A 72,089-nucleotide genomic window follows, 5' to 3' on the forward strand; every position below is an offset into this window, starting at 1 on the left:
CTATCATGTGAGGCATAATCCAATTGAAAGTTCAAATCATGATGACAAGTTTCATGGATATCATTATTCTTTCTAGCATACAAGTCATCACAATAATCATCGTAGATAGCAACTTTGTTCTCATAATAAATTGAAACCTCTTCCGAAATAGTGGATTCATCACTAAATAAAGTCATGACCTCTCCAAATCCACTTTCATAATTATCACAATAAGATTCAACACCCTCCAAAATAGTGGGATCATTACTTCCTAAAGTTGACACTCTTCCAAACCCACTTTCGTCAATATAATCATCATAAATAGGAGGCATGCTATCATCACAATAAATTTGCTCATCAAAACTTGGGGGACAAAAAATATCATCTTCATCAAACATAGCATCCACAAGCTTGTGGTTTTGCATATCATTAGCATAATGGGTATTAAAATAATTCATACTAACAACATTTCAATCATGCTCATCATCCAAAGATTTAGTGCCAAACATTTTAATACATTCTTCTTCTAACACTTTGGCACAATTATCTGAATCCTTGTTTTCACGAAAGATATTAAAAAGATGAAGCATATGAGGCACCCTCAATTCCATTTTTTTGTAGTTTTCTTTTATAAACTAAACTAGTGATAAAACAAGAAACTAAAAGATTCGATTGCAAGATCTAAAGATATACCTTCAAGTGCTAACCTCCCCGGTAACGGCGCCAGAAAAGAGCTTGACGCCTACTACACAACCTTCTTATTGTAGACGTTGTTGGGCCTCCAAGTGCAGAGGTTTGTAGGACAGTAGCAAATTTCCCTCAAGTGGGTGACCTAAGGTTTATCAATCCGTGGGAGGCGTAGGATGAACATGGTCTCTCTCAAACAACCCTGCAACCAAATAACAAAGAGTCTCTTGTGTCCCCAACACACCCAATACAATGGTAAATTGTATAGGTGCACTAGTTCGGTGAAGAGATGATGATACAAGTGCAATATGGATAGTAGATAATGGTTTTTGTAATCTAAAAATATAAAAACAGCAAGGTAGCAAGTGGTAAAAGTGAGCACAAACGGTATTGCAATGCTAGGAAACAAGGCCTAGGGTTCATACTTTCACTAGTGCAAGTTCTCTCAACAATAATAACATAATGGGATCATATAACTATCCCTCAACATGCAACAAAGAGTCACTCCAAAGTCACTAATAGCGGAGAACAAACGAAGAGATTATGGTAGGGTACAAACCACCTCAAAGTTATCCTTTCTGATCGATCTATTCAAGAGTCCGTAGTAAAATAACATGAAGCTATTCTTTCCGTTCGATCTATCATAGAGTTCGTACTAGAATAACACCTTAAGATACAAATCAACCAAAACCCTAATGTCACCTAGATACTCCAATGTCACCTCAAGTATCCATGGGTATGATTATACGATATGCATCACACAATCTCAGATTCATCTATTCAACCAACACAAAGAACTTCAAAGAGTGCCACAAAGTTTCTACCGGAGAGTCAAGACACGTGTGCCAACCCTTATGCATAAGTTCACGAGGTCACGGAACTCGCAAGTTGATCACCAAAACATACATCAAGTGGATCACGTGGTATCCCATTGTCACCACAGATAAGCACATGCAAGACATACATCAAGTGTTCTCAAATCTTTAAAGACTCAATCCGATAAAATAACTTCAAAGGGAAAACTCAATTCATCACAAGAGAGTAGAGGGGGAGAAACATCATAAGATCCAAATATAATAGCAAAGCTCGCGATACATCAAGATCGTGCCGACTCAAGAACACGAGAGAGAGAGAGAGAAATCAAACACATAGCTACTGGTACATACCCTCAGCCCCGAGGGTGAACTACTCCCTCCTCATCATGGAGAGCGCCGGATGATGAAGATGGCCACCGGAGAGGGATTCCCCTCCTCCGGCAGGGTGCTGGAACGGGTCTAGATTGGTTTTCGATGGCTACAGAGGTTTCTGGCGGCGAAACTCCCGATCTAGGTTTCTTTCTGGAAATTTGAGGTTACATAAGAGGTGTTGGAGTCGGGAACAAGTCAGGGGGGCCTCCGGGCTGTCCACGAGGCAGGGGGGCGCGCCTGAGACTCTTCTGGCCCAACTCTTTTACTCTGTATCCTTCTTCTGGTCCAAAAATAAGTTCCATAAAGTTTCAGGTCAATTGGACTCCGTTTGGTTTTCCTTTTCTGCGATACTCAAAAACAACGAAAAAACAGAAACTGGCAGTGGGCTCTAGGTTAATAGGTTAGTCCCAAAAATCATATAAAATAGCATATTAATGCATATAAAACATCCAAGGTTGATAATATAATAGCATGGAACAATCAAAAATTATAGATAGGTTGGAGACGTATCACTCTACACTAGCGACTGCATAATTACATGAAGATCATGCATGGCAAGTAAGGTGCTGTCACCCTCACGCTGTTGCTGGAGCCAAAGAGCATGCCGGAGTTTGGGAAGGTGTATAGTGTTGTATTCAGTTATTTACATAGAATCGACCACCTTATTCAATTATACCTTGATGTTCCCCACAAAAAGAAACCAAAGTAACATCTGAGATAATAATCAAAAAACAAAATAGAGTAACATCTAAAAACATAAAATTTGGATATGCATAGGAACTAACATACTGTTGCCTTTTTTACATTGAATTGTCTAAGATATTATAAATCTCTAATCCTTTCAAATCAGTGGCTAACCATTATTATTTCACCCTCACCTTTTTAAAAATTGAAAAGCATTTGTCAATGTACCCGGGGCTCAGCTCACAAGCGGTTTATTTTATCACATCCCTCATCGTTCCTTCAAGAGCCTTCCAACATGCAAGCAAGCTTAGTGTGCCTTCTTTTGGCCCGGTTCGGACAAGAAAATCGAGGCTAAATGCAAAGTAAATTGGGACACCATCTGTCGGCCTTTTGAGAATGGAGGCCTTGGCATCCTCGATACCACCAAGATTGTGTGAGCTCTTAGATTGATATGGCCTTGGTATGACATGGCCACTGTTTTTCTCTTGTTTGCTTTGGTTTTTCATTTTACCTTTCTTTTTCCTTTGGGTTTCTATGGTTTTCTTTGTTTCTTTCTTTGATTTCCTTTGGGTTTTTTCTTTTTATATTTGTTTTCTGAATTTTCAACACATTTCTATTTTTTCCATACCATTGCACAGTTTTCTTATACATCACAAATATTTTTAAGGAAAATAGATGATTAACATTTTTTGTAATATATGTTTTGGTGTCTAATTTTTTCATATACATTATAAATTTTTATACAACTAAAATATTTTAATACACAATTTAAAAAAATTCAAATATATATATTTGAAAACAAAATTGAATACATGTTAAACATTTTTCAAATACATGAATAATATATTTTTGAATGATACATACAATTTTATTTGATTTAGGCAAAAATTCGTTTACATTATATAAACATCCTTTTAAATTTTCACAAGCATATTTTGGAAACATGTAATTTTTTCTAAGAATGTAGCATACATTATTTTTTGAATGGTACAAAACAATTTCGTGCATTACACAAATTTGTTTACAATTGTATAACATTTTCAAAAAATATTACATACATTCTTTTAAATACATGATTTTTTTATCTACATTTTTAATGGTACCAAAATTCCATTAATGTTGAGCGAACATTTGTTTACAGTGTATGAACATTTTTTAAAATGTTTGATGAGTACTGTAGAAAAAATAACTATATGAATTTTGGAAATATAGGTAATTAGTATTTTTTAAATACAAACAATAGAAAAAAACATAAAAAAGAAAACAAGTGCATGACATTAGCATGACAAACCAGCATGTCTACTGGGCGAGCCGAGTTACTGTATGGCATAAAGCGAGACGTAGCCGCACCCCAAGAATCATGCACAAAACAAAACTCTAGGATTGCTCCAGGTGGTGTCACGGCCTGCTCTGGGTCCTTTTATTTTACATGTTTTGGGCCCATCGTTCTTCTTGCTTTTGTTTATGAGTTTGTTTGTTTTGGATCCATCCCTCTCTTTGTCTGTGTTAAATGTCACATATCAATATACCAAAATTGGATAATTTTGTATTGCATGTTCAGCAAATGTAAAGCTACAATAACTAAAATGTTTTTAATATTTTAAATCATATAATAATACTATCATTACATTAACGGTTCAACTTTTGATAGACTGAAGACATACATAAATGTTTTGAGGAACTAATTATAACTTAAATTTTCAAGTTTTTTTCTATCCATTATTTAATATTTTCAAATATGACTCATCCCGCGCAAAAAAACAATGACTGATCCAAAATGCATGTGTTTTATTTGATATTATTTATGTCTTTTAAAGTTGCATTTTACGATATAATGAAGCTCAACATAGTTGTTTTGTGCAACTAGCCACATTTAAAACGTGCAACTTGTCAGTTTATATCATTTTAAATTATATTTTACGCATTTTAATTATGAATCACCCATAATCAATAGATTTTTCACTTGTGTATTCTTTTGTGAAACGTACTCCATCCAAAATGTGTAACTTGTCTATCTTTTTACATTTACTTATCCTTTTCATATTATTCAAACAAGTGTGATTGAGTAATGCATGATTTTCAGAAGTGTTTTTTGAAAAATGCAACTAATTTTTTTACATGTTATTTTTGTCTCTTTTCCGCTAATTATATTCCAGTTTCAGTTTTAAATATAGTCAATTTGCACTTCCGAAAATGTTCAATTACCCATTTTTTAAAAGCACGGACAATTTCTTTTTACATGTTATATGTATTTTTTGCTCCCATATTATGCACAAGTGGCACTTTTGAATTCAAGTTGCACCTTTAAGAAAATGTGGAAATACTCACTTCTGTAAAGTGTGACCGAGTCCTTGTTACATTTTATATGTATGTTTGCACCAATTATGCTAGTTGTGAACTCAAGTTACACTTCAAAATAAAGTGCAACTACCCATTTCTTTAAAGCACAAACTAATTTTTTACTAGCTATATGTAGTTTTCTTCTTCTGATTATGTACTAGTTACACTTTTCAATGAACTCAAGGTACACTTTTTATCTGTAAAAGCGCAACCAAGTTTTTACATGCTTTATGTATTTTGCTCCCTAATTGTTCGCTAGTTGCACTTATCAATAAAATCAAGTTCCTGCTTTTCCCAAAGAAATATATGTTGGTGTTGCTGGAGTAACTACCGCTTATTTTTTTTATCTGGGGCATTTTGTGTCATGTCTTCCTTATTCTATTTTGTTTCATGGTTGCACTTTTTATTGCACTGGGGTTGTACGTTTTGTTTCATGCAACTGGTCATATCTTAAATCTACAAGTTCTCATCTTCTAAATTTAAAAATAATATTATGATATATTGAATAATAGTGTTTGAAATTGTATCCTCTTACTTACTCTTGTTTTTTTCTCCAGGGTAGCACTTTTTATACACGGGAGTTGAACATATATTTCATGTGCAACCGACCATATCTATAATATAAAACTTCTCTGCTTTAATTTAATTTTAGTGTCCTTTTTTATTTTTTTGTAAGATTGATTGGTAATGTATTTTCATATTTAATCTTGTTCATTTTTTTTCATGTTTGCACTTTTTGATACAACAGAGTTGCACTTTTATCTTTGTGTGCAAATGGTCATATACAAAATATGCAACTTGTCATCTTCAATTATTTGTTTTATATTTTTATAATAAAACTGATGGGCAGTATATGTTCTTGTTTGGAAAATCCCTTACTATTAGGACGTAGTGTTCGGCACGACTTAAGGCTACTCGATTGACTTTCTTTAATGTTGCATCTGCTTCCAACTATTTCATAGCATCCCGTCCTGAGCAAACGTCGAGAGTAGGGTGTTGAGTCAAAATGTCAAATCCATAGGGTTCGGGACTAAAGAGACTCCTTTTTTTTACAGACAACCTGATTGTGCTCTTGCAGTCCGATAAGCCTAGAGAGCCTCAAGAAGGCGATCTGGCCAATCTCCTCCGATTCAAAAGTGTTTGTTGCTATGGTAGCATGGCGAATCCACTTTCCTTTTTACTTCTTCTCTTTTTTACATTAAAGATCCTAAGGCTATAAGAATCAAAGGAAATACTTTTCATTTTTTCATGGCTACACTTATTTTACACATGGAGTTGCAAGTCTTTTTACCCGGATTATTATTTTTTAAATACATCATATCGCTAATGGATGTTTTCTTTTGCTCTTGTCCAATTTTCTGGCAAGGGCTTGCACAAATGAATAAGTGTAAGTTGCAAATTTTATTACTAAATATATGACAAGAGTATTAAGTTGATATATTTATCTATCTTGGATTGTTTTACCTATGTTAGAATTTTGTTCTATATTGTCTTATTTCTAGTTTACTTTTTCCATAGGACGACCCGTGCATGCATGTCTAATACACAACCATGAACTTCCTCAAATGTTTCTTGGATTGGGGGGGGGGGGTACTTTATAGTTCTGAGAGCGCAAGGCTTTTGCCAACATTGGTACATGATCATACATGGCCCTCCTAGAGGTTTTCTTGTTTCAGACCTTGTGCCTTAGCAAACCTAACAAAAATTGAATCCCACCAATGCAAACACACCAACACCCTTTGCGCTTTGTTTGGTACATATCACGAATGATGGAGAAACCATCGCTTGATAAAACACATCGACGGAGAAGTAAGGCAATTTTAGTCGACTATGGAATAGACAAACTCTTGGAGTCATTGTGTAGCGAGGTGGCGACCATGACCCTGGCGTCAAAAGTGGTCAATGGTGTTAAGTAAGGTGGATTGTCGGATTGCTTTTGAGTGTTTTTGCCATGAAGTCAATCTTTCTGAGTTGCCTTGTGTGCAACTAGCGACAAAACATGTCCTTGGTCAAAGTTATTGTTTTTGTTGTATATAGCTAGCTACAACCCTTCTTTATTTTCATAAAAAATATTCCCATTTTTGTCTTTGAGACTACATTTAAAAGCAAGGACAACTCCTTGAAAACTGAATGGATGATCACCAACCCGTATACAGCTAGCTAATTAGCTAGCTTATGACCAAAAGTGTCCTTCTGCTCCCGAGCTTAAATGAGCTCAGGTGAACAGTAAAATCGAAACAAAATGAAAAAACAAATTCTGATTTTTTATGGTAACCTTTGACAAATGTTTTATATGCTTGAAAATCTTCACCACAAAATGATATTAGTGGAAGTCATAATAAAAAAGAAAAAAAATCAGTACTCCAAAATGCTTTCAAAAATAGCTTTTTTGGAGCATCAATTTTTTTCTATCACGGCTTCCAGGAACATTCATTCATGATAAAATTTTGCAAGTAGATAAAACATTTGTCAAAGGTTACCTTATCTTTTTGGAATTTTGGAATTTTTTACTATTTTCTCTGATTTTACTATTCACTCGGGAGCATTTGAGCTCGGGTGGAGATACTCCACGTCCGCTTATGACTAGCTTTATGCAATAGTCGTATGACTCAAACGGGAGAGATGCTACACCTATGGGATAGTTTATACATAGATAAAGTTACAGGTTGACATGTCAGCATAGGGATGAAAATCGGGGGGGGGGGGGGAGCGTGGGGAGAGAACTCTTTAGGTTGTTATCCCTAGGTTTTGTAATTTTCTCAGGCCGGGTGCATACTCGAACTGAATGGCTAACTATAATCTCCCATGTTGGGCGGTCCTTTTTTAGGGGGGCGGGGGAATCATCCATGTCAACTAAGTTTTCTCCTACGTCAAAATTTAAAGAAACTTTAATTGTGCAACTTTCCAGCCCTCTTAGGCCAGTAATTTTTGTTGGCATCGGATCATCAATTTGGACGCTTTCAGTCATCTGATTAGCTCTGAATCCTCCTTAGTGAGCGCTATCCATGTTGGGTTGCTGCTCTGGTGACAATTTTGGGTAAAATGGGCCTGATGGGCTTGCAGCGAAAAAAGACAAGTCTCTCCACGACCCCTCGCAAGGTGCGGCTCTGTGGATATTTGGCGCAGGGGTCGCAGCCTAGCGACCACGCGCACCCCCCCCCCCCCCTCTCTTCGTGATGCATATTTTCGGCCACCCCAGCTAGCCATTTCCGGTTTTGGAAAGGTTCCCGAACCTCCCGGCCCGGTTTGCTTGTGCTTTCTTTTTTGCTTTTTCTCTTATTTTTTTCCTTTCTCTTTATAATTTCCGTTTATCTTTTCTTTTAAAATTCCCTTTATCTTTCCTTTTTTCATTTTTTTTCTTTTCAAATTTAGAAGAAAAAAATCTACAATCTAGTAATATTGTGTTCAAATTGGTGAAACTTTTAAAATTTGATTTTATTTTCAAATCGGCAAACATTTTCCGAATTCAAATTCTGTTCATCAAATTCAAAATTTTGTTCATTGAAATTAGAAAAATTCCATCAAATTTCAAAAATGTTTGTGGAATTCAAAACATTATTCTCAGACTACTATTATTTTCATCAACTTCAAAATAATGCTCATTACATTTATGTTTTGTTTATCAAATATAAAATTCATAGCAATTCAAAAACTTAAAATAAATTTAAATTTTGTTGACCAGAATCCAAAACATGTTCATTTTTAAACATTGCGGACGTTTTTTGATTTTCTTTACAATTTGTTTTTGAAACTTGTGAACATTTTTGTTGAACGAATATTTTTTGAAATGCATGAATATTTTGGTTTAACGAACATTTTCTTGAAATGCATGAATATTTTGAATCAGTGAACATTTTTTTAATTCATGATAATTTTCTTTCTATTTTTTTGCAAAAAATCATGAATATTTACTGAATTTGTAAAAATATTGTTCAAATTTACGTACATTTGTTCAATACACGGACATTTTTTCAAAATCATGGACATTTTTGTTAATCCATGAATATTTTATGAGTTCAGGAATATATTTCCAAGAACTTTTTTTTAAATGACAAAATATTTTAAAGAAGAAAAAATAAAAACAGAAAAAAAAAGCAAAAAAAAGAAATGAAAAGAGGGGGAGGGAGGGGGGGCGTCCCGGCTCGTTCGTGGGCCGACCAATAGGGGCACGCGGGAGGGCAGGACGTGGGTGCCGGCTCGTTCGCCAGTGTGTCACGCGCGGTATAGGAGCCCCCACTGTGCAGCTCGATGTGCAACCTCTTTACCTTTGAGGTAACCGATCGCTCTGCTGAAGAGAAAAAGGATCAGCTTGTCAATGGGGGTAAACGATGCGATGTGAACCAACCTATACTCCACACAGTTGTTATCAGCTCTTATTCTGTTCTTCGCTATTCATTCGTTGCGCGTATTGTCATTACAGCTGATCTATTGATTTGGGAAATTAGTGGATAGTACATTACTATGATGTTGCCTGAAGCATGACTGTGGACCATGCACCTTAAGCTGGCCATGCTGGTACAAGGTCATCTAAGATACTAGGGATAGCGCCATGGATATATCAGTCCTAATCTGTCCTGGATTCAGAATCTGGATCAGACATAGGGAACACAAGATCTATTACTTGATTCCCCAGACCATGATGACGTAGATAAGTCTACCATATTATGTCCAGGTCAGATCTTTGCAATGCAATCGTCCTCAATGGAATGAAGAGAGGTCACCGATAACAAAGTTAAAGAGTCTCATTCAGATTCAAACTTGGGACATCGTGTCATCTGACTGGCTACGTTTTCACCACATGTGCATGCTGATAACCCGTAGCACAAACAAAAAGGGTATTAAAAGGTCGGTTACCAAAACTTCTACTGTCCTTTCCCCCCTTTGTAAACTTAGTGTATTGTTTTCTTTTGTATATCTCACTTCCATGGCTGCACCTGATAGAAATAGATCTCTTGCAAAGAAGATGTTTCGACCGAGGTATCAGACACATAAAAATGGTGTGTCCTATCTAATCGATGTCTATATGGCTATCTCTCCACAGTTTCTAAAACAAACAAACAAAGCTAAATTTCCATCGTTTACTATAATATAACTCAGGTCATCCTCCTAGCAAGATATAATTCAAATCTCTTCACTCTGTATGTTGTTTAGCTTGCAATACTTCCATTACTAAAAATATATAGTTAATGCAAATTTTCTTTTAGTTCATACAAATTTAACTATCATGTACAAAATTGAACTATCATGTACACGCCTCCATATGCTTACAGAAATATTCAAACCATTTTTTATCGTCAAGATTATGACGGACCTTTCTTGGGAGTGAAGTAGAAGACTAGCTAACCTAGTGCAGCCAATCATGCATGGATGCAGTCAAAGATTCACTTAGTCTTTCCCAAAGAAAACAATATTCGCTTAGTCAAAGATTTGATTCCGACCAGAACAAAGGAACGGGGGTTGGTAGAAGTTTGTTTTTTCTTTTTACGAGAAATTCTCAATCTATTCATCTTCGATCATGGCAGTACAAAGAACAACAGAGATGATAAAAAATACAACCATGTCTGTGGACCACCTAGTAACGAGTACCAGCACTGGAGCGAGCCGAAGGCGCGCCGCCGTCATCGACACCCCCCTCCCCCTACCGGAGCCGAGCAAACATTGTTGTAGTAAATAGTACTCCCTTCATTCCAAAATATAGTGCGTCCGCGCTTCCCGAGGTCCAACTTTGACCATAAATTTAATCAACGAGACCAACTGCGGCGGGAGAAAAAAATATAATTGAAAACTTCTTTGGAATACGAATTCACTGATATAATTTTTGCTCCCGCCGCAATCGGTCTTAATAGTTAAATTTACGGTCAAAGTTAAAGCACGGAGATAGAGGAAGCACTACATTATGGAATGGAGGGAGTAGGGAAGTCATCGTGCTAAACTCCCATAGGACCAGCGCACCAGAGTAGCAACCATCGCCGGTGAAGAAAGTCATAAATCAGAAGGAGCAAACCTGTAAACACCTAAATGATGACGAACGTAGACCAGATCCAAATAGATCCACCAAAAACCAGCACCGATCAAATCCCGCAAGATCCGACGGAGACAAGCCTCCACACTCCCTCCGACGAAGACGCGCCATCGGGGCGGGGATAGAACGATGGAGACATTATTTCTACTAATGGATATCGCCGCCACTACACAGCCCCAACAAAACGTTGACTCTAACAAGAACAAGAACGGGGTCTCTCCCGCCGGCAGGGGCCCGAGATCCTCCGCACCTCCATGGTCTAGAAGCCATCGGAGGTGGGACGGACCGACGGCGGCGCCGACGGGAGAAGAAGAGCTTTACTACAGTAGTAGTCATTGGCACACAAGGAGGTGTTTTTATTGTTGAGAAAGTATGCTTGTATTCAGATCATGACATAATACAAAATTCTTAACTGAAATAAGCACACCCTAACACACGCATAAACAACCAGAATAACAAAGAGCACCTAAAACAACCAGCAAAATATGAAGATCTCTATAGCTCTGTGTCATCATTCCTGAACCTTGCGAGGAGACCCCTGCAACACAGTAATATGCATCCAGACCCAAGCAGGTCCTCATTTTCAACCACGGCATAATCATCGCCATGCTGCTCCCCCACTTCTTCGCTCGGGCGCCAAAAAGACAAGGACACACATGTACATCCAATACGCATGCACCAGCCTCCGCCATCTGTGGCTTTGAGTACCGCTATATGTGCCCCTTCCAGATGAAAGAGAACTAGGATCTGGTTCCAGCGCCGCGGCCGGGCCAACTGTCGGGCAAAGCAGGACATCCCTCCAGCAGCAACACAAAGAAGAATGAAGAAACACAGCAGAAAATCATACTGACAAGGAAGAAGAATCTTCGTCTCCACCCAAACACAACAGAAAATCATACCGACGAGGAAGAAAAATCTGGTTGTTATTATATAGTACTATAAAAAATGATTGGCTCTGTACACAAAATGGGTTTGACCTGGCTACATGCATACGTGTGCGCAAGCAACACGTACGACGCCATTGACGAGACTAGGATGGTAGGTCCACGCGCGTAAGTTACATATACTAGCAAAAAAAACTATGCGTTGCAACGGGAAAGAAAATAACACACGTTCTTAACCCAATAACCATGACTCAAGACCTTAATAGGCCCGCGTCTTTTAGTTTCACATGGCATCACATTTGTATTTCCTCTGTACTCACACACTCGCTCGAAAAAAAAGCTCGTGCATTGCAACGGGAAAGAAAATAACACACACTCTTAACCCAATAACCATGACTGAAGACATTAATAGGCCCACGTCTTTTAGTTTCACATAGCATCACATTTGTGTTGCCGACAGTGACCTCTGTGCTCACACAATGAAAACACGTTTGAATGTGGTTAGTCTTAATGTCTCTCTCTTTTGCGCGCGCGCACGTGCGCACACTCGCTTGGAATAAGATAAAAAGTATGTTGTTTTTTCCCGCAAGGTTTTTCATAGTTGTGTATGCATGGTTCTCGATGATTTTTTCTCTCACTCTGGTTTTAATAGATGTTTATTTGCAATTCGAATCACCGACGGTACAAAAAAAACAGACCGTACACTATATTTTAAGTTTGCACCAAAAATTATATTTTAGAATTATTTAACAGCTAAAAATAACTTCATATTTAGATTCTGCATATTTTTCTAATCAAGTTTCATATATAACATGTTAAAATCTAAGTTACGGTTTAAAAAATATGAATAATCTTATTTTACATAAACTGTAGATTGATTAACCGAAACGTCAAGGGGTTTTCTGTTAAAACTAAAAAAAATGTTTCAGCTGACTTAAATATGGACGACGGGTTGATTGTCTAAAACGTTAGGGGGTTTTCTGAGAAAATGAGAAAAAACGGTTTGATTGTAACTTAAACGTGTACTGCGGGTTGATTTACAGAAAACTGAGGAGTTTATTTGTAAAATGGCATGACGGACGACCAAAAACAGTCCATGCTTTATTAGTAGGTAAGATAAGAGGTAAGATATGGGTACGGACGTATGTATGCACGCATGCAGGGCTAGCATATGCACTATTGTTTTTCATAATAGCTACTAATATGTAAGTTGACTGAATTTATAATTTAAATAAGTTAATTTTGTGTGAGGAGGAACGGTTGAAAGAGGAAGAAGAAATAAGGATGACCGTTCGATCTTAATCTAATGGCCTAGAAAATCAAATTACCCAAAAATGATTTTGCAGACGGCTTACGTGGAACCTGGTTGGGATCTTACTCATAAACTAAACTAAAGATTAAAAGATCGAACATAAATTCATATGTACGTCAGGTATATATAGGTGTACGGTGCAACCAACAAGCGGTGTATGATGCAACGTGCAACTATTTGATGAATTTTTGAAAAACAAGCTCACTTGTCATGTCAAATGCGGAAAATTTCCTCGCCAATATCTAACGGTAGTAACCACCTGCAAAACCATTCGCTTCCAAGAAAAGTCCATATCGACATTCCAGGCTGCCCAACCAAGGCATGATTTTGGCCATGGTAGAATCACTCTTGGATTCAGATGATGAACCTGTTCTCCAGAAAAAATGGCTGATTAACAATTGATAATATCCTGTGAATCCCGTTGTCGGATATACAAGAGCGTCGATAAGTTTTTTCAATAACATGACACATGCAGTGAACAGTCCGAAAGAAAAAGAAGAATGTTCTACGGATAATATAAAACACATCTTAGGATGAGAGAGGACCTTTGTGAAAAGTACATCACCATTTGCACTGAGAGAAAATCTACCTGGTTGTATGCCCCAACCAAGTAAACACCATCGTAAAAAAAGTCATGTCCTCGAGCCTCCACATAATAGACAATTTATGGGACCAGCATACATACACATGAATAACCTGTCCAGGAGAGAATGAAACATTCTTTTCGTTAAACATTGTCGACAAGTAGTTGTCTAGGAAGCGTCCTGTAGCTTCTGTCAGAAGGCACAGTACGTATCATCATGAGCCCATCAGTTGCCGGATGTGCCAAATGGTCAGCAACACCATCACCTTGACACCAAGCTAATTGCTTAGGGACAATTTCATAAATCCTACCATCACTTTTTCACACTCGCTATACTAACTTAATTGTTCATTTAGTAAAACATCACCTAACTTTTATTCTCACGTTCTTTACTATCTTGCAAACCTATCCCTTCACACCTACAAAGTATTTCTAGTTTTATTCTTGTTCTAGGTAAAACGAAGGTTAAGTGTGCGTAGAGTTGTATTGGTTTTTGATAGAACTTGAAGAGAATATAAATTCTACCTTAGCTCCTTGTTGGGTTCCACACTCTTATTTATCAAAAAAGCTACAATTGATCCCCTATACTTGTGGGTCACCAGTCGGCATGACCTGTTGTGACACAAAACAAGAGGAATATCCCCCAGTCTGGCATCTGGTCAACGGCGTAGACCACGCAGGGACGTCGAAACCGCCCCAGGGAGGGCCCAGAGACCACACGAGCCTGCGAGGGCCCCAGATATATCAATGAAAGGGCGTCCTGCTGTGTAAATACCCAGTGCACAACATTGTTGTGGTACCTCCCTCGCAATCTGGACAGTCACGCGGGAAGGTTCAGGACGTAGGGTGGTAGTCCCACCACATCAAGCAAACGGGATGGAGTCCTGTGATAGCATGCGCTCCAAACTGGTATGGCATGTCGGCATAACCTGCCGTGACACATAACAAGAGAAATATCCCCCGGTTAAACTCCTCTGGCATCCGATCGATGCCATAGACTACGCGGGCCCATAGATGCCCGTGTCATCAAAAACCGTCGCAGGGAGGGCCAGGAGACCGCACTGGCTTGCGTTGGGCCTGGTATATCAATGAAAGGGCGGTCTGGTGTTTAAATACCCAATGCACAACACTGATGTGGCACCTCCCTCACAAACCGAACAGGCACGCAGGAAGGTTTAGGACGTAGGCTGGTAGTTCCCCCACATTGAGCAGAGGGAGGGAGTCCTGTGATCACATGCGCTCCAACCTGGTCTGGCATGTCGGCATGAAATTTTGTTACACAGAACAAGAGGAATTTCCCCCAGTGAAACCCCTCTGGCTTTCGGTCAATGGCGTAGACCGAGCGGGCCCACGGATAGCCGCGACGTTGAAAACCGCCCCGGGGAGGGCTCAGAGACTGCACCGACCTGCATGGGCCCCGGATATTTCAACGGAAGGGCGTCCTGGTGTTTAAATACCCAATGCACAAGATTGATGTGGCACCTCCCTCACAAATCGGACAGTCACGCAGGAAGGTCAGGACGTAGGGTGGCAGTCCCACCACATCGAGTAAACAGGAGGGAGTCTTGTAACCGCATGTGCTCCAACCAGATTTGGCATGTCGGCATGACATGTCGCGACACAGAACAAGCGGAATATCCCCCGGTCATACCCCTGCGGCATCCGATCAACGCCGCAGACCACGCGGACCCACGAATGACCGCAACATCGAAAACCGCCCCAGGAAGGGCTCGAAGACCGCACATGCCTGTGTGGGGCCCGTATATATCAACAAAAGGGCCTCCTAGTGTTTAAATACCGGGCATACATCATTGATGTGACACTTCCCTCACAAACCGTACAGTCACGCAGAAAGGTTCAGAACTTAGTGTGGCAGTCCCCCACATCGAGCAGGCGGGGGGGAGTCATGTGATCGCATGCGCTCCAATTTGCTCTAGCATGTCGGCACGACGTGTCATGACACAGAACAAGACGAATATCCCCCAGTTAAACCCCTTTGGCATTCGGTCAATGATGTAGACCGCGCGGACCCACGGATGGCCGCGGTGTTGAAAACCACCCCAGGGATGGCCCGGAGAATGCACCGGCATGCGTGAGGTCTGGATATATCAACGAAATGGCGGTTAGGTGTTTAAATACCCAATGCACAACATTGATGTGACACCCCTCACAAACCGGAAAGTCACGAAGGAATGTTCAGGATGTAGGGTGGTTGTCCCCCCACATTGAGCATCCGGCAGGGAGTTATGCGATCGCACGCTCCAACCTGGTCTGGCTTGTCGGTATGACCTGCCATGACGCAGAACAAAAGGAAGCCAAGTGTGGCCCCAAAACAGTTGGCTTACAAAAGGACACATGCCAGTATATGGGAGCTCCCGCCTTGCCGGAGAGAAAGTCGTTGAAGACACTCAACTTACATGTACGCCGTAAAGAATGAACGACACACACCGTTCCAGGGGTACATGGTTTAGGTCTAAGCCGTGAAGCCGTGCAGGCACACAATGTTCTTGGTGTACACGGCTTAGGTCTAAGCCATGAAGCTGTGTGGGCACACGGCGTACAGTAACATTACGATTTACCTGTAAACCATGAATCCCTCCATGCACATGGCTTACTATAACACACGACTTATAGCCTCACCACATGGCATCCCCGTTAGGGCGGCTGTTCGTGATCTCACTCTGTTTGCCGAGTGCCTCCATTTTATACTCGGCTTTGCCTATAGGTCGTGCTCTCGATATACAACACTCGACTTATGCCGTCTAAGGCAAAACATTCTAAGCCCTGTACGCTACGCCAAGTGTAACACTCGGCTTAGTTTGCCGTGGTTAAAATGGTCTTTGCCGTGTATGAAGCATACACGGCTTCGTTTGTTTTTCCTGTAGTGTAGCAAGATATAATTTAAATATCTTCACTCCATATGTTATTTAGCTTGCAAGACTTCAATTACTAAAAATATATATGTAGTTAATGCAATTCTTTTTTGAAGTAGTTCATAGAAATTTAACTTTCATGTCCGCGCCTCCATATGTTTATAGAAATATTCCAACCATTTTATCGACAAAATTATGATGGACCTTGCTTCGGAGTGAAGAAGACTAGCTATAAGCTAGTGCAGCCAGTCATGGATGCACTCGTTTCAAAAAAAAAGTCATGCATGCACTCAAAGATTCACTTAGTCTTTGCCAAAGAAAATAATATCCACTTAGTCAAACATTTGATTTCGACCAGAACAAAAGAACAGGGGTTGGTAGAAGTTTGTTACACAAAGGGTAGTATAGTAGTAGTGATTGGCACACAAGGAAGTGTTAACGTGTAAGTGACCATTGAACATGAAGTTCTCCACGACAACGTCGAAGCAAGCTAGTAGTACAAAACTGTCCCTCTCTTTCACCTCAATCACCTTGTTGGGATCTCTGCCTACACTATCCACCTGCCCCTTCATAAGTTTTCTTTATAGCTCGACCCAGTTATCCTAGTATTATCTTTCTTTTTAACATTGGTACAGACACAAACGCTCATACACTCACTCCTATAAACGCACACACGCACACCCTACCTCTATGAGCACCTTCGAGAGAGTGAGCCAGCATATCATCTTTAGATTTTACGAAGTCACCGTAGGTGCCTCGTAGTTGATGGAAACATCTTCTCTCACTGAATGCGTATTGTCGGATAAATGCGAGCATCAGGACTTGAACCCTGATGAGCTGGGGATACCATTGTCCACCTAACCATCCAATCATAGGTTATTTCGCGTTATCCTAGTATTATCTAGCTAATTAATTTTACATTCCAAAAGGAGCAGATTACTGTAGAATTAGTATTTCTTTTTTTTGTGCTTCGGTAGTTAGATTAGTACTCGCTCCGTTCGAAAATATTTGTCATCAAAATGAATAAAAAGAGATGTATCTAGAACTAAAATACATCTAAATACATCCTTTTTTATTCATTTTAATGACAAGTATTTTCGGACGGAAGGAATAGGTACTTAATTTTCCTGGAAAAAGATTCATCCAACGTAATTTCAAAAGTTCTGGTCCGCCGTACACTGCCAGAAGACGCTACACGACATACTATACAATTAAATTTCAGAAAAAAGAAAAAGGCATACCGAACCTTGCGTAACCCGTGTGCTTTCTTTGGTTGTTATTATAGTATTATAAAACATGATTGACTTTGTACACAAAATGGGTCTGATCTGGCTACATGCATACGTGTGCGCAAGCAACACGTACGACGCCATTGACGAGACTATGATGGTTGGTGCACACGGGTAAGTTATGTATATAATGTACGGACGTATGAACGCGCGTGCACACACACGCAGGGCTAGCATATGCACGAGTATTGTTTTTCCTATTAGCTATATGTAAGTTGACTAAATTTATAATTTAAATGTCAATTTTGTGTGAGGAGGAATGGTTGGTAGAGGAAGAAGAAATAAGGATGGCCGTTTGATCTTTAATCTGATGGCCCAGAAAATCAACTTACCCAAAATTGATTTTTTAGACGGCTTACATGGAACACGGTAGGAATCTTACCCATAAATAAACTAAACAAAAGATTAAAAGATCGAACATAAATTCATATGTACGTCGGGTACAGGTGTACGGTGTAACCAACAAGCGGTGTACCATGCAACGTGCAACTATTTGATGGATTTTCGAAAAACATGCTCATGTTGTCATGCCAAATGCGGAAAATTTGCTAGCCTATATCTAATCGCAATAACCACCTGCAAAACCATTCACTTCCGAGGAAAGTCCATATCGACATTCTACGCTGCCCAACCATGCATGGCATGACTTTGGCCATGGTAGAATCACTCTTGGCTTCAGATGATGTACTTGTTCTGTCGAAAAAACGGTTGCTTAACAATTGATAATACCCTGTGAATCCCGTTGTCGGATGTACAAGAGCATCGATAAGTTTTTTTTTTCAATAACATGACGCCTGCAGTAAACAGTCCGAAAGAAGAAAACAATGTTTTATAGAGAATTTAAAAGACATCTTAGGATGAGAGAGGTCTTTTCTAAAGAAGTACATCACCATTTGTACCGAGAGAAAAATCTCCGTGGTTCTATGATCCAACCAGGTAAACACCATTGTAAAAAGATCATGTCCCCCAGCCTTCACAGGATAGACAATTTATGGGACCAGCATACACAGGCATGAACAACCAGCCCATGAAAGAATGAAACATTCTTTTCGTTAAACAGTGTCTGACAAGTATGTAGTTGTCTAGGAACCGCCGTGTAGCTTCTGTCGGAGGTCACAGCACGTGTATCATGAGTCCATGAGTTGCCAGATGCGCCAAACAGTCAGCAACACCATCACCTTCACATCGGACGTGGCGTTAGCCCACGCCATGAAACCAAGAAACCACTCTGGTCCAGTCAGTACTCCAGCTAGCTGCATTCCCATTTCCCCAACCGTTGAGCGTCCAGCAACGGCCAGATTAACTTCGCACATTGCATCCCCGATCTTCATGGGAAATGGACATGCCACCAACCCACGATAGGAATCATGGTCTCCGGTTGCCGCATGATGATGCCGACGTTTGCCAGCCGCCGCGGATACCGCAGGTGGCCGAGGCTTTTCATGCGGCGATCTTCATTTTCCACGACGATCGATTTGGTGAGGAGCACACCCACTCCACCAAGTCCGTTGCCAACCCCCTCTGTTTTTATCTGCGTGCATGCATGATGGCAAGGGTGCTCGCCACAGGCAAGCAGCTAAAGCATGCACACGCATCCGTGATGCCACACCGGGCACCACGATGCCTGCCCAAACGTCGCAGGACAGACGTCCAAATCTTAAGGCACGAGAACGGGCACCAGGGTGTCCGAATTCACATGGTATGTATACGTAAAGTTGGGTACAATAATTTCAAGATGTCAAAGTAGAGTGATAGATAGCCATGCATGTCCTCATCATAGAGCGACGTGTAAAAGGAACGGTGTAGGGCGGCTTAGATGCGGCAATCGACACGAGACACTCGGCTTGATTAGCTGGAGAGACTGAGAGATACACATGACATGCCCAAGTCCAATATATACTTCTCGAGTCTTATTACACTAGCCAGTAAAAGATAGCGGCATGCGGCTATACATGCATGGCTTACTTACCAGCCAACACTTCACTCATGGACGCGCACATGTTAACATACTACCACACGGTGGTAATAATAAAATAATTACGACGCGAACGTACATGCCTGCATGGAGATGCAGAATATATCCATGCATGTCCCTCGCATGGTAACGTTGCGTGATACGTGTGCGTCTACTATATATTCATCACAGCTCGAGGCGGGCCAGCTCGTCGGCGAACACCTCCCTGAACGCCGGCATGCTCTCGGGCTCCAGCGACAGCACGAGCGCGAGGGCGCCGTCCTTGCCGGGCGCGTTCATCACGTACACGAAGCCGCTGTAGTACATGAGGGCCGGCCCCATGAACGCCGGCGCGCCCCACCCGAAGTCGGCGTCGGAGAGCGACATGCCCATCCAGCTGATGGCGCGGAGGTGCGCGCGCGAGATGCCGCTGCGGGGCAGGTTCATCGTGTCCACCCCTTCCAGGTAGTCCACCAGCGACCTCGCGTGGTCGCCGCCCTGGCTCGTCGCCGCGCGCGCCAGCCTCGCGGCGTGGACCAGCGGGCTCGACACCACCTCCTCCACGGTGGCCGACACCGACGTGCGGATCACCGCGTTGCCGAAGTACCCCGCCGGGAGCTGCGGGTCCAGGCGCGCGCGCATGTCCACCATGGAGTAGAGCCGCGTCTCGGCCGACGGAGGGAGCGCGCGGGCGCGGCACACGCACTGCCACACCAGGGCCACCACGGCGCGGAACGTGGATGCGCCGAGGCACCGCGCCTTGAGCGCGCCCACCTGGCCCTTGCTCATCGTGACGATGGCGCTCGCGTACGTGGAGGCCGACACGGGGTCCACCGGCTCCGGCTCCGGCTTGTACTCCGGGTGGTCGTACAGCACCGCGCGCGACTGCGGCGGGCGCGCGGCGAGCAGCGTGTGGTCGAAGCACGGCGGCACGGTGGGCGCGCCTGCGCCGCGGGAGATGCTCGCCCAGGTCTCGAAGAAGTGCGCGGCGCCGCGCGCGTCGACGATCGAGTGGTGCATGGCCTGGCCGAGCACCAGGCCGCCGCAGCGGAGGCGCGTGATCTGCACGAAGAGCAGCGCGCAGGGCGGGTTGGGCGCCGGCGTGGGCGGGACGAGCAGGTCCCGCATCTCGCCGCAGGGCACGAACTCGTTCATCAGCTCCTCGAGCGCGTAGTGCTCGGAGCGGGCGGTGACGAATACCACGCCCTCGGCGGTGCAGTCCACCTGGACGCGGCCGGTGGCGTCGAGGCCCAGGCGGCCGGCGAGCGGGTAGAAAGCGACGAGCGCCCTGGCGAGGCTGTCCTTCATGGCGTCGGCGGCGAAGAAGCCCGGGTCGCCGTTGGGGCGGAAGAAGTAGACGGTGGGGGTGTAGCCTCTCCTCCCGGCGAGGTCGAGGTTGGAGAGCCAGATGCTGCCCCCCGGCGTCGGCTCGGCCGGGACGACCAGCTCCGACGAGAGCACCTCCACCATCGCCATTGCCAACCGAGCTAGCTAGTGTGAAGTGACGTTGAAAGTTGGCAGTTGGCAGTTGGCAGTCGGCGTTGTGATTTCTAAGAGCGCTCCGCCGGGTTTAAATAGAAGCAGGAAGGCGCCATGGAGATGGAGGCCATCTCCATGGCGCGCGCGGTTGGTGGCATTTGCGCTGTACACTGGAGCCACGCGGCCGTGTAAAATCGATGACTGGTAAAGACGGCCGGTGCGGTAAAGCAGATAGCTGCTGGGAGCTCCGAACGACATGATTAGGCGTGTCTCTCTCGTCTCCATGCCGGGGTAAATTAAGAATGAAGACGGAGACTGGACACTGAGAGTACACACGTTTCCTCCTGACTTCTCCGCCAGTGCGCACTTTCTACATCGTCGTAGCATATGGAATTCAGAGCTCGTGGAATTAATGGGGGATACCAGGGGTCGTTCTCTTCCTTTACAGGAACAGTTTTGCTAGAACTCATCTAGATGAGATTTAATTTGATCTCATTCATATTTTATAGCCATTGGATGTGATGCTATAAGATGCGTGTGTGCTGACATGAGTTGTATCCATTCTTGTTTTTTAGGTGAATGAGACCAAATTACGTCTCATCTAGATGAGTTCTAGGTACTCCCTTATAGGAAAGTTTACGAAAGAGGAATGACATTTCATTGGACGAGGGTTGGTAATTTGCACAACAGTGCTGCTAAATCTACTGAGATTTGATTATGACTCAGCCGATGCTATATTTGTTAAATCTTCCGTGGAGATTCATGCAAAATTTTCTTTTTAGTTTTTTCTTCTTATAAGTTATATCACTTGGTCGGTTAAGATTCGTGTCAAGACTCGCTCAGCTCAGTCGCTGCCCTGAACAATTATGAAACAGTGACTTGAGTGGACCAATCTATGATTGGATGGTTAGAGGGATTGTGGTATCCATAACTCATCAGGGTTCAAAATCTGATGCTCACATTTAATCCTGGATTTATTTCAGGATTCCTGGCGATGCACATTTAGTGGGAGTAGACGTTCCCGTCGACGACGAGGTGCCTATGGTGACTTCGTAAATTTCAAAACCGTAGCGTGCTATTAGTAAGACATTGTACACTGCTCAATTTAGTAAGACTATTCTCTAGGTTTAAAAGTCCTCTGAACTGCAGCGGGTTTAACGCAATATTTAAGGGGAGCGGCTGCAGGCTTTGGCCGCATGATTGCAGTTAACTTCAGTATTAAAAGCAAAAATCTCAGGCTGCACACCGATCGTCAGCGCTGGCGCATATATGGTCAGTAAAAAAGACAACCATGGGACATGCACCAGCGGGCATGCATCCATACATCCGGATACATCATACTAGAAAATTTAAATTTATTTTCTTAAAAAAAGAGGTCATTCTCCGGCCTTTGCATCTGAGAGATGCCCACTTTATTAAAACGTCGAGAGTAATAAAGTCTGGTCTGCAGAGTACAACTTACAACAAGAGCAAGCAAAAAAATAAATAAAGAGTACAAGTCTCAAAGCCGCATCCGGCCGGACGAAAATACAGTAAGGACCTATCCTATGCAGTGATCGCCATCCAAACCGATTGAAAAAAAACCCATGTTGCCATCTTCCATCGGTTGCACCCAGTAGCCAGCTGCTCCCTGGAAGCCGTAAGAGTGAGTAATGACCACGGATCCATGCCGTAGCCCTGAATATAACCTGCAATAAATTAATCATAGGTTTTCTGTTAAAGATTATATCATTCTTGCAGTTTCATATAGCCCAAAGAAATAGGCATATTCCAATCCGAATATTACACGCATGTAAAGAAAAAAAAAATCCTACATACTTCGTAGATCAACTAGTCTAGTCCTCGTCGGAGATGTCCACTATCTCGATGCCTGATGTCAGGTACATGGGAGGCAGCCGCTCTAACTTCCGTGGCTCCTCCACGACAGCCTAATTCCATCTCCGCTTCGACCTCGTCGAAGAGGGCGTCGGTCGCTGCCCGTTCTTGCCGGATGAATCGCCGGTTGGCCTCCACATAGGCTTCATCCTGGATGGACTCCAGGATGGCCTGCTGCTCTGCCATCTCGTCCGCTTGGGTGATGGTGAATTCCTTCTCCGCATGCTCCACGTTGAAGCCCGGAGCCGACGCCAGCTCCTCCTCCTCCTCCTCCTCTGACTCTGGCGAGTCCGGAGGCAGCCCGGCAACGGACGCGGGGGGTGCGCGCGGCGCGCCTTGCCCGGATCTCCTTCTCGATCTGGTACCGGCGCTCCGTGTGAGCATAGCGCAGGTGGTTATCTTCTTCCGGACCATGGCGAAGCCGAAGAGCGTGGAAAGAGCGTCGGAGCAGGAGAGAGGAGGTAGATGGGGGACACCGGCTAGCTTAAATAGCCGGATTTGGCCTCGGGCGGCGAGCCGGACCAGCACCACACAGTGTTCACACCCTTCACCCGAGGAGACGTCCGATAGACTGCTTGGTTTTCCGGGCGATTTCGCATGGGACCCTGACGTTAGTCTGACGTGACGGACGCGTCCGCGCCCTGTATCCGCCCCATATTTAAGCTGGATATGAGGGGTGTCGGCCAGGCGGCGTTTGAGGAGCCCATTTTGATCAATTTTTCGTGATCGATCAGTGACCAAGCCGTCTTTCCGGGCGTTTAAGAGGGGTTTAGGGCGTGGGACTGTAGATGCTCTAATATAACTTGCTATGGCCAGATTTATCATTTGGACATTAATGATGGGACAAGATAGTTGCTTCGTGACAGGTTAGATTTCTTTCCCGTATTGCGACGTCGACAGGACATGATGTACCCCCGCAAAAAGAAAAACATGGCATGATGTACGTAGGCTAGCTTGTATGGTCAGATTTCTCTTAGGCTACATGCATGAGATCCCGGTAATTAACTAAGATTATTATTATTATTATTATTTTCCCTTTTACCCATTTTGCTTTTTGAATCAGAACACTCTGTCAACCCATCAGTATTGTGCGTCTAAAGCAAGCTGCCCAAGTGTCCAGTCATGATTTTGCTCCATGGTTGGGGTTGGGTTTCTCTCTTCCCTTTTCCTTCTGATTTTTTTTATGTAAAAAGGTCTATCAAGCTCGATCAGTCTACAGTGCCAACAATGTTACGTAAGGACATCTCTCAAAAGCTCCGATATATGTCTGTGTTATGGTGTCTATACCATTTATGTCAACTTCTATTATTCAATAGGGACCCATGATCTATGAAGTGGTCAGGATGTTTGTTTTCCGGCAAATCTGAGACAAAAGTGAAAAGCTTTCTTAGAGTCTGGATATCCACTTGATCAATCAGAAGTCTCCTCGTAGTCTTCTTCTTTTTTCTCTCTTCATATATATGTATTGTCCTCCTCTTCTCTCCCCTCCCAACCAAACACCACAAATCCCATCATATGCATGGCCCCCCTCTACTCTCTTCTCCCAACCAGATTAATTTATGAATAGCTTTGGATGGCCCCCTCCGCATCATGTCCACGGAACACGTCCGGGCATATACCGGAGCCATTTGCGGGTCAGCTTTGAAGATTGCCCTAAAGGTCTTCTCAGATGTGAAGTTAGGTAGCTCTGAAAAATTCTAATTACGCCATATTCTGTGCCTTCATCATCGATGCGTTGCTTGGCGATGGCGGCAACAAATGTAGTGGTAGTAGAATAATATACTCCCTCCGTTCCGAAATAATTGTCGTTGGGAGTTCCTCTCCCACCAGGTGAAAACGCACAAAAGTACAGAAATACCCCTCGTTTGAAAACAGATCGTCTTCCTCCTCCATCCGCGAGGCAGCACCCCTCCAGTCGAGGACTCCTCCATCCTCCGTCGGGCTCCTCCAGGCCAGCGCCCCTCCGTCGGGCTCCTCCAGGCCAGCGCCCCTCCGTCAGGCTCCTCCAGGCCAGCGCTCCTCTTTGCCCCTCCTCCAGGCCAGCGCTCCTCTTTGCCCCTCCGCCAGGCCCCTCGTCGCCCCTGCTTCTCCGCCGGGCTCCTCCAGGCCAGCGCTCACCTCCTGCCCCGCCTGACCCTGGCCAGCGCTCAACTCCTCCTCCGCCCCCACCTCCTCCATGGCTACGGCCAGGCCACCAGCGGCTCCATTCCAGTGAACTCCCCTGCTCTCTGCTCATCTTTGTGGTAGGCATCCTGCAAAATTGTTCATGTTACTTTTCAATCAAGAAATCAGGAATACTAGCAATATATCGATATCAAGATCCTGATCTGCTAGTTTTGGAAACGTTCACTCAGGAAATCAGTCAATGAGGATATCAAAATGTTTTGGTAATGGAGTAGTGTGCACATGTACATTGTCGCTAGGTGTGGGTACAAAATTACGGTATCTTGAGCATCCCCACCAACAGAATTACAGTTGAGAAAATTCAGCCAGGGCACAATTTCAAAACAGTAAGACCAGTCACAAAACAGAAAGTCTTGGTTTGAAAATGGTAGGTAGGTCACCTTACTAGCTTCTCTTTCTTTCATTCATTTCCATCACCATCACCTTGGCTCAAGTTCGCTTTCTTTCACACTATCAAAGGAATTCAGTTAGGAGTAACATTAAGTGAATCAAATTTGCAGATGATGTACTGAAAAGGGTGTTGTTTCTTGACAAGAAAAGGCAGAATTGATGTACTGAAAAGGGTGTTGTTTCTGAAACAATTGTCATATTATGAGTTCACCTAAGGAAATTAAGCTGGTTTCTGAAAGTTCAAATAAGGTGCACAAACCCTTAAGGTTCAAATAAGATGACCATGACAGTAAAAGTAATATTGACATGGAGTAAACATTAGCACTAATTGAAATGAGTAAACACTAGCAATATTAACAGAATTAAACACTAGCAATATTAATAGGAGTAAACAGAAATATTAGTACAAGTGCCATACTACTGCAAGTGCTAAATCTGATTTGGTCTTTTTGCAAGCTTTTACTCCTACACTACTCCTAATTAAATGAAGAAGATCTTGAACTAATGTAAGAGAAGAGAAAAAGGAGTGAGAAGCAAGAATTTAGTTAATTTTAATTAACTGGAAAAGGATTTAGTTGATTTTTACTCCTACACTAAATCTGGAATACTCCTACAGATCAGTAACCATGAACTTTCTCAATAACAGTACAGAAGGGCACAATATTGGGAAGTTTGTTAGTTTGGCATGGTAGCAACAGTAAAATATATACAAGCAGGCACTCCCTTCTCTATATATGAATTCAACTAAGAGATCCGCTGATCTAACACGCACAAATTCTTCATTAACCTAGGAAACTAATTATGGCTGGTAATGCTTCATTAACCTAGGAAACAAATTCTTGCTTTGACAGTAAACAGACAACAATTGACCATAACAATATTGTCACTGTTGCTTTGACAATAAGCAGACTGAATTTATATGTACTTCTTCTTCTTCTTCTTCTTCTTGTACTTCTACTTCTACTTCTACTTCTACTTCATCTTACATATTCATATCTTCAGGAGAAAATGGATCTCCCAGATCTCAACTTCACTCCACCTGTAGAAGATGTGGATGAAATGGACGAAGATGCAGGAGAGCGAATGGAAGGAGATGAAATTGTTCAAGATCCAGGAGAGCGAATGGAAGGAGATGAAATTGTTCAAGATCCAGGTACAGTTACCGTTGATCGTTCCATCATTTCATCATTTGATCATTCCATCACTTCATCACTTGATCATTTCATTTAATCATTTCTCTGTTGTATGTCTTGGTGCAGGTGTTGGGCAAGTTGCTAGGAAATATAAAACCCTTAATGACCAGCAAAAATTTGCTGCTTATGTAGCAATGCATACACTGTGTATGAGTAGAGGAGGCACTTTTTTGGGAACTGACAAGCAAGACATTGCAAATTTTTTCGGAGTGGGTGTTTGGAGTATACAAAGAATTTGGAGAAAAGCAATGAGGCAAATTAGCGAAGGTAAAGAGGTGGATGTTTCTAATAAAAAAAAGGAAATTCTGGAAGAAAGCCTAAGGACATTAATCTAGAAAAAATCCTAACGATCCCATTAAACAAAAGGTCTACCATTAGGTCACTTGCTTGGCAACTGGGGTGTAGCCCTACCACACTTCATAGAAAGTTCATGTTAAACTTGATAAGGAGGCATACAAACTGCGTGAAGCCAGCTCTAAAGGACCAGAATAAGAAGGATATGATGAAATTTTGTTTGTCAATGCTTGACGAGGCAACAACAGCAACACCAAGGCCTAAGTTCAAGACTATGCATAATGTTGTCCATATTGACGAGAAGTGGTTCAACATGACCAAGAAGAATAGAACCTATTATCTGCTGGACGGGGAGGAAGAGCCTACAAGGCCTATACATGGCAACTTTATTGGAAAGGTGATGTTCTTGACGGCCGTTGCTAGGCCGAGGTGGGACAGTGAAGGAAACGTGACCTTCTCTGGGAAAATCGGTATCTGGCCATTCGTGAAAGAAGTTCCTGCTCAAAGGAGAAGCGACAACAGGTCCAGAGGTACAATAGAGACAAAATCAATAAAGGTCGACAGAAAAGTGATGAGGGAGTTCCTGATAGAGAAGGTCTTGCCAGCAATACAAGCTGTTTGGCCTGAAGGCGATGCTGGACAAACCATCTACATTCAGCAGGATAATGCTAAGCCCCATATCTTGCCAGATGATCAGGAATTTCTAGAAGTTGTCGCAAAAACTGGACTTGACATCAGAATAATACAACAGCCTCCCAACCGTCCTAATTTGAATGTGCTTGACCTTGGGTTTTTCAACTCGCTCCAATCCCTGACAGATTGTCTGAGTCCTAAAACACTACAATACCTTATTAAGGGTGTTTTGGAGGAATTTGAAGGCTATGATGTTTACAAGCTCAACAGAATTTTCCTAACTCTGCAGACGTGCATGATTGAGATCCTAAACCATGCAGGGGGCAATGGGTATAAAATACCCCATGTAAACAAGGAAAGGCTTGAGGGGATTGGGCAACTACCTCCAAGATTATCATGCCCTCTAGAGGTTTATGCAAATGCATTATACAACTTAGAGCTAATGGAGAGGGTTCAGTAATGGAATATGAGCTTGTGATGACGCTTGCGGTGAGGTTGTGATGCTAGTGATGATGCTTGTGATGCTTGCAATGAGGCTCTGATGCTAGTGATGAGGCTGTGATGCTAGTGATGATGCTTGTGATGCTTGCGATGAGGCTCTGATGCTAGTGATGAGGTTGTGATGCTAGTGATGATGCTTGTGATGCTAGTGATGAGGTTGTGATGCTAGTGATGATGCTTGTGATGCTAGTGATGCTTGTCATGTCTGTAATAATCCATATTTGAGTATGTTGGAGTACGTTGTTTTTGTGGAGTATGTTGGAGTATGTCTAACTCCACTTATATGTGTAACTCCACTTGTATGTCTCCACTTGTATTTTTACTCCATGTATTTTTTTACTCCATACTCCATTTGTATGTGTATATTTCTACTACTCCATTTGTATGATCATTCGCTGATAGGAGAGTAGTAGGAGAGGAGAGGAGTGAATTCGAGAAGAGTATGTGAGAGGAATATGAGAGGAAAGGAGTGGAATAGAAGAGGAGAGGAGTGGGCTGGAATAGGAGAGGAGAGGAAAAAATTAATTTAACTTTAACACAAGATAAGAGAAGAGAGGAGAGAAGAGAGGAGAGATAAGAAGAGAGAAGAAGAGAGAAGATACTTTTCTTTAATTAATGCCAAGCTACTCTTTAACATCATTCTTTGGTCAAGTTACTCACAAGCTTCCATACTGCCAAGTTTGCTTATTGGCATTCTTTTAATTTTAGTCATGCTCCTACTAATCCTACTCCTAATCCTAATTTTAAAAAACCTGCATTAAAAGGAGTATTTTGGCACTGGATGAAAAGGAGTATTAACAACTCCAAGCTGAATACACAAATCTCTACAGCAAGCTACTCCAAGCAGTACTAAACCAACTAAGGTCACTTAAAGCAGTACTACACCAAAATACAAATACTGATGTCACTAATCTTTCCAAGCAGTACTACACTTACAGTAATCTCTGATAGGAGAGTAGTAGGAGAGGAGAGGAGTACTTGCAAGTCTACACTAAACACTACACTACTCCAAGAACTACTCATACTGTTGCTGCACTTGCTGAAAAGAGAAGAGAAGTCAAGATAAGGAGGGTACTCCTGCTACAATTCATTTAATTTTAGTTAACTCAAGTTCATTTACTGAAAAAATCATTTAGTTTTAATTAAAAAACAAGTTTCAGTTAATTAAAAAATCATTTAGTTTCATTTTAATTAATTAAAGAAAATGACTTGTTGAGAGGAAAGGAGTGGAATAGAAGAGAGAGGAGTGGAGTGGAATAGGAGAGGAGAGGAAAAAGTTTATTTTAATGCTGAAGTTTGGAAGTAGGGTCTGGAGTTTTTGATACTCAGGAAGGCTTGTGTTAAAATCAGAGGACTAGACTAAACAAAATGAAATACGCAAGGCCGCAGCAAGAACGCAGCTCACTTCAACTAAACTAAACTGAACTTATTTAGCTACTGAAGAAATGAGCAGCGACTGAAGCAACTAAACTGCAGTTATAAGGAGGAGTAGCAAGCAGTGACTGAAACTGCAGATACGTCGAGGTTAACATTGACAACTACTGCAACTTTTCCTTATTACTCCAGCAAAACTACTGGAAAACTAACCGAATCTTTTCACTTGAATCAACTACTGCAACGAAATTCAGTGAATTAAGTATGCAGAGATACAACTACTACCATCAGAGAGAAACTACAGAATTAAGTATGCAGAGACAAGAGTATTGCAACCAAACTGAATATACTCCAACCAAACTGAGACAAGAGTACATCAGAGATACAGAGAGATACAAGTACTGCAACCAAACTGAATTAAGTACGGAGTATGCAGAGATACAGGAGTACAACTAACTGCAGCCTTGTCGTCGCGGAGGTTCTGGCCGTGGAGGCCGCGCATGAGGGAGGCCAGCTGCTCGTCCTCCTCCATCTGCTTCCGCACCCGCTTGATCTCCTTGGACACATCCCCGAACCTCTGCATAGCATATCCATGTCCACCCAGAGCAGAAAGCGCAACGCGTGTCATCGTCAGTCAGTCAGCGCGTGTCATCGTCAGAGGTACTGTAATTAATCAAGAAGCCAGAGCGGAGGGGGCTTACGGTGGACTGGATGGTGTTGGCCCTGGTCCTGCCCAGAAACTGTTGACTGCATTAACACGAGGTAGACGCACACGTTTGGTGCTTCTGTTTCTCTACAGGTTCTCTGTTACTCCCTCTGTTCCGAAATAATTGTCGGTGGAGAAAACTAGTACAAGTTTCGGCACGCTACGATTTTTTTGCGCTTTCCACTTTTACCCTCGCGTCAGCACTCACTCGCTCCTTACTCATTGCTTTCTCTTCTCCCCGTCGCCTCTCTCTTCTCGCCAACCTCGCCGGCAACCACCTCGCCCACCTCGTCGGCAACCACCTCGCCCACCTCGCCCACCTCGCCGGCCACCATCTCTCCCCGTTGCCGCCATCTTTCTCCCGCCTCCACTCGCACCCCACAACACTCACATCCCACATCCGAGGTCAAAGCTTGGATTTTTGCACCGGCGGCAAGCTTCTGGGCGACGGAGGCGCTGGATCCGCGTGCGCCACCGCTTGATCTGCGTGCACCTGCTCTGGATCTGGCGACGAAGACGGTGGATGCGGTGCAGAGGTGAGCTTCTGGGCGACGGACGCACTTGACACAGTTGGTCGTTGCTGCCAGGAAGAAGAAGGGCAAAGGGGATGGCCGCCGACGCCGCGTACGCGAAGCTGGTGCTGCTCGCCTGCAACGGCGGCGGCGGCGTCCGCGCTGCACCTGCTGCAGTGAGGGGGGTTCGGCCGGGGCCGCGTCGTGGCCGGGCTCGTCTCCCCGCTCCCGCGCCACTCCACGCACGAACACCAGCGCCGCCTCCGCCGCATGCTCGCCGTCGCCACCGAGCCCAGGCCCCCTCCCTCGCCGCCGGCCCCATGCACCGGCAGGACCAGGGCCAACACCATCCAGTCCACCGTAAGCCCCCTCCGCTCCGGCTTCTTGATTAATTACAGTACCTCTGACGATGACACGCGCTGACTGACTGACATGACACGCGTTGCGCTTTCTGCTCTGGGTGGACATGGATATGCTATGCAGAGGTTCGGGGACGACGTGTCCAAGGAGATCAAGCGGGTGCGGAAGCAGATGGAGGAGGACAAGCAGCTGGCCTCCCTCATGCGCGGCCTCCACGGCCAGAACCTCCGCGACGACAAGGCTGCAGTTAGTTGTACTCCTGTATCTCTGCATACTCCGTACTTAATTCAGTTTGGTTGCAGTACTTGTATCTCTCTGTATCTCTGATGTACTCTTGTCTCAGTTTGGTTGGAGTATATTCAGTTTGGTTGCAGTACTCTTGTCTCTGCATACTTAATTCTGTAGTTTCTCTCTGATGGTAGTAGTTGTATCTCTGCATACTTAATTCACTGAATTTCGTTGCAGTAGTTGATTCAAGTGAAAAGATTCAGTTAGTTTTCCAGTAGTTTTGCTGGAGTAATAAGGAAAAGTTGCAGTAGTTGTCAATGTTAACCTCGACGTATCTGCAGTTTCAGTCACTGCTTGCTACTCCTCCTTATAACTGCAGTTTAGTTGCTTCAGTCGCTGCTCATTTCTTCAGTAGCTAAATAAGTTCAGTTTAGTTTAGTTGAAGTGAGCTGCGTTCTTGCTGCGGCCTTGCGTATTTCATTTTGTTTAGTCTAGTCCTCTGATTTTAACACAAGCCTTCCTGAGTATCAAAAACTCCAGACCTTACTTCCAAACTTCAGCATTAAAATAAACTTTTTCCTCTCCTCTCCTATTCCACTCCACTCCTCTCTCTTCTATTCCACTCCTTTCCTCTCAACAAGTCATTTTCTTTAATTAATTAAAATGAAACTAAATGATTTTTTAATTAACTGAAACTTGTTTTTTAATTAAAACTAAATGATTTTTTCAGTAAATGAACTTGAGTTAACTAAAATTAAATGAATTGTAGCAGGAGTACCCTCCTTCTCTTGACTTCTCTTCTCTTTTCAGCAAGTGCAGCAACAGTATGAGTAGTTCTTGGAGTAGTGTAGTGTTTAGTGTAGACTTGCAAGTACTCCTCTCCTCTCCTACTACTCTCCTATCAGAGATTACTGTAAGTGTAGTACTGCTTGGAAAGATTAGTGACATCAGTATTTGTATTTTGGTGTAGTACTGCTTTAAGTGACCTTAGTTGGTTTAGTACTGCTTGGAGTAGCTTGCTGTAGAGATTTGTGTATTCAGCTTGGAGTTGTTAATACTCCTTTTCATCCAGTGCCAAAATACTCCTTTTAATGCAGGTTTTTTAAAATTAGGATTAGGAGTAGGATTAGTAGGAGCAGGACTAAAATTAAAAGAATGCCAATAAGCAAACTTGGCAGTATGGAAGCTTGTGAGTAACTTGACCAAAGAATGATGTTAAAGAGTAGCTTGGCATTAATTAAAGAAAAGTATCTTCTCTCTTCTTCTCTCTTCTTATCTCTCCTATCTTCTCTCCTCTCTTCTCTTATCTTGTGTTAAAGTTAAATTAATTTTTTCCTCTCCTCTCCTATTCCAGCCCACTCCTCTCCTCTTCTATTCCACTCCTTTCCTCTCATATTCCTCTCACATACTCTTCTTGAATTCACTCCTCTCCTCTCCTACTACTCTCCTATCAGCGAATGATCATACAAATGGAGTAGTAGAAATATACACATACAAATGGAGTATGGAGTAAAAAAATACATGGAGTAAAAATACAAGTGGAGACATACAAGTGGAGTTACACATACAAGTGGAGTTAGACATACTCCAACATACTCCACAAAAACAACGTACTCCAACATACTCAAATATGGATTATTACAGACATGACAAGCATCACTAGCATCACAAGCATCATCACTAGCATCACAACCTCATCACTAGCATCACAAGCATCATCACTGGCATCACAACCTCATCACTAGCATCAGAGCCTCATCGCAAGCATCACAAGCATCATCACTAGCATCACAGCCTCATCACTAGCATCAGAGCCTCATTGCAAGCATCACAAGCATCATCACTAGCATCACAACCTCACCGCAAGCGTCATCACAAGCTCATATTCCATTACTGAACCCTCTCCATTAGCTCTAAGTTGTATAATGCATTTGCGTAAACCTCTAGAGGGCATGATAATCTTGGAGGTAGTTGCCCAATCCCCTCAAGCCTTTCCTTGTTTACATGGGGTATTTTATACCCATTGCCCCCTGCATGGTTTAGGATCTCAATCATGCACGTCTGCAGAGTTAGGAAAATTCTGTTGAGCTTGTAAACATCATAGCCTTCAAATTCCTCCAAAACACCCTTAATAAGGTCTTGTAGTGTTTTAGGACTCAGACAATCTGTCAGGGATTGGAGCGAGTTGAAAAACCCAAGGTCAAGCACATTCAAATCAGGACTGTTGGGAGGCTGTTGTATTATTCTGATGTCAAGTCCAGTTTTTGCGACAGCTTCTAGAAATTCCTGATCATCTGGCAAGATATGGGGCTTAGCATTATCCTGCTGAATGTAGATGGTTTGTCCAGCATCGCCTTCAGGCCAAACAGCTTGTATTGCTGGCAAGACCTTCTCTATCAGGAACTCCCTCATCACTTTTCTGTCGACCTTTATTGATTTTGTCTCTATTGTACCTCTGGGCCTGTTGTCGCTTCTCCTTTGAGCAGGAACTTCTTTCACGAATGGCCAGATACCGATTTTCCCAGAGAAGGTCACGTTTCCTTCACTGTCCCACCTCGGCCTAGCAACGGCCGTCAAGAACATCACCTTTCCAATACAGTTGCCATGTATAGGCCTTGTAGGCTCTTCCTCCCCGTCCAGCAGATAATAGGTTCTATTCTTCTTGGTCATGTTGAACCACTTCTCGTCAATATGGACAACATTATGCATAGTCTTGAACTTAGGCCTTGGTGTTGCTGTTGTTGCCTCATCAAGCATCGACAAACAAAATTTCATCCTATCCTTCTTATTCTGGTCCTTTAGAGCTGGCTTCACGCAGTTTGTATGCCTCCTTATCAAGTTTAACATGAACTTTCTATGAAGTGTGGTAGGGCTACACCCCAGTTGCCAAGCAAGTGACCTAATGGTAGACCTTTTGTTTAATGGGATCGTTAGGATTTTTTCTAGATTAATGTCCTTAGGCTTTCTTCCAGAATTTCCTTTTTTTATTAGAAACATCCACCTCTTTACCTTCGCTAATTTGCCTCATTGCTTTTCTCCAAATTCTTTGTATACTCCAAACACCCACTCCGAAAAAATTTGCAATGTCTTGCTTGTCAGTTCCCAAAAAAGTGCCTCCTCTACTCATACACAGTGTATGCATTGCTACATAAGCAGCAAATTTTTGCTGGTCATTGAGGGTTTTATATTTCCTAGCAACTTGCCCAACACCTGCACCAAGACATACAACAGAGAAATGATTAAATGAAATGATCAAGTGATGAAGTGATGGAATGATCAAATGATGAAATGATGGAATGATCAACGGTAACTGTACCTGGATCTTGAACAATTTCATCTCCTTCCATTCGCTCTCCTGGATCTTGAACAATTTCATCTCCTTCCATTCGCTCTCCTGCATCTTCGTCCATTTCATCCACATCTTCTACAGGTGGAGTGAAGTTGAGATCTGGGAGATCCATTTTCTCCTGAAGATATGAATATGTAAGATGAAGTAGAAGTAGAAGTAGAAGTAGAAGTACAAGAAGAAGAAGAAGAAGAAGAAGTACATATAAATTCAGTCTGCTTATTGTCAAAGCAACAGTGACAATATTGTTATGGTCAATTGTTGTCTGTTTACTGTCAAAGCAAGAATTTGTTTCCTAGGTTAATGAAGCATTACCAGCCATAATTAGTTTCCTAGGTTAATGAAGAATTTGTGCGCGTTAGATCAGCGGATCTCTTAGTTGAATTCATATATAGAGAAGGGAGTGCCTGCTTGTATATATTTTACTGTTGCTACCATGCCAGACTAACAAACTTCCCAATATTGTGCCCTTCTGTACTGTTATTGAGAAAGTTCATGGTTACTGATCTGTAGGAGTATTCCAGATTTAGTGTAGGAGTAAAAATCAACTAAATCCTTTTCCAGTTAATTAAAATTAACTAAATTCTTGCTTCTCACTCCTTTTTCTCTTCTCTTACATTAGTTCAAGATCTTCTTCATTTAATTAGGAGTAGTGTAGGAGTAAAAGCTTGCAAAAAGACCAAATCAGATTTAGCACTTGCAGTAGTATGGCACTTGTACTAATATTTCTGTTTACTCCTATTAATATTGCTAGTGTTTAATTCTGTTAATATTGCTAGTGTTTACTCATTTCAATTAGTGCTAATGTTTACTCCATGTCAATATTACTTTTACTGTCATGGTCATCTTATTTGAACCTTAAGGGTTTGTGCACCTTATTTGAACTTTCAGAAACCAGCTTAATTTCCTTAGGTGAACTCATAATATGACAATTGTTTCAGAAACAACACCCTTTTCAGTACATCAATTCTGCCTTTTCTTGTCAAGAAACAACACCCTTTTCAGTACATCATCTGCAAATTTGATTCACTTAGTGTTACTCCTAACTGAATTCCTTTGATAGTGTGAAAGAAAGCGAACTTGAGCCAAGGTGATGGTGATGGAAATGAATGAAAGAAAGAGAAGCTGGTAAGGTGACCTACCTACCATTTTCAAACCAAGACTTTCTGTTTTGTGACTGGTCTTACTGTTTTGAAATTGTGCCCTGGCTGAATTTTCTCAACTGTAATTCTGTTGGTGGGGATGCTCAAGATACCGTAATTTTGTACCCACACCTAGCGACAATGTACATGTGCACACTACTCCATTACCAAAACATTTTGATATCCTCATTGACTGATTTCCTGAGTGAACGTTTCCAAAACTAGCAGATCATGATCTTGATATCGATATATTGCTAGTATTCCTGATTTCTTGATTGAAAAGTAACATGAACAATTTTGCAGGATGCCTACCACAAAGATGAGCAGAGAGCAGGGGAGTTCACTGGAATGGAGCCGCTGGTGGCCTGGCCGTAGCCGTGGAGGAGGTGGGGGCGGAGGAGGAGTTGAGCGCTGGCCAGGGTCAGGCGGGGCAGGAGGTGAGCGCTGGCCTGGAGGAGCCCGGCGAAGAAGCAGGGGCGACGAGGGGCCTGGCGGAGGGGCAAAGAGGAGCGCTGGCCTGGAGGAGCCTGGAGGAGGGGCAAAGAGGAGCGCTGGCCTGGAGGAGCCTGACGGAGGGGCGCTGGCCTGGAGGAGCCCGACGGAGGGGCGCTGGCCTGGAGGAGCCCGACGGAGGATGGAGGAGTCCTGGACTGGAGGGGTGCTGCCTCGCGGATGGAGGAGGAAGACGATCTGTTTTCAAACGAGGGGTATTTCTGTACTTTTGTGCATTTTCACCTGGTCGGAGAGGAACTCCCAACGACAATTATTTCGGTACGGAGGGAGTATAACTCATGCATGGGACATGCACGATTATTAGCTGGCATAATCACTGTTTCGTCGTTTGCTTATCGGATGTGGGAAACTGTCTATTGCTAACTAGAGAGAGAAACCAACGGTGGTTTTCGTTTCTTTTAGTAGGTAGCTTAGCTTGGCCCCTAATAATCCGGGCTTTGTGATGGACTTATTGGCGCTACTTAATTCCGTAGTGGATGATGAGCATGCATGCGTTTCAGTTGGTCCGGCCTCCGTGTAGTACTTACTAGAAACAAAACGGTTGTTAATGAGCTGATGCGCCTTCAAGCTAATAACATTGTTTCGACAGGAATGGAGTTTATCTTGAACCTCGCATCATCTTGAGCGGGCGTCCACTGCATGCTTCAGATGGCAACGCATATATAGACACGGACACGTAAAAAAGCTCTCACAATATCGATCGATATCACACACGGGTTTCAGCTAAGTGAGCATACGTTGGACCGTCGCATGCGGTGACGTTTTCCCGTGGGCTCGTCACGCTTTGCTTGCATGGCACGAGAGGTGCAACTTCACATCAACTATACGTGGTACTCCCTCCATTTTACAATGTAGTGCTTTCTCTATTCCCGTGCTTGAACTTTGACCGTAAATTTAACTACTAAGACCGATTGTGGCGGGAGCAAAAATTATTTCAGTGAATTCGTCTTCGAAAGAAGTTTTTAATATGTAGCTTTTTCTCCCGCCGCAGTCGGTCTCGTTCGTTAAGTTTATGGTCAAAGTTCGATCTCAGAAAGCGCAGGCGCACTATATTTTGAAATGGAGGGAGTACTTGATTTTTCCGTAGATAATCCTGTGAAATGGTGTATTTCCTCGCATCAAAATCCTGTTAAAATCACAAGGTGACGCGCTGGTTGCGTCAGTAACACGTACGGCGAGCGAACGTGGTCGTTTTTCTTACCAAACGGCGAACCAAACCCTAGGTGGTAGCTACCTGGAAATCCATGGACACATCAGCGCATATGCATGCATGGATGCATGGGTCCCGTCCCGGCCGGTTGGTGGAGTTGCTGGCTCCGCTCGCGTCAGCCCGTTGACTGGGCGTGGGCGGACACGACAGGCATCCGCACCACACTCCACTCACACACCGATCGATCCAGACACCATGCCACACGCACGGACACCCCGGTCAAAAACCTCCCGGCTGCACGCCACCCTCCGCTACTCTCGTGCCATATATACCTGGAATATGGTTCGCATGCCTGCCTTTCCCTGGTCAAATTCTGGAGACCTGAGTATGATTTGCCACCCCACCAGAAGCAAAGAGAGTGCGTTTGTGCGCCGGCCAGGGAGGAAAAGGCTCTGTGCATGCATGGTCTCTGGATCCCGTCCCGTAGATTTTTTATTATCTTTATTAGAAAAGGAGGATCATCCCGTCCCTGCTTTAGAATCATGCATGCTGTCCTATTATTAAGCAAAGTATCCGAAACGTTTTGCGGTCTGAGCAGTGCTACACACACGACACACTGCGCACGATTCATGGACGATACTTAAATCCAGCCGCACATGCACATCATTGAGAAGGACACCAGCGGCTGGATTAGCACGTCGTGCATATATCAGGCAGCAGTGTCGTCTGGTTAGCAGTTTCGTTGCGGTCTAGTATAAGCTCGGTTTGAGCTAAAAATAGTTTTTAAAAAACTAGCACATATGCCCGTGCGTTGCAACGGAAAAAAAATGATGTTTTATTCAAACATAATGTCTCATAGCATCCTTCTATAAAATGAACATAAAAAAATACGATGCAATTTAGCCGTGTTATATTTTCTTTGCCGGGCATAATCTTTCATCAATTCCATTTAAGTAAAATTCTTCCTTTAGTTACCATGACGTCCTCACCCGTTTTAGTCGGGAATCAAATTGTTCCTTCTCTAATTTAGTAGCCCAACACATGAAAGCCTACAAATATTTTGTAAATTATGTTATATTTTTTACCTCAAGTCCTTCCTTTAATTAGCTCGCCCTAAACACGAGGGCTGCCACTCATATATTTAGAATGAGTTGGGATTAGTAAATGTGAATGGTGTATAGGTCTTTGGTTGTTACATAAAACATCCAGATAGGAGTTCCTCTGATCAATTCTGACAATATTGATTTATTTTGACCTAATTATTATTCGCGGTCTCTATAAAAGCCCATAAAAGGCCCATCAACGTACAAGTATTTGGCCCAGACCGCTTAGCGTGCACTCAAATCAAACGAAAAGGACTAAACCAAATCAAGAATACTTATTTCCTTTAATAGTAGGTATAGGTATAGATAAAAGTTGCTACAACCGGCACAAATAGGACGGGATGACTAAATACCTCACCTATTATTGAAGCGTCATTTAAACCGATTGTAGATATCTCAAGCTACCATCTCCCATCGGATAGACTCAGTAACTAAAACCTTACTGACTTCTACGGGAGTGAGTAACAATCTCATACAGAACGGATGCAAGTGAATATCCCGTCTCGTAGATGGGGGTTGATGGGATACTAACTGTCGCTGTGATGAGCATGGACCGAATCATGGCAAATACGCTGTGTAATTAGTTGGTTATTATTAAATCTGGCCGGGCTCTGACCGGATCGCTCTTTCCACGATGGCGACGTACGTGCAGTGTGGTGGACTATATATAGTAGTGGTACGTACGTACGGAGCAAGTAGTGAGACAGTCGTCGTTGGAGTATGTGTTTGGAGTACCTATACGCCACGAACGTCACACTCACGTAAACTACGCACCAAGTATACGTGAAATAAATTTGAAGATTCTAAAAGAAGAATATCCCATGGTGAAAGTTTCATGGTCAGACTCAGTCACCACTCGCATCACCTATAATTAGTGACTTCAGTGATCAAAATCACTGTGCATCTGAGCATTAGCTTGTTTCATTGGCTGTCATTTACGCGTTGTGTATTTGCAACTAACTTTGACAGTGTTATATATTTTTAGGTAAGCCAGCTATCGATACTACATGCAAGTCTTCCTCATGTATGCCAAAGGTAGGTGAGAAAAATGCGAGTATTGGACAGCTCTGTCTTAATTTACTGGTAGCTTCTTTGCTTAAAGATACTAGCAGTGTACATCAGAGGGCGCGACTCCCTTCGAAGGCGTCAATATTGTCGGCATTTGATGGGGGACAGTACACCTATTTTATACGTTAGGCTATCAGTATTTGTGCACTCATGGTAGTGTGATGGTGTTCATACGTCCTTATGACTCATGATGATGCATGCATGTTCCTTTGCTGCATAGCATGCATAATGTCCGCGTTCAAGCGTCTGTATCTTTGAGGCCAATAGTCAATGTTGTAATAGATTTGTTTGATAAAGTTTATACAATAGCACTACTCCTAGAATTATTATGAAATATAGGGTCTTTTGGTTTGCAGCTTAAGGTTGACACATCTAATCTTGAGCTCTTTTACGGTACCCTGGTACTCCAAAATAGAACAGGGAGTACCAATTAAATCCAACCATCGATTCTAAGGGGTATTATGGACCTTTTGTGTTGCTATAAAATTTTCCCAAAAAATCCTTTTATTAATAAATCTTCCAGTCTATTTCGTTGATGATGAAAAAAAATCCTTTGATCCAATCTGTTAACGCCGCTAGGGTTGCAATCACGCAGCTCTCCCATTGGAACGCCGTCAAGTGATCTTCCCCGTATCCGTCTCAACTGCTGACCTGCCCTCCCTTCAGCGCACCAATCATCCTCTTCGTGGGGCTAACTATCTTCCTGATGCTCGACCGCCACACCGCCGATGGTTTCTCCACTTCGCTCGTAGCGTTGCTGATGTATCAAGTAATTCCACCTCTATAATGTCGATCTTGTGCATTTGATATCTCATCGTCTGTCTCGATCCCTTTCTCGATGTGTGCATATCTTCGATCACTGAGATTGGTCCTTAATTTGAACAAAAATCCGGTATAGACCTACTTATCATTGACATGCACTCCTACTTCCTGATCGAGAGCTACTTATCATGTATCGATCGACTTTGTTCCTTTTTTAAGGCAATAATTTCTTATCATAAAATTCATGTATTTTCGAACAACTTTTTCATTGAAGACGAAATTTGAAAAGTATGGACGCCCATGTAAGTATATCAAACTGAAGGCACAATCAAGTTAGCTGCTAATGGGGGTGGGGGGGGGGGTGCATTTTGGTCGTTTCTTTGCAATGAAGTGGTTAGCTTGGCCTAATTTGAGCATTGTAATTGACTTCTTGGCGCTTCTTCCTTCCTGATTATGCGCATGCAGTTCACTACTAGAAACAAGAAGGAACTGTTAAACGGAAGTGACATACAAATAATATGTTCGTACTTTCAGTAAATTAAACTAGCAATGATGAAAAGGAACGGTCCAAATTGCTTATAGAACTTGAGGGTTTTTTCAAGTAACCTGGTACCCCTATTTAGTAATGTTTTTTTGTGAAACGGATGTAAAAGCTTTGTCTTATCTCATTAATTAAGAAGGAGCAAAACAATGGTTTGAAGGTTACAGGACCACGCGGGTCCGAATAGAAGGGATCGCTCTCCCGATACTAAGTTTCCCAAAAATCTAGCCCCGGCAACTATCCATATTTTCACCTCATCTCTAATCGTTGCCACCACTCTCATGGGTAGGGAGGCCTTGCCACGGAACACCAATTTGGGCCATTCACAATGTGGGTACCAATCAATTCCCGCCTTTCATTTTAAGGGGTTATTTCAGACCATTTTGTTACGTGAATGTGGTCACTAATACTCTCTCTATTTTTATTTACTCTGCATATTAGGTTTGGCTGAATTCAAACTTCATAAAGTTTGATCAAGTTTATATAAAAAATATAAACATTTACCATAACAAATCTATATGATGAGAAAGTACATTCAATAATGAATCTAATGCTATTAATTTGTTATTGTATATGTTAATATTTCTGTTGATAAACTTTGCCAAAGTTCACGAAGCTTGACTTTGATCAAAGCTAATACGCGGACTAAATAAAAACGGAGGGAGTATGTAATAATATATGGTTGTGGGCACCATTGCATAGGTCAAGGTGATCCTCCTTTTCAAAAGAAAAATATTTTTACGGCTTAAATTTATTTGGAAGGAAGTACTCCTACGTCGCTGTAAATTCTGGTGTAAAAAAAGTGTGTAAGTGCTTTCAGCCAAGGAGTAAAACACGCAAAAATATTTTTCGGTACCATGCGTCCGAAGCGAAAGGAATTTTCCGGTACCAAACTGCCGGCTCACGACGTTTGGTGGTGCTATTGCCCGCCTCTGCTTTCATCCATTCTTTGACTGGACGGCAGCTATGTACACACCAGTACACCACACTACACAAATTGCACGCCATTGCACGCCCGACGACAGACATGAATGTTTCTCCGATGTCCCTGCTGCGTCATATGGTTTCCCACGTGCCTCTCGTTTCCCCCGGTCAAACTGCAGAGATATAGGAGTGACAATGAGAGACGATGGACTCGCATCCCACCAGAACACAGGACGATTCCCTTGCGCGGCCATAGAGGAAAAGCAATATGGTGCGTGCACGGTTTAAGATCTGGTTTTCTTCTAATGAACTGTAGTTTAAGAAAGATCTACTACTTAAGTAAGTAGTTAGTACGTGGGGGTTGTTGAGATACTACCTGTCTGGCTGTCCCTACGACGCGATGAAGGGACATGTGGATCGAATCATGGCAAAATATGTTGTTTAGGCAGACGATGTTTATTTCATAATATTTCGTTAGCAAGGCTGGTTTGTATCGGGTAAGCTGTCAACTGCTACAATGATTGATTATTACAGTACATTACAGTGAGAGAAGGAGAGCGGATAGATATATCCGTTTCAGCACAATTAATATGGGACCGATCACGGGCCGACATTATTGTTTTGTTTCATCAATGTTTAAGGACGTGTTTGGTTGTCATTCTAAATTTGTCACATTTTGTCATCCCACAAATTAGACAAGTTTGACTGAGTTAGTCCTTGTTTAGTTTGCAGCCACACTTGTGGCAAGATTACTTTCATGCAAACTAGACTCTACATGTCACTAACTTGTAAAAGTGCGATAGGATTACCTCAAGTGTGGCAGAGGGTGGCTCCAATTTTACTTGCCTAACCTCAGACATGTGGGGCAAAAAAAAGTGTGACAAATGATGACAAGCTTTAGCAAACAAACCAAACATGCCATAAGACTCCGACGCGGCCTTCGACTTGCCGCGAAGCACCGCTCTCCCCTGAGCCCCGAGTTTCACCGTGCATGCAGCAACCGCGACATGTTCAAGCTTCTATCGTCCCTCCGTGAGCTTGCCATGCCTCTTTCCGTCACACCTTCCCCCTCTCTTGTGCTAGCCTTCTCACAGAAAGATTGAGCAGAGGGGGGTTGAAATAATCAATGTTGTGTGGTTTACATTTGTCATTCCCGTAAGAATTATCAGAATTGTGGTATTTGGAATCCGCTAGAGTGGCACCTCCCTTAATTCCAATTAGAAGCTCCCGACAGTCAATTACTAGAAATTGGTTATTGGGAATATTTTCTAAGTAGTCTACAAAATCAAAATATAAGCAGGGTTTCCATGACTAGGAGGGTGGCATGCACAATCCCGGAAACAGAAGCAACTCTTAGCCTTTGGTGGATTTGTTCGGATCTGTTCGTCTTTCGTCTACGTTCGTATATCTTTACGTTGGATCCTTTCGATGTACGCTACTCTTCATTGACGGCGGTTGCTGTTCTGGCGCGCTGGTCCTATGGGGCCTTAGGACGACGACTTCCCGACTGTCTATTACAATAAGTTTTGCCTGGCTTCAGTGATTGTAGTCGTCGCTAGCTGGTCTATAAATCTAGATGTAATTTTTTTGTACACGTTTAACATATATGAAACAAATGAGTAACATTTTTTCAAATATTTGTGTTTGATGATTACATTTTAATACACATTCTACTTTTTTGTGTAGACCATGAAAATTTTGTATACACGTTTGATATTTTTTAAATACACGATTAACATTTTTTAAATACATAATCAGCTTTTTTTCATGCGCATTGTATTTTTTATACATTTTCATATACATTAGAAACATTTTTCTATACACATTTTACAAATGGTAGCTTAACATTTTTCAAATGTTTTATGAAGTGTATTTTTTGTAATATATATGTTTATAATATTTGGAAGTATAAACAAAAGTAAAGTAGAGAAAGTAAAAGACAAACAAAAAAGTGGGAAAAAACACAAGGTTGGGGGCTCCCACGAGCTGGGCCGGCCCAGCCTCGGGCTCCCTCATGGGACGCTGCCCTACGTCTCGCGCCCCAGGAAAACGCACCCCCCCCCCCCCCCCAGAAAAAGCGTTCCCAGAAAAAAGGATGGGAGCAATTAATCGATGAGTACTCCTTCGGAAGCCCCGGCAGGGAACACTTCGTGTGGGTTGGGAGCGCGCCCACTTGACGCGCTGTCAGCTGCCGCCATGTATCTCGCTCCCTCCGAATTATTTTTTCTGTACGAGTTTTCAACTTTTAGACGATTGTTTTTATTTTTTTGGCTTTTCGGGGTTTTTCTGATTTTTCTTAGGATTTGGAAAAGAATTTCAAAAAAAAAAACGCGACAAAATGTGTTTTCTTTTTTTTTCTTCCACGAGAAGCATCTATTTACTTCTCGTCGGGGCATGAATTTGTTTTTGTGAGAGGCACGGTCATGTCTTTCGGAAAGGAAAAAAATGTGTTTTTTTTGCTTGCACAAGATGCACATATTTGCTTCCGCGAGCGGCGCAGCCGTGCCTCTCAAAAAAGGGGAAAATATGTTTTTTATCCTTCTGCAAGAGGCACAGATTACTTCTCATGTAGGCACAATTTTACTTTCATGAGGGGCACAGTTGTGCCTCTAAGAAAGGGAAAACATGTTTTTTAGCTCCGCAAGAGGCATAAATTTACTTCTCGTGGATGCATGAATTTGTTTCTGCGAGAGGCATGGACTGCCTCTTAGACAGGAAAAAACCCATTTTCTTTTTCTTCTTTCACGAGAGGCACAAATTTGCTTCCGGCAGAGGCACGGCCGTTTCTCTCGGAAAAGGAAAAACATGTTTCTTTTCATTCTGTGAGAGGCACAAATTTACTTTTCATGAAGGCACGGATTGGTTTTCGCGAGAGGCATCAGAAAAGGGAACGGCACTTTTTTTCGTTTCGCAAGAGGCAGGTCATTCCTCTCGAAAAGGAGGAAAACACGTTCTTTTTTGTTCCACGAGAGACACATATTTACTTCTCATGAAGGCAAGGATTTTCTTCTGCGAGAGGCACGGTCATGCCTCTTGAAAAATAAAAAACGTGTTTTTTTTTCTTTCGTGAGAGGCACAAATTTACTTCTCATAGAGACACGAATTTGCTTCCGTGAGAGGCACGATCATGCCTTTCATAAAGAGAAAGAAGCGTTTTCTTTTTTTTCTTCATTCGTGCAAGGCACAGCTTTAGTTCTCGTGGAGGCACATATATGATACCACGAGAGGTACGGTCATGCCTTTTGTAAATGAAAAAAAATGATGCTCTCAGTTTGTTTTTTTCGTGAAAAAATGTTCGTCAAAACTTATCGATGTAGGGGCTAGTTTTGAAGATCTTAATGCCAAGAATCCAATAATGAAACCGGTTCGAGAGGTTTGAGAGATAAAACGTTTTGAATAAAGAAACTAGAAAAAAAAACTCTCAATTTGCGATAGGTGATGCACATCCAGTGTGACACTTGTCGCGGGAGCGGCATTTGCAAAAAGTACTTGATTTCGCCAATGCAGTGATACGGAAGAAAAATGAGGCAAACTGGGCCTTAGCACTTTATTACCTCGTGGGCTCCTTGCACACCCTTCCGAACCGGAAGCCCGGAACGCCCAATGCACGCGCCGTCCCCACGCGGCGCTCCCCCGGACGCGCACTCCGTCGAGCACCTGCCCCACGGGCACGGCGGCCCCCTCCTCCACCGCCTCCTCCCGGCGTGCGCCACCGTCCCCTCCCTCCGCGCCCTCCATGCGCGCCTCCTCGCGCACGGCCTCCTCCACCCCCTCCGCGCCCGCACCAAGCTGCTCAGCTGCTACGCGGCGCTGGGCGACCTCGCCTCCGCGCGCAGGGTGCTCGATGAAACCCCCCGCCCTGACCCCTACACCTACAGGGTCGCGGTCGGGTGGCACGCCGCCGCGGGGCGGCACGTGGAGGCCGTGGCGCTCCACCGGGGCATGCGGCGGCGGTGCCCCGCGGCGCAGGGCGACGTCGTCCTGCTCTCCCTCGCGCTCAAGGCCTCCGTCAGGTCGGCCGACTTCCGCTACGGCAGGCGGCTGCACTGCGACGCCGTCAAGGCCGGCGGCGCGGACGGGTTCGTGATGAACTGCCTGGTCGACATGTACGCCAAAGCCGGCGACCTGGAGAACGCACGCAAGGTGTTCGACAGGATCCTTGGCCGTAACGTGGTGTCGTGGACGTCCATGCTCAGCGGCTGCCTGCAGAACGGTCTCGCCGAACAAGGACTGGCGCTGTTCAACGAGATGAGGGAAGAGCGCGTGCTGCCGAGCGAGCACACGATGGCGAGCGTGCTCACGGCTTGCACCATGCTCGGCAGTTTACACCAAGGGAGATGGGTTCATGGGTCAGCGGTCAAACTTGGCATGGTATTTAACCCTTTCGTTACCGCAGCGATGCTGGATATGTATGTCAAGTGCGGACAGCTAGAGGATGCTCGGCGGTTGTTTGATGAGCTCGGTTTTGTTGACCTTGTTCTCTGGACGACGATGATCGTGGGCTACACACAGAATGGGAGTCCTCTTGATGCATTACTTCTGTTCGCTGACAAGAAATTTGTGCGCATTGTTCCTAATTCGGTAACCATAGCAACTGTTCTTTCAGCTTCCGCTCAGTTGCGCAACTTGTCTCTGGGAAGGTTGATTCATGGGATGTCAGTTAAGTTAGGTGTGGTTCAGAAGGATGTGGTGATGAACGCGCTCGTTGATATGTATGCAAAGTGTAAAGCAGTGTCAGAGGCCAATGGGATATTTGAAAGAATTTCGAACAAGGATGTTGTCACATGGAATTCATTGATCGCTGGCTATGTTGAGAATGACATGGGCAATGAAGCTCTAATGCTATTTAGTCAGATGAGGGTGCAGGGTTCTTCTCCTGATGCCATCTCCGTAGTGAACGCCTTGTCAGCCTGTGTTTGTTTGGGTGATCTACTTATCGGTAAATGTTTCCATACTTATGCTGTCAAACACGCATTTCTGTCCAACATTTACGTCAACACTGCTCTGCTGAACCTGTACAACAAGTGTGCTGATCTCCCATCTGCTCAGAGGGTGTTCAGAGAGATGAATGATCGCAATTCTGTCACTTGGGGTGCTATGATTGGAGGTTATGGTATGCAGGGCGATTCTGCTGGCTCGATCGACCTTTTTAATGAAATGTTGAAGGACAATATCCAACCAAATGATGTGGTGTTCACAAGTATCCTTTCCACCTGCAGCCACACTGGGATGGTTTCTGTAGGAAAGAAGTGTTTTGAGAGCATGGCACAGTATTTCAACATCACTCCTTCAATGAAGCATTATGCATGTATGGTTGATGTGCTGTCCCGTGCCGGAAATCTGGAGGAGGCATTGGAGTTCATACAGAAGATGCCAATGCAAGCAGACATTAGTGTCTGGGGAGCTTTTCTCCATGGATGCAAGCTCCATTCCAGGTTAGAGTTTGGAGAAGAAGCTATCAATAGGATGATGGTTCTTCATCCTGGCACGCCAGATTTTTATGTGCTCATGTCCAACTTGTATACCTCCTACGGGAGGTGGGATAAGTCTCTTGCTATCAGGAGATCGATGCAGGAAAGAGGACTAGTCAAGCTACCCGGCTGCAGCTCTGTGGGACATGAAAATGGATGAATTGAATGTTTTCTAATTGTCTAACAAAGGCCACAGAGTTGTATTTGTTGCACCTGATCCGTTCATATCGAGTTATTGATTATTCAGGAGAATTTCTCTTCGTATCTCCTGTGTACAGTCAGATCTTATGGCAGGGGAATAGGTCCAGATGAAGTATGGAGTGTTGTGTACACTGTGGTGTTGTTTGGGATATAGCTCAAATTTTGGAACAAACCCTGAGACGATGCAGAAAACTGAGAAGGCCAATTTTTAAAATGATGCCTGACATGATGAGATATCTGGCAAGTGTTTGCACAACATACTCTTTACATCACAAGGTTGTTCATGTTGAAGCTGCATGGTGATATGAGATATTCAGATTTTCAGACTGCGCCGCATGGTAAAACACACTGTTGATGTAAAATGCTGCTGGCCTGGCATCACAACTTCACAAGGCTATAGCAATATCAACACTAACAATGTTTTTTAGGCTAGGCTCATCTGAGCTCATGATTCATGAAGAACCTTGTTTGCCTCCAGCGCATGCTAAAATGCCCTGTTATGTACTGAATGGCATCTGGATCCTGACTGCAAGCAGCCAAGGACTGAGGTGCTAGGTAGGAACAAATGGACTAAATTCTCACGCAGTTCTTAAGTTGATCATCTTGTCTCAAAAGCTTGACATAGTTCATGTTTGTGATGCATTTTATTTCTTAATCACTCAAGTTACTTGACAGCCCTTCATATTGCTTTCAAAACATGGTTTAAGCCTACTAATACAACTCATTGGCTGAAGAAGGTTCTGCCCTGACCAAGACGACACAGCTCATTCAGCATCTTAGGCAAAAGAGCCGCTGTCGATAACTTTTGTTGGAGAATCTATTGTGAAGTAATGATTTGTTACCAGGAAAGCAAGTGCTAACAAAGCTTGTGTGTTCTGGCTTTTAGCAATGTTTTTTTTTGAGGAAGCTTTTAGCAATGTTCTGGCTTTTAGGAATGTTGGTTAACACTTTTAACCATACTTGTAGCAAAGCACGAATTATTATGTAGCTCGCATGTTGTGCCAATTGGCAATCAAATATTACAATTTACAATCCATTACAAGGGTTCTATTTTCAGCATGATGTTTTTGTCAACGACTTTAACTTTCTGCTGAAGCAGTGTTCTTCCCCATGAGCTGGTAAAATTATTGTATACTGGCGAGAGAGTCTGTGCCTTGGGTTAAAACCTTGGGTCTTGCTTGGAACTGAAATGAAATATGTTGGTTATGAGTCAGTTCTGACTTTCTCCCAGCCACACAAAACTGGCGCCCGAGGTTACAAATTATTTTAGCTCAGCAAATGCTCTCCAGATAGGATTACCTCGAAAGAATCAACCAATCATCTGTTAAGAGATCAGAGCAAATTCCAGTGAATCACCAGTAATCACCACAGGAGCAAATTCCATCTCTGAAATGGTGAAACCTCGACGCGTCCCTAACCACAATCAGCCTCTGCGTCACCTTGGAAATAATCTTGGTGGCGTTATGGCAGTCCAGGCACACCCTAAGGTTCTTGATGATCCTGATCTCGGTCCCAGGTTCCGTATTGAGCAATCCAAAGGCAATGGCCAGCTTCTCGCTGTGCACTTTCACCATATGCTCCTTCTCTTCCTCCTCGACGTCGTACAATGCCGCCTCCGTGTCGGGTCGGTACCCAGCCTCAATCATCTTTGTAGTTAGCTTCTCCAAGTACGAATTGATGGCGTCTGACTGTGGGTGAGCACGATCACCAGCCATGAAGACATGCGGTTTGTCACCTAGCTCGATTAGAGTACACCCTGGTGTTTTCACCAGCTTCTTGCTCTTGGCCTCCTGCCTCACCCCAGCTGCTTCAGAGTACTGCTTCTTTGACGTGTACAGATTGGAGAGCAGCACATAGTAGCCAGTGTTCTCGGGTTCTAGTTCAAACAACTTCTGGGAGGCCAATTTTGCAAGTTCAGCATCCTTATGAACCATGCAAGCAGCAAGTAAAGCCCCCCATACGCCAGGTCCAATGGCGTTCTTGGGGAACTCTGAGATGAGCTCATAAGCCTCCTTGAGCCGGCCAGCTCGGCCGAGTAGATCCACCATGCAAGTGCAGTGCTCGATACCTGGAGTGAACCCGTAATCGCTAGTCATTGACCGGAAGGCTGTCCGCCCTTCCTCAACCAATCCTCCATGGCTGCACGCATAGAGTACTGACAGGAAGGTGGAGCTTGTTGGAAGAAGGTTTGCATCCAGCATGTCCTTGTAGAGCTTCAAAGCTTCAGCACCTTGACCATGGAGGCCATATCCAGAGATCATCACATTCCAGGAGACCACATTCTTATTGTCCATTCTGTCGAAGATGCGGCGAGCTTCAGCAATGCTTCCGCACTTCACATACATGTCAATGAGCGCTGTCATGACATAAACATTGAGCTCGAGGTTCTCCTTGGAGATGATCTTGTGTACCCACTTTCCCAATGACAAAGCTCCAAGCTGTGCACAGGCCGACAGAGCGCTCGAGATGGTGAGCGGATTTGGTGGCACATTGAGCGCCTGCATTTTCTGGAAGAGTGCAACGGCCTTCTCCGTCAAACCATTCTGGGCATACCCCGATATCATGGCATTCCATGATTCCATGGTCTTTTCAGGCATTGCATCAAAGGCTTTCCTTGCAGAGTCCATGTCGTTTAACCTACAGTACAGAGTGGTAAGTGATGTCGATACAGGAGCATTGGCATCAAATCCAGCCTTGACAACATACGCATGTAAGCACCGAGTAAGCTGTTCATGCCCGAACGGACTGTGCACCGGGATCAGCGCCACCAACGTGCTCGAGGTTGGCCTCAAGCCCAAGGTCACCAGATCCTTAAACAGCTCCACCGACGATCCAACCATGCCATTAACCGAGTAGCCTGAGATCAAGGCATTGTATGCAACCAAATCCGGCGCCACCATCCTGTCAAAGAGATGCCGTGCACACTCCATGTCTCCGCACTTGGCATACAGTGATATGAGCGCCGTCACAACATGCTCGTCTTGTGCCAATCCGCATTTCTCCCCAAAGGCACGAACGCACCTTCCCATCGTCACATCCGCAACCTCCGCTGCTGCCGGCAGGACGGATGACAGCGTCGTCGAGTCAGGCTGCGCCGATCCTGCCCTGACCATCCGCACGAACATCTCCATGGCCTCCGAGCCGGACAGCGCGGCGAGCAGCGTGTTCCAGAGGACCGTGTCCGGAGACGGCACAGCGTCGAACACCCTGCGTGCGTCATCGCCTCTCGACAGCGTGGAGTAGAGCTTGGTGAAGGCCGACGCCACGAACGTGTCCCCCGCGTACCCCGCGGCGACGGCGAGCCCGTGCAGCGCGCGCGCGGAGGCGGAACCAGAAGCGATGCCGCCGCGGGAGCTGGAAGAGTTGAGCGAGGTGGCGGCGAAGGCGAAGGAGAAGGAGTCGGGGCAGGGGAAGAGGAGGTCGGGGCGGAGGGACGGGAGGGAGCGGAGTAGGGCGTTGCGAATGAAGCGGTCGGGGTTGGGGACGGCGCGGAAGAGGCGGAGGAGCTGGCGGGGAGGTGCGCGGAGGGCGGCGTAGCGGACGAGGAGTGAGGTGGCCGGGGCGGGGTCGAGGGTGTAGTGGCCGGAGGCGAGGCAGACGGCGAGGACCTGATCGAGGTGGCGGAGCGTGGAGGAGAGGGCGATGAGGCGTGCGTACGAACGGCGGAGGGCGCCGACGTCGGCGAGGAGTGCGGCGGCGGGGGGCGGCAGGCCGGGAGAAGGCATCGGTGCCGTCGGGCGGTGCGGGTGGCCGGGGCTTGTTATGTGGTTTTTGATGTTAGAAATGTAGCCGTTCGATCGCTGATAGACGGTCGACATGCAAACGTTTCAATTTGCTAACGAAATGGCATATTTGTCTTAGAATGGGCATGATAATTATGTTAATGATCGAATGATACCACCACGTCTATGCAAACACGGTGTCGAAAAGAGTGCCAATACATAAAAGACATAATCAAAACATGACTAATAAGGAAAGAATACACTGCGAGCATAAGTCATCATGCTTAGCATGGACCGCGGTGTTTGAACAAATCATATCATACCTTAGGCCGGGCTTGGATTGAGTGTAATTTAATATAGGTGTATCAACTTTACGAGTGTATATTACTGTATTAGAGTGATTTTCGACCGGGAAGGATACACACATGCAGCTGCGTGTATTTTTACAGGTGTATCTGAATGAAACACAGTAATCCAAGTGGGGTCTTAGGGTTTTGTTATCTATCACCACCCTGCCATACCATGACAAACAACATATGGTCGGCACAAAAATAACCATTCTCAATGAAAAGAACCACAAGGTTATACTTTCAATCAATTAGAAAATGATCTTCACACTTATCTTCTTGACAAATTATTGTGGTGCTTGTTATGTTCCTTTTTATGTAATGGATTGTTAAATTTTCAAGACAACTCATGAGAGCTGCATGATTTTTTCACGTCTCATGTTTTGAGTTGTTTTCTTGTGTCGTAGTGCATGGCCACTGCTAGATTAAGCCTTTCTTAAAAATAAACATCTTGGCTCCGATAAACCCTCCATGCGGCACCCCTCCCCAGCCATATGTGCGGTAGATTTGGGGCTGCTCGAATGTGCTTCCACATCGGACTAACCAGTGAGACCCATGGGAAAACCCATCAGTCAGCCTGGGAGGTCACTGGTTTGGTGTTTGTATTCATGGTTCCTCGTCGGTGCGGCTCCCGAGGGGCCAAACCCCGGCTATTGAAGACGAGCGATTTCCCTCCCTTTTCCCTCCCTTTCCCCTTCCCGTCCGCGCCACAAAGGGTGTTCCTATCTTCTCAGACCTCACCATATGCCCTCCGCCATGGTCCGCGAGAAGGCCACGTATTACAAGATGCTGATGTCGGGGCATTGGGCGGAGCTCACGACGAGGTGCCCACCATCGAGGCATGGTGCGTAGACTGCATTGCAATCAACCAATCCCCAAGCTCTCTAGGAGGATATGGAGGTTGACCCCACCGTCAGGTTTGAGGTGGCAAACGCCACGACCGGCGGGGGTGATGTCATTTGCCTCCTCTCGATGGAGGAGGCGGAGGGGTAGTTGCGCTTCACCCAAGCCGAGGAGGCAGAGCACATTGCGGTGGAGGCGCGGTTCGAGGTCGAACATATAGGTGCTTCCGCCTTCGTTGAGCTCACCAATGACAGCATCCTCGTCGCAATGAACCGCACCATTATGGAGTTCCTCGAGTCTGAGCGGGCGGTGGCGACGAACATCCGCCAAATCCTCCTTCGTGACGTTGAGCAGGAGGAGCTCTTCGCAGACGACATCGGCGACGAGGAGATACCCTTGATTCGAGCCACCGCCAATGATCATGAGAACAACTGCTTCCGTAAAGGGGTCACCAAACTCTCCTCCGACGAGGACTGGGAGTAGGGTACCACGTAGTTTGCAATTTTCTTTCAAATGCAGCTCTTTCTTATATGATGAACTTATGAAATTGACATTGCATGACTTTGTATCGAATTGAGATTTTGGATACAAGGATTATGACTCCCCGAACAGACAAATTGGTGGCGGGAGGGGGGGGGGCATAACCTTAATCATCATTACTTAATTTGAATAGATTTGCTAAATCATATCTGGATGCGCCAAAATTATTGTACATTTAAGTTCTATGTCATCAATCTTATCTAGAGATTCATGTTTTTTTTCTCCTTTACTTTTTATATTTAATTGAATAACTTGAATGTGCAATAGCTAGGGCACCTTTAGAGATGTGCCCTTCCAAATACAAGGTTCTTTACCAAGCCTAGCGTCTGGTTAGCCTACCATGGTTGAAGATGCTCTAAGCTATTGGGATCTGACAAACCATTGGCTTTTCTTTCATTCTCCCAAGGCGACTTGGGAAAGCCTTTCTCCCCTCAATCTCCGTCGGCGAGCCCGTGGATTCACCTCCCCTCCGCCTACCGCTCCGGCTGCCGGTGGCGGGGAGGAGAATCCTGATATCTCGACTTCCACTAGTATATAGATATAGATAGGTAGGGTTTTAGTCTTCGCAGAGGCGGCGTTTGGACGGTTGGTGGCACTCTTTTTTCGAGTCAGTCTTCTGGGCTTCGATCTTTCTCAAGTTTGTCTATTGGATGGATTGGACGGAGCTCCGACGTAGATTCCAGCCAACTCCTTGGGGCGGGGAGGTTAGGGTTTCTCGCCGTGCGTACGCAGCGGCGATATTTGGTGTTAAGTTCTTTAGATCGATTCAAGAATTCAATGGCGACGACTGCGCCTCCAGGGCGCTGGTCCTTAGGGGTACGTGCACGAAGACTTCCCGACTGCGGCAAGGTCAGCCCGGCTTTAGTATGGAAGCGATGACAGTGGCGCGCCGGAGGCTCGTTCTGGTGGCGGCAATGGTCGTTCGGTGGACCTCGACGTAATTTTTATTATATTTGAGGTGCTTTGTACTTCCGGTAAATCTTTATAATAAATCTGACCATTTAAAAAAAAAGAAGCTCTAAGCTCTACCTAGAGTTGAGCGATGAAACCTTTACGTTCACGATACTGACAATAGTCTTTTTCCTCTTTCTAGAACATCATTCACAACAGTCGATTCACCAGAAATAGACCTTTTTCCAATTTATTACAAACCTCGTAAATGAATTGACCCCAGCAAAAACCTATCGCGCTAATTCATTCCCGCGCGCTAAAGACATGGCAGATGGAACAGGGAGACTCACGCGACAAGGACCGGAGATAATGCTTGGAAACGACTGCTCCAGCGGCATCCCCGTCGCCGGCGGTGTGCATCGTCCAGTGCCTCAATAAATGGATTCTGGGAGTTGCATGTCCGCGACGAAGTGGATAAAGGTTGGTTTCTTGCAATTTGGCTGGTCCAGCTTGTGCCGTGCGCCAGCTGAAAAAGACCAACACCCGCCCGGCGCACAGCGCTTCACGTGTCCGCTGCCCCACCAGTGCCACCAGCCAGGCTCCCCCTAAAAAAAAAGTGCCACCAGCCACAACTTAGGCTCTTTTCCGCACGCCCCCTTGGTGTTTTGAAAATTTGCGGCATTGCATAAAAAGAACATTCACGTAAAATTTATACACATTTTCAGGTGAATTGGATGTTATATTAGTTTTTGAAAAATCACGTGATGAATAAAAAGAACATTCACATACACCATTTTCAGGTGAGTGGGGCTGTTGCATATGCCTAAACATAACATTTTCAGATAATCTAAGAAAATATGTACACAAATAGCTTTGCTAGATGAGAATTTGACAACCGCGACGGCGGCGCTTCTCTGGTGCTTCAATTTCTACCCCTTTGGCACCGCAACTCTTCTCAACAATGGTGATGGCAGCTGAAGTAACAACAAGGTATGTGATATACACAAAAGGATGCTTACTGCAAATTTGCATTCATGTTTTCAAATACATCCAAATTTTGTCCCTGCATTTTATGGATTGGGATGATCAAGGCCGAGGCATTACATAATTATTAACAACATGCATGTGATTATACCATCGTCTAAAGACGGTGGTTGGTAATGTCCCGAACAAACCATAGGCCAAATTGTTCATTCCAGATGTCTTAATGGTGGGGTGCAGCAAAAATATTCTTCTTAAATGGGGCAACGAAAGCTCAACCATGCCAGAATTGATGAAGACGATGGTTATTATTTTTTTACTATTGATCTTTTTATAATTGATCGCTTGTAATATTTTTCTAAATCGAGGAAGTAGGATACCTCCATCAATTTTCTGAAGAAAGGGCAATGAAGAAAGTTATGGCCAAATATAGATCAACGCAGGGGTCTATCTGCAAAAGCGCTCCGTCCTTAACCAGAATCGGCGCGAACCAATCCGGCGCCGCTACCGCGCTAAACCCCCACCACGCGCCCGCCCACCACCGCCCCCACTCTGTTCCCACGCGCCCGCCCGCCGACGCGCGGCAGCCACACCCCGCCTGCATCATGGCCTCGTCCACCGCGGCCGCGGCGCTCACCTGCCTCCACCCCGCCGCGCAGGTCTCGCGGCTCCCTCCGGCGGCCACCGCCTTCGCGCGCCTCCCGGCGACCCACTCGAAGTCGGGGGCCTGGGGCAGGGCGGCGGTCTCCGTCGCGGCGCCGCGGCGGCGCAGGCGGGCGCCCGGCGTCGTCTACGCCGCCGCCACCACGGAGAAGAGCATCTACGACTTCACCGTGAAGGTAGGTGACCAGCTCTCTGGCCCCGTAATTTTCGCGATAGTGGCGTGGCATCGTACTTGGGTTGCGCGTGAGGCGCGAGCTTGCGCCGTGGGTGAGATTGTACGTGCGGGTTCGGTGGAATGGATCGATGTGATTTGTGTGAATTCGGATGCATATAGGTGAGATTGTACACAGCGACAAGCGACAGGACAGCTGTGTTAGATGTTTGATGCAGTGTCGTTAGGTAGGTGGGATGTGCTGTATCCATCGGTAATACTTATACTTCCTCCGTTTCTAAATATAAGTCTTTCTAAAGATTTCAATATGAACTACATACGAATGCATATAGACGTAGTTTAGAGTTTAGATTCACTCATTTTGCTCCGTATGTAATCCATATTGAAATCTCTAGAAAGACTTATATTTAGGAACGGAAGAAGTATTTTATTTGAAATGGCGTTGTTGGGCATGCTTGAAATTGGCTGCGTCAGGCCAATGCATTTGGAGATTTATATATTACTCCCTCCATTCCATAGTACTTGTCATGGTTTTACTTCAGTTATGGAGTGTGAGCTAGTAACATATTTCAAAAAAAAAATTACCTTAAATAAATGTATCTCTGAAATGTTTTATTCGGATTTAGGAAATATATGCATTCCTACTCGTTGTAGATCTATTACCATCCATGTGTCGGTACATTGGATAAATATATAGATATATTGGCGTAGTTGGTTTGCAGACTTAAACTGCACATGGAGGACATATTCAAGCAGATTCACTGACCAAGTAAAATGATAAGAGATTACGGGAAATTATGAGGGTTAAAATTTGGTTTAAGGGTAAATTTGAACTTTCATGAAATTGGCTGTGGCCCATTTTGACCTGTGTTGTAGTGTGTTCGTCCTTTTTTCCTAAGCAACATGTAGTTTGGGAATTTAGATTTTTTTAATATTATGATACTTCTATTTCCCTAGTGATTTTCCCTTGACTGTAATATAGCATCATTTTATATGTTTAATTATTGATACATGATTTATGAACGAATGAGCATACTTTTGTGAGGAGATTAAGTGTGTCCATTTTCAACTTTCGTGCCTGAAGAAACATTTCTCTGTTATTCAGGATATTGATGGAAAAAATGTTTCTCTTAGCAAGTTCAAGGGAAAAGCACTGTTGATTGTTAATGTTGCTTCTCAATGGTAATTTTCTTGATATACGTTTTTTCCTAAGCCCAACATTAAGTTATTCTTTGTTGTGCATGAACCCTCACTTTTTTCTGCAAAACCCAGCGGGCTTACAACAGCAAATTACACTGAGCTATCTCACCTTTACGAGAAGTACAAGACTCAAGGTAATATGTATTTCTGGTTAGACCTTCTTTTCACTGGATTAGACATTGCTTATGGCATGAGAGACCTCTTCTCATTTATGATTTTTAGTTGGTGTCTTGCTCTAGATAATCACCCTAGTGCCATGCAAAATTTTAAATCCTTACCCGTGGAAGCAGTCTATGTTAATTATCTATCAACAAGCAGGTACTTTTCAGGGTTGGTGGTACTATCCCAGGCCGGTCCAGTTTTAAACTATCTGGTTTCAATAAAAATTTCTGTTTCAATCCACATGACTAACAAAGAATGATTAGATACTGTGCCATGCTTACCAATAAAAGAAAGATTCTTATGGTGACTTCGGCCTCAACAACATTTGTTCAAGATGACGGATGTTTTTTTCTATTTTCTTGAGGACACAATGACACATTCTCTATTTGTTTGAGTAAAAGTAAAAACTGCCTTTTCTGATTGGATTAATTTACTATTCTAAGAGCATAAGAAACTGACCAACAGCTACTGGAGTGGCATGAGCATGAATTTGAAGGTCATAGTAGGATGTATCATTTTCTTTCATCTTTTTAAAATTGCAGGGTTTGAGATTCTGGCATTTCCATGCAATCAATTTGGTTTTCAAGAACCTGGATCAAATACACAGATAAAGCAATTTGCTTGTACAAGGTTTAAAGCTGAATTTCCTATTTTTGATAAGGTATGGGAACTCCAGCTTAAGAAGCAATGCATTGTATTCAGTATTTCCAGCTACTTGCCACAATTAATTGGATATGCATACAATGGCAGGTTGATGTCAATGGACCATTTACAGCCCCTATTTATAAGTTTCTCAAGTCGAGTGCTGGAGGATTTTTGGGTGATATAGTGAAGTGGAACTTTGAGAAGTTCCTAGTGGACAAAAATGGCAAAGTTGTGGAGAGATATCCACCAACAACTTCACCATTCCAAATTGAGGTGTGTTAAGTTTCTCTGTGGCTCTATAGTGTATATCCCTCTTATCATTAATTCCTATTTTAATCTAATTTTAGTGAATTTGGATCTCTAGTTCTAAGATTCCCCAGCATATGTTGGCATGTGGCGCTAAACGGACAATGAACATATGTTCATTTGTCCATATGTAAAAAACAGTACCTTATGGGCTGCGGTCTTGTGGGTGTGGGCATCCAGCTAAAACTAGCCTTGACCAACAGAGTACTAACTCCAATGTGTCTAGAGCGGTGTTGGTGTTCTTGGTGAACCTTAGATCTACACGAGTGGTTCAGATGGCACATTCTCCAAGTTGTTACAATAGGTCATAGCGTACAGCCTTGGCAGTGTTGGAATTTACATAAGCTTAAATGATGGAATTATGCTAAGTCTCTGATGACAGTTGCTCACAATGGTTGATGGGGCACCCACAGGCCACAGCCAGAAGCAAGCAGCATGGGTTCGGAAAGCGTGTCAATTTTTTTCTGCCTTCCGTAGGATTATGTAATTCAGAAGTTTAGACGAAATTGAAGATTCGAGTCCTGAACTAATGCGGTAATGCCCACTTAGTCAAAAGGACTTGTGGTGACTTAATTGCAGTGGTGGATGGGGTTATATAATCTGCAGTTGATTTCGTGTCACCAACTCATCACTACAGACTGGAAAGCCATAGTCCATCAGTCAGAAGTCAATTTGTCATAATATCTAATTCATTCGCTATTTTGCTTTTGGCCCATTTTGCCACTGGATTGCTTCGTTCATAAGATGGTTTTGCTTACTACACTCATTACTTTTCAAATTGCTTGATTTAGGAATGCCAAACTTCTGTATCTCATTGAGGGGCACATTCCTTAATCCTCTCGTAGTTCACAACATTGCAGAGAACACCTTACAAATCCCCTGCATGTTATCCTCCTTAGCATCTTTTAATATTTGCCACTCCTCAGTCATTGTTGGCATGTATTATTTTCTTGCAGAAGGACATCCAGAAACTCACTGCGGCATAAGTGCTTTTGAGTCCGGCTTCAGTTAAGCACTCCTGTATATATTGCCTTTTTTTTTCTTCCGGAAACTAGAGTTTTACTTGTGATTATGACTCTTGTGCGATATAATGTTTTCCATTCCTGTAAAGTAATTCACTGATATGTATAGACATTTCCGAACTTCGGTACTCATTGTTGGGTTGGGGGATTGGGTAAGCACGAGCAACAATACTGGCGTTTACTTTCTGACGGCCTCTTGGCAATGACGTGGAAAGAGCGAAATGGTACATGACGCAGTTGTCTACGCATGCATATTTTTTGTTTCAGCGTTCCAGAAAAATCTACACATGTCTTGTGAGAAGAGAACAAATGGCCATTGCATCTGTTTTCTTTGGTCGAAGACTCAGTTTGTTGTTGTTGAACTGTGCTATATTGTGCTTATTTTTAGTCTGTCATAGAAAAATTAGGCCCTTTTTGAGAAAACTGAATATGAGGTCCTTTTTTTTTACAAAACAGAGCACATCCACACGCGTGGAAACTACACAAGCCAATTTTTTAAATTTGCTGACTAAGCATGCCATTTGTTGTCACCTTTTTCTTTGTCAGAATTTTTTTTGATCTATTCATCATCAATTACGACAGCACAACGAATACCAATAATAATAATAATAATTACATCACCAATAATAATAATTATTACATCTAGATCCATAGATCGCACTATCCTCATTTGGCTCATTTCGTGCGTGTTGAGCAAGTTTAGGGAGATATTGTAGTATTTGTGCGAAGATGTACCAAAGTGAGCATCGGGGACAAATTGATGTATGAGTGATGCCTTTAACTTAACCAAAATGCAGCAAAGCCGAAGGCCGCGCTGAGTAGCAAGAGCACATTCAATGGAGGGTCCCTTGAAAGCTATGGTGTATCATCAAGGAGATTAAGGAGATATCATTAGCTTTCTCTTCTTATAATTTCATTCATGAGCTTAGAAATTTCAATTACAAAGCTCACAGCCTCACAAAGTTTGGTTTATCTGTGAAAGGGGAATAGATGCAACACATAAATTATTCGGAAAAAAAATGCAACACATAGATCGTATTGATCTCAGTGGTATTTGTATAGAGTTACAGGCACATGCACATCTTGCAAAAGAATGACGATCACCTAGCCATTTGTGGGATCGTGGATGACGTACACGTGTTGACGAGGATGCAGCTAACATTATTTTTCTCTAAATGCTACTCTCCTGTTCCTAAATATTTGTCTTTTTAGAGATTTTAAATGGACTATCACATATAGATGTATATAGAATGTAGATTCACTTATTTTGTTTCATATGTAGTCACTTGTTGAAATCTCTAGAAAGACAAATATTTATGAACGGAGGGAGTAATTAGTACGGCTGCATTATTTGGGCTCCATGAGCTCATAGTCTTTCGCACTATTAGATTGAATCTTGGAGCGATTCGGAGCAGCCACATGAGCGCCTGTTCCGCCGAGAATATAAATGACATTCAATTTCAAATAGGATAAAATCGACAATGCGAGTTTGATGATATGTTTGCGAATTCTATATATTTTTAAATGCTACTACCTCCGATCCATAATAAGTGTTGCATTTTTGAACTAACCCTGTTCAAACTGCGACACTTATTTTGGATCAGAGAAAGTATAATTTTGACTGAACCGTCGAAATTGAGATTCATTTTCACCATTGGAGCCCCCGCGACGAACTTTTCAAAATTGGATCTTATTTGCATATGGTTTGATGAAGTTTCTTTCAAAAGCAACTTTAGTACTACGGCAAGCAACTTCAGTGCTATGGGAAGCAACTCCATGTTAGGTTTTCGTCCCATGACACTAGTTTTTCTAATGCTCTCCCAAGTTGGCCACAATGATTGCCAAGTGATAATGTTTACTGTAAGTTGCCTACAATGACCAGCGAGTAGCCTAACTTCATGCTTATTTGCTTACAATACCTTTTGGTACGGTAAACAACTTAGTTTCAAAGATAGGCAAACTTAGCAACACCAATGGGCTACTTTCAATGTACCATAGGCAACTAAAATAGTATTGACAGGCAACTAAGCACCATTGGTAGGCAAGTTTTGAGGTAGGCAACTTACGAACAACGATAGGCGACTTTCACAGTATTGCAGCCAACTCGTTAGCAAATGGTAGGTAGCTCCATAGTGTTCGTAGGCAGCATAAGAAAACATTGACATGCAGCTTCACAAATATTGTAGGCAACTAATTAGCAAAGTTAGAAAATTGAGCATCAAGAGTAGACAACTAATTACAAATAGCAGGGAACTGAGCATCAGTAATAGGCAACTTCAGTGTACTGTAGGCAACAAAGCAGCAATGGTAGGCAAGTTGGGAGAATGTTAGCCAAATTTACGGGTACACATAGTGCAGCGAAGTTGCTTCTATGTAGCACTAAATTTGTCTCATGTGGCATAAAAGTTGCTTTTTAAAAAAAGTCAGAACATACCCATATGGGATTTCAAAGAGCTCGACCTGAGAAACCTAACAGTGAAAATTGGTCGAAATTCTAATGCTCGGTTCAAAAGTTATGACTTTTTGATAATAATTATCCTAACGCTGAGTCTGGACATCCATAATGAGGCCTGAATTGGATTTGGTATCCCCGAAATTCCAATTCAGTTGTTTGGCATGCACACAAAAACAACGGTCCGAGCTAAAGCGAATAGAACCTGAAATCGTTTGCACTCCGGTTACTTGTAATCTTGATTGAGATGTATGTTGAAATCTTATGCTCTAGAATTATCTACCAAGATACTTATGAGATATAAAAGAGAATATGAAAGTCATCCTACATATATCTGCACATGTACACATAATAATACACACAAGAAGTCAGCTTTGTCCATTTGTGCTTCACATAATCGAGGATATATAAATGTTTCCTAAGTCCCGAGAAAAATCTATAAGCAAAAAATCTATATAATGAAAAAATTCCAGTTCACGGTAAGTGTAATTTATAATAAAATTTGAGGACAACAAACAAATTCGAATCCTAATATAAAAGAAAACTATGTGACTTTTGTAGTACTAATGATATGTGATTAACTTTGCTAGGTGTTATATAACATACCACTAAGTATATATGGTCAAAACTATATCAATGGACACAGACACACATTTAATAGCACATATTTCATCTTTCTGAAACAATGACAAGCTTTGTTTGAGATAATTCAGATTTAATTAAAATCATAATGCTTAAAAAATTATAAGTAATTTTGGTATCTATTCGATGAGTCAAATATTAACAATATTTGTATAACATCATATCATAATGGACTTTCGTTTGCCTATATTAACATAATATTAAGAATAATTTTAAGTTAGTTTTAAGTTGGTTAGTTTTAATGATCTCATAGGGAAGGGTCAACGCACTCGAGAAGCCAATCCGAAGCTTCGATGAAATCAAAACAGGATATGTTGCAACACCTGAAATTAGGACAGAGTTTGACTCGCTTGTAGAAGCCTTTAAGTTTTGCAACTTGTATTCTTGTGAGTTCAGTTTTGGAATTAGATACGACCAATGTAGGAGGAATGCACATAAATGTAAAGCCGTCCAAGAATTAGTTTGCGGTTGCATGATGAGTATAAATATATGGGTTTCTATATTCTTCTAATATAAGAGCATCATTATCTATGTAATTGATTTAATCCTATTATCCACGCCGATGAAGATTTATTTTGTTTTCTCAGGGGAAACCGAAAAAGAAAACACAAAACCATCATGTTGCAATTGCACAACTATAATCAAACTACATTGCATATCAGACCATGTTTGGTGTATACATGAATTTAGACACCAACTATCCGCATCATGCGGTGAGAAGTTGCATTGGCCATCACACAGGAATATCAACACACACACACACACACACATCAAAGACATTGTGAAGCATATGAGGAGCAATAATATTGGCTAAGTAAGGTTTTTTGTGTTATCACAAGCTTCTTTGGCTCAACGGCGAATGTACCATTCAACAAGAGGTCACTCTGTTATCTATGCAAATGAATGAACAAAGAGTAGTCAGACGAAGATGTGAAGAAAACAGTGGAGCTCTTCTCAGAACTGAAGAAAAAAGAGCCAATGCTTGACAAGAGTGCTTTGGTGGATAATGGTAGCAAGATAAGTTGCACTGATGTGGACAAATGGCAAGAGTCGATACCAATACAGACAGCTTGGCGATGCTAATACTTTTGACACAACATATAACGCCAACCAGCATGCCTTCCATTTGGGTTGTTTGTCGGTGTGAACCATCACTTCCGGATTACTTTCTCTGTTCCAAAATGCAGGGCATATTTTGTTTTCTGAAAGTCAAACATGCCCATGTTTGAGCAAGTTTATAAAAAAATCAACATTCACAATACATATTTAGCATCATTAGCTGCCTCATGAAGTGTGCTATTTTATTTATTTAATAATTTATTCTATAAATATGATCGAATATATACTTGTTTGATTTTTGAAAAACAAAATATGCACTACATTTTGGAACAGATGAAGTATACTCAAGAATTTGTGTCATTTTAGTTACTGGTCCTTTAGAATTCGGTAATGTTAAAAATCTAAGGTCAGATTTTTAACCATGGAAAATCAAATGTTTTTTTATAGCCAATTTAGTTGTCATGTGGATGATAATTTCTTTTACCAAGCATGGCAAATCCGGGCAAGAAATTGAACATGGCAAGGATTTGTCATGCTTGCTAAAGAAAATTTGCATCCTAGTGGCAACTAAATTTCCCATAAAAACGATCGATTCTCCATGCTCAAAAATCCAACATTCGACTTGAAGTGAAATCCTTAAAAATTTGATATTTTTTGACAAAGTGGATTTTATTGACTTAAAATGAAGTAGCAAGAGGATATAAACACAATAAGCACACACCCGACCTCTGCATAGATAGGATGCACACAGATCAGTGTTGGGTTTCGTAGTAATTTCAAAAAATTTCCTACGCACACGCAAGATCATGTGATGCACAACAACGAGGGGGAGAGTGTTGTCTACGTACCCACGCAGACCGACTGTGGAAGTATTGACGCAACGTAGAGGAAGTAGTCGTACGTCTTCACGATCCAACCGATCAAGCACCGAAACTACGGCACCTCCGAGTTCGAGCACACGTTCAGCTCGATGACGATCCCCGGACTCCGATCCAGCAAAGTGTCGGGGAAGAGTTCCGTCAGCACGACGGCATGGTGACGATCTTGATGTACTACAGCAGCAGGGCTTCGCCTAAACTCCACTACAGTATTATCGAGGACTATGGTGGCTGGGGGCACCGCACACGGCTAAGGAATAGATCACGTGGATCAACTTGTGTGTTTCTGGGGGTGCCTCTGCCTCAGTATATAAAGGATTAGAGGGGGGAGGCTGGCCGGCCACAGGAGGCGCGCCAGGAGAGTCCTACTCCCTCTGGGAGTAGGATTCCCCCCCAATCCTAGTTGGAATAGGATTCCTTGAGGGGGGGAAAGAGAGAGAGGGGGCCGGCTGATGGAGTCATGTACCTAGGGTAGGGTCACAGACCTGATCTAAATACCCTGCCCAAGGACACCCTTAGAAGAGGTCACCTTCCAGTCGACCAACGAGGGACTCACTCGACTGACTTGAAGGACTCGACCACGAAGACTCACTCGACTACCAGGAGGTCAAAAGGCACTCTGCACTGCAACGACCTGTAGTTAAGTAGACTTTATGGTAGTTAAGACACTTTATGTGGGACGTTACCAGTAACGCCCCGGACTTAATGTCCCTTAAACCCTTCATTACGTGGGTTGGCTGGGGTCCTGGCGCACTCTATATAAGCCACCCCCCTCCACAGGCAGAAAGGTTCGGCACCCTGTAACTCATATACATACAATCCACTCGACCGCCTCCGGGCTCCGAGACGTAGGGCTTTTACTTCCTCCGAGAAGGGCCTGAACTCGTACATCCCTTGTGTTTACAACCTCTCCATAGCTAGGACCTTGCCTCTCCATACCTACCCTCCACTCTACTGTCAGACTTAGAACCATGACAGTTGGCGCCCACCGTGGGGCAGGTGTTTTTAGCAATTTTGTGAAGAAGTTGCGATTCTTCCGAGTACTTTCATCATGGTGGCTGCTGGAGTTTTGGTCGAGGGTCGAGAGATCCGTCTCGGCGCTCTCACCTTCATCGCCGACGACTCCGCCTGGCTCTAGGAGGCTCCACTCGACGTTGATGCGCTCCCCGTCCGCGGTGCGACGCATTTTCGCGCATGTGTCCGCGGTGTTCTGCTGCGGCAACCGTCGACCCCGTATCGGTTGACATCCCCATCGACCACCCTCCCGGTCTCCCGCCAGCGCAAGCGCTCGGGCCGGTCGAGGATTCAGCGGTGGGTGAGGCACGCGGTAGCTCGCCAGACGGCCACCACCCAAGTTGCGGCAATCGAGCTCGACGAATCTCTCTACGGCCTGTTCGATTTGTCGACTGGCTCCGTAGAGACCGCATCCGAGTGCGATAGCAGTGATCCAGCGGCGGAAATCATGATGGTCGACGGGCCCCACAGTCCCCCTGGCTTCGCCCGTGATGGTGGAGCAGGCGACGGAGGCGACCCCGCATGAGACAACGAAGAGTACCAGCCCGAGCCACTCGACTCTCTGCAAAGCGAAGAACTTCGCCGCAGGAACGTGGATGTCCTGTGTACTCCCATCGCAGGAGAAACCCCCGAGGCTCGCGCCTTGGAGGAGGCACGTTTAGCCAATTTGGCCGAACGCACTCGACTGGAGAATCTTCAGCGAGCACTCGACGAGCGCGCGCGGCAACGAGTTCCCGACACCAGTCGACGTCAACTCTTCCCGCCGACTCAGGTATATCGAACCCCAATCCAGAATTTGGCAGCTGCGACCCGTATAGCAGAGTCCATCCAGCCCTCTCAGTCGGAAGCTGGCAGAGGCTTGATGCAGATCAGGGATCTGCTCCGGGCAGCAGGAGATCAGAATTCGGCCGTGTCGCAGTCGCGCAACAGAATTCACAGTCGATCCGTCGCTGCGAATACGGTTCAGTCGGCTCACAGTCCCAGATCGCCTCCGCGGCGTGAAGGGCGCGAGAATCGGCGAGACCAATATGGTGACCGACTCGACCGAGATGATAGGCGTCGAGTGCCCAATTCCCCTCCGAGGGGTGGGTCCTACGCTCCTCGGCAGCAAGATGACAGACGTCAGCTCAGTACGGGGCGAAGAGTTCCAGTCGACCCCAGAGAACCAGGCTTCGACGCGCGATCCATTATCGTGCAAGGTTTGGTCGACCGGAACAGAGCCCATCGAGGCGGACTCGACAGAGATGCGCCCACAAGCAGTCGAGTGCATGTTTCTGGTCCTGAATGTTTCAGCAGAGCTATCAGAGCTGCAGTTATCCCTCCCAATTTCAGGTTGGCAACAGGAGTCAGCAAGTTCACTGGTGAGTCTAAGCCTGAAACTTGGCTTGAGGACTACCGAGTGGCGGTTCAGATTGGTGGTGGGAACGACGAGGTGGCCATGAAGCATTTGCCCCTCATGCTGGAAGGTTCTGCCAGGGCATGGTTGACTCAATTACCTCCTAGCAGCATTTACACTTGGGAAGATCTGTCCCGAGTGTTCATCAGAACGTTTGAAGGAACTTGCAAGCGACCGGCTGGACTGACGGAGTTGCAAGTCTGCGTGCAGAAGACCAATGAGACTCTCAGAGAGTATATTCAGAGATGGATCACTTTGCATCATACTGTGGAGAATGTGTCTGATCATTAGGCAGTCTGCGCCTTTAAAGATGGCGTCAAGAACAGAGAATTGAGTTTGAAGTTTGGTCGAACCGGTGACATGACCTTGAGTCGGATGATGGAGATTGCTACCAAGTACGCCAACGGCGAAGAAGAAGACCGACTCCGAAGCGGCAAGCACAAGCCGAGTCAGTCGGAAAAGGGAAACACCAGTCGGAAACAGAAGCGGAAGGCTGAACCGGCAGCTCCTGGAGAGGCTCTGGCCGTGACTCAGGGAAAGTTTAAAGGGAAACCAAAAGGATCCTGGAACCCTAAGAAGGTAAAGGATAAAGAAGGGAACGACGTGATGGATATGCCGTGTCACATCCACACGAAGAAAGACGAAGAGGGGAATATCATCTACCCGAAGCACACCACTCGCCAATGTCGACTCCTGATCCAGCAGTTTCAGGGAAAACAGTCTAATAACAAGGAGAAGGAGTTGGACAAGGCCGAAGACAAGGAGGACAGTGAGGAAGGATATCCGCATATCAACTCTACTCTGATGATCTTTGCAGATGTGGAGAGCAAGAGTCGATTGAAAGTTATTAACCGTGAGGTGAACATGGTTGCCCCAGCAAAAGCAAATTATCTGAAATGGTCCCAAACACCCATCACCTTCGACCAATCTGATCACCCGACTCATATTGCCACCCCTGGGAGGCAAGCTTTGGTGGTCGATCTAGTTGTTGAAGGCACTCGACTGACGAAAGTGCTTATGGACGGTGGTAGTGGGCTGAATTTGCTGTATGCAGACACACTGAAAGGAATGGGCATTCCGATGTCCCGACTGAGCACCAGTAACATGAGCTTTCATGGAGTTATACCAGGAAAGAAAGCCGAGTCACTCGGCCAAATAGCTCTGGACGTGGTGTTTGGTGATTCGAAACATTTTCGCAAAGAGAAGTTGACGTTCGAGGTCGTGGATTTTCAGAGTGCATATCATGCCATTTTGGGGAGACCAGCTTATGCACGGTTCATGGCTCGACCATGTTACGTGTACCTCAAATTGAAGATGCCCGGCCCCAAAGGAGTGATCACTGTCACCGGTGATCGGAAAAAGGCAGAAGAGTGCTTCCAGAAAGGCTCAAAAATTGCTGATTCCCAGGTGACAGCGGTCGAGTTCGAAGAAGACAAGCAAAACGCAGATCCGAGTGACTTGCTGCGATCCAAGAAACCTGCCACAGAGTCTGCATTTCAGTCGTCCGGTGAGACGAAGCCTGTTCACATTCACCCGACCGACCCCGATGCAGCTCCGACCCACATCTCCACAACACTCGACCCGAAATAGGAAGAAGCGCTCATCCAGTTCCTCCGTGAGAACTGGGACATTTTTGCATGGAAGCCCGCTGACATGCCAGGTGTTCCCAGGGAACTGGCTGAGCATCGCCTAAGAGTCGACTCATCTGCAAAACCAGTTAAAGAGCATCTTCGGCGGTCCGCCGTCCAGAAGAGAAAAGCCATTGGTGAGGAAGTGGCTCGACTGTTGGCGGCAGGATTTATCCGAGAGATATACCACTCCGAGTGGCTCGCTAATGTCGTCATGGTTCCTAAGAAAGACAAATCACTCCGAATGTGCATTGATTTCAAGCACATCAACCGGGCCTGCCCGAAAGATCATTTTCCTCTCCCTCGCATAGATCAAATTGTTGACTCGACCGCGGGATGCGAGAGACTGTCTTTTCTAGACGCCTACTCCGAGTACCACCAGATCCGTCTGTACGGACCCGACGAGGTAAAAACAACTTTCATCACTCCATTCGGGTGCTTTTGCTATATCACCATGCCATTCGGCCTCAAGAATGCCGGAGCCACATTTATGCGAATGATTCAGAAGTGTCTACTCACTCAAATCAGTCGGAATGTGGAAGCGTACATGGATGATATCGTCGTCAAGTCACGAAAAGGTTCCGACCTGCTCGCTGACCTCGCCGAAACATTTGCCAACCTCCGAAGGTATGATATCAAGCTCAATCCATCAAAGTGCACATTTGGAGTTCCGGGTGGCAAGTTACTCGGTTTTCTCGTTTCCGAACGAGGAATCGACGCTAATCCAGAGAAGATCGGCACTATTCTCCGAATGAAACACCCTGTGCGAGTGCACGATGTCCAGAAGCTTACTGGATGCTTGGCCGCATTAAGTCGATTCATCTCACGACTCAGTGAAAAGGCATTGCCTCTTTACCGACTGATGAAGAAGGCAGACAAGTTCGAGTGGACTCCAGAAGCTGATGCAGCGTTTGCCGAGCTAAAAGCTCTGCTCTCCACCCAGCCGGTGCTTGCTGCTCCAATCAACAAAGAGCCTCTGTTGCTCTATATCGCAGCCACAGGACAAGTCATCAGTACTGTGCTTACGGTCGAGCGGGAAGAAGAAGGAAAAGCTCTCAAAGTTCAGCGCCCAGTGTATTATTTGTCTGAAGTCTTGACTCCATCCAAGCAGAGATATCCTCATTATCAGAAGCTTGTGTATGGAATATACATGACCACAAAGAAGGTTGCTCATTATTTCTCTGATCACTCCATCACAGTCGTCAGCGACGCTCCACTATCAGAGATTTTGCACAACAGAGATGCAACTGGTCGAGTGGCTAAATGGGCGATTGAACTTCTTCCCCTTGATATCAAGTTTGAGGCAAAGAAAGCCATTAAGTCCCAGGCAATAGCAGATTTCCTCGCCGAGTGGATTGAACAGCAGCAGCCAACTGAAGTTCACTCGGAGCATTGGACCATGTTCTTTGATGGCTCTAAGATGTTGAATGGTTCCGGTGCTGGGGTTGTCCTGGTTTCCCCCAGAGGAGATAAGCTCAGATATGTGCTCCAGATTCACTTTGATTCCTCCAACAATGAGGCAGAATATGAGGCCCTCTTGTATGGGTTGCGCACGGCCATTTCACTCGGCGTCCGTCGCCTGATGGTCTATGGCGACTCGGATTTAGTGGTCAACCAAGTGATGAAGGAGTGGGATGTGAGAAGCCCAGCCATGACTAGATACTGCAGTGCAGTGAGGAAGCTGGAAAAGAAGTTCGAGGGGTTGGAGCTCCATCATATACCCCGACTGAAAAATCAAGCAGCTGATGATCTAGCAAAGATAGGTTCCAAGAGAGAAGCCATTCCGAGTGGTGTGTTCTTGGAGCATATACACACTCCGTCAGTCAAAGAAGATCCTTTCACCGAAGAAGCTCCACAGCCCAAGAGTGCCACAGATCCGACTGAGGTTGAAGTCCCAGCAGTAGTCGACTTGGTTATGGAGATCTTGGTGGTCATTCCCGATTGGACAGTTCCATATATCGCATATATCCTGAGAAAAGAGCTCCCGGAGGATGAGGAAGAGGCTCGACAGATCATCCGTCGATCTAAGGCCTTTACCGTAATCAAAGGACAGTTATATAGAGAAAGCGCGACTGGAGTTGGTCAGAAGTGCATAACGCCAGAAGAAGGTCGAATCATCCTTAATGATATTCACTCGGGGACCTGCGGTCATCATGCGTCCTCTCGGACTATCGTGGCCAAAGCATACCGAGCCGGATTTTACTGGCCAAAGGCGAATGAGATGGCAAAGGAGATAGTAGATAAGTGCGAGGGATGTCAGTTTTACTCGAATATGTCGCACAAGCCTGCATCAGCCCTGAAGACCGTTCCACTCGTCTGGCCTTTCGCAGTATGGGGGTTGGACATGGTCGTTCCTTTGAGAACAGGGCGAAGTGGCTTCACGCATGTGCTGGTGGCAGTCGACAAGTTCACCAAGTGGATTGAGGCTAAACCAATCAAGAACCTTGACGCCGGTACTGCTGTTAGCTTCATCAGGGAACTAATATTCAGATATGGAGTCCCTCACAGTATCATTACGGATAATGGGTTGAACTTTGACTCGGAGGAATTCAGAGATTTCTGTAACTCTCAAGGCACACGAGTCGACTACGCTTCAGTCGCCCATCCGCAGTCGAATGGACAAGCGGAGCGAGCCAATGGCCTGATTCTCAAGGGATTGAAACCCCGACTGATGCGTGATCTCAAGCATGCAGCTGGAGCTTGGGTCGACGAACTTCCCTCAGTGCTTTGGGGACTGCGGACCACACCTAATCGGTCGACCGGAAGAACTCCATTCTTCTTGGTCTACGGAGCTGAAGCAGTCTTGCCGAGTGATCTTCTCCACAATGCTCCTCGAGTTGAAATCTACAACGAAGCAGAAGCTGAACAAGCGCGGCAGGACACAGTCGACCTTTTAGAGGAAGAAAGGGAGATGGCTCTGATCCGGTCGACCATCTACCAACAAGATTTGCGTCGTTTCCACGCCAGAAATGTGAGAGGTCGAGCCTTCCAAGAAGGAGATTTAGTTCTCCGAGTGGATCAGAAGAAACAACACAAGCTTGCTCCTTCATCGTCACCAAAGTTCTTCACAATGGGGCGTACCGTCTTTACAACGTCGAGCATAATATCGACGAGCCCCGAGCTTGGAACGCGGAACTACTCCGCCCATTTTACACTTAAGTTTTATCACTCGGATGAGTTGCAATAAAGTACTTCTGTAGTTCATGGACCTCAAAATAATAGTGTCATAGTTCCTCCATAATTTTTGTCACTTTTTATTTTGTCCAATAAAATCCCCCCTCAGTGGGTGACTTAGCCGCGAATCCGTTCCGCCTAAGTTTGTAAAAAATCCTACCGAGTGGTGAGCCAGACTCCCACTCGGAGGCTTAGCTGCGAATCCGTTTCGCCTAAGTTATCAAAATCAAAATCCCACCGAGTGAAGAGCAAACCTCTCACTCGGGGGCTTAGCTGCAGCCCAGTGCTCGCCTAAGATATAAAAATCCTACCGAGTGAAGAGCAAACCTCCCACTCGGAGGCTTAGCTGCAGTCCAAGTACTCGCCTAAGTTATGAAAATCCTACCGAGTGGTAAGCCAGACTTCCACTCGGGGGCTTAGCTGCAGTCCAAGTACTCGCCTAAGTTACCGAAATCCTACCGAGTGAAGAGCAAACCTCTCACTCGGAGGCTTAGCTGCAGTCCAAGTACTCACCTAAGTTATGAAAATCCTACCGAGTGGTAAGCCAGACTTCCACTCGGAGGCTTAGCTGCAGTCCAAGTACTCGCCTAAGTTATCAAAATCCCACC

At 44.2% G+C, this 72,089-nt stretch overlaps 4 protein-coding genes and 1 long non-coding RNA gene across 5 annotated transcripts; 3 read left to right on the forward strand and 2 right to left on the reverse strand.

Annotated features, from left to right (window-relative positions):
* Positions 1–19,709: 19,709 nt before the first annotated feature.
* Positions 19,710–21,382, reverse strand: LOC123150378 (hydroxycinnamoyltransferase 4). Its single transcript, XM_044570237.1, has one exon. The coding sequence runs from the start codon at positions 21,268–21,270 to the stop codon at positions 19,981–19,983; it is 1,290 nt and encodes a 429-aa protein (XP_044426172.1). The 5' UTR covers positions 21,271–21,382; the 3' UTR covers positions 19,710–19,980.
* Positions 21,383–31,481: 10,099 nt separating this feature from the next.
* LOC123151161 (uncharacterized) lies at positions 31,482–36,729 on the forward strand. The gene is made up of 3 exons (XR_006475524.1): positions 31,482–31,541; positions 35,933–35,997; positions 36,315–36,729. It is a non-coding gene; the product is annotated as an uncharacterized lncRNA (long non-coding RNA).
* Positions 36,730–45,657: 8,928 nt separating this feature from the next.
* Positions 45,658–48,613, forward strand: LOC123150402 (pentatricopeptide repeat-containing protein At2g03380, mitochondrial). Its single transcript, XM_044570256.1, has one exon. It carries the CDS (start codon positions 45,676–45,678, stop codon positions 47,701–47,703), a length of 2,028 nt encoding a protein of 675 aa, XP_044426191.1. The 5' UTR covers positions 45,658–45,675; the 3' UTR covers positions 47,704–48,613.
* Positions 48,614–48,707: 94 nt separating this feature from the next.
* LOC123150401 (pentatricopeptide repeat-containing protein At4g30700) lies at positions 48,708–51,495 on the reverse strand. Its single transcript, XM_044570255.1, has 2 exons — positions 49,044–51,495; positions 48,708–48,928 (listed from the first exon to the last, which is right to left on the reverse strand). Exon 1 carries the CDS (start codon positions 51,467–51,469, stop codon positions 49,097–49,099), a length of 2,373 nt encoding a protein of 790 aa, XP_044426190.1. The 5' UTR covers positions 51,470–51,495; the 3' UTR covers positions 48,708–48,928; positions 49,044–49,096.
* A 4,072-nt stretch (positions 51,496–55,567) lies between these two features.
* On the forward strand, positions 55,568–59,370 carry LOC123151337 (phospholipid hydroperoxide glutathione peroxidase 1, chloroplastic). Its single transcript, XM_044571064.1, has 6 exons — positions 55,568–55,907; positions 57,009–57,085; positions 57,176–57,237; positions 57,808–57,926; positions 58,016–58,183; positions 59,173–59,370. The coding sequence occupies exons 1-6, from the start codon at positions 55,674–55,676 to the stop codon at positions 59,200–59,202; spliced, it is 690 nt and encodes a 229-aa protein (XP_044426999.1). The 5' UTR covers positions 55,568–55,673; the 3' UTR covers positions 59,203–59,370.
* Positions 59,371–72,089: the final 12,719 nt, after the last annotated feature.

This window comes from Triticum aestivum, chromosome 7A (assembly GCF_018294505.1).
Source record: "Triticum aestivum cultivar Chinese Spring chromosome 7A, IWGSC CS RefSeq v2.1, whole genome shotgun sequence".
NCBI classification, from domain to species: Eukaryota; Viridiplantae; Streptophyta; class Magnoliopsida; order Poales; family Poaceae; genus Triticum; species Triticum aestivum.

Excerpts from the sequence above, each read along its gene's own strand:
- LOC123150402 (XM_044570256.1), top strand. The coding sequence starts at position 45,676 with ATGCACGCGCCGTCCCCACGCGGCGCTCCCCCGGACGCGCACTCCGTC.
- LOC123150378 (XM_044570237.1), bottom strand. The coding sequence starts at position 21,270 with ATGGCGATGGTGGAGGTGCTCTCGTCGGAGCTGGTCGTCCCGGCCGAG.
- LOC123150401 (XM_044570255.1), bottom strand. The coding sequence starts at position 51,469 with ATGCCTTCTCCCGGCCTGCCGCCCCCCGCCGCCGCACTCCTCGCCGAC.
- LOC123151337 (XM_044571064.1), top strand. The coding sequence starts at position 55,674 with ATGGCCTCGTCCACCGCGGCCGCGGCGCTCACCTGCCTCCACCCCGCC. Across the intron at positions 57,086-57,175 it reads GTTAATGTTGCTTCTCAATG|CGGGCTTACAACAGCAAATT; the intron begins GTAATTTTCTTG and ends TGCAAAACCCAG. Across the intron at positions 57,927-58,015 it reads AATTTCCTATTTTTGATAAG|GTTGATGTCAATGGACCATT; the intron begins GTATGGGAACTC and ends ATACAATGGCAG.